The 71055-nt window shown below is 41.3% G+C and overlaps 3 protein-coding genes across 4 annotated transcripts; 2 read left to right on the forward strand and 1 right to left on the reverse strand.

The window, feature by feature from the left end:
• Nucleotides 1-527: 527 nt before the first annotated feature.
• On the forward strand, nt 528-46965 carry LOC124119962. The gene is made up of 34 exons (XM_048386900.1): nt 528-651; nt 2654-2758; nt 4186-4245; nt 5564-5681; nt 7869-8016; nt 9612-9675; nt 10322-10427; nt 11290-11378; nt 12515-12638; nt 13506-13643; nt 14009-14281; nt 18634-18849; nt 19198-19317; nt 19525-19634; nt 20496-20617; nt 21780-21901; nt 22180-22312; nt 27227-27351; nt 27897-28025; nt 28735-28908; nt 30297-30453; nt 31500-31603; nt 33910-34035; nt 34880-35017; nt 36060-36242; nt 38561-38768; nt 39310-39613; nt 39898-40081; nt 40563-40770; nt 41574-41877; nt 43639-43838; nt 45343-45575; nt 46607-46671; nt 46897-46965. The coding sequence occupies exons 1-34, from the start codon at nt 595-597 to the stop codon at nt 46903-46905; spliced, it is 4956 nt and encodes a 1651-aa protein (XP_048242857.1). The 5' UTR covers nt 528-594; the 3' UTR covers nt 46906-46965.
• Nucleotides 46966-50812: 3847 nt separating this feature from the next.
• Nucleotides 50813-56523, forward strand: LOC124119958 (monocarboxylate transporter 14-like). 2 transcript variants are annotated; one of them, XM_046482666.2, is made up of 6 exons: nt 50813-51201; nt 52472-52615; nt 54222-54482; nt 54829-55212; nt 55308-55433; nt 56351-56523. In XM_046482666.2, the coding sequence occupies exons 1-6, from the start codon at nt 50880-50882 to the stop codon at nt 56485-56487; spliced, it is 1374 nt and encodes a 457-aa protein (XP_046338622.2). In that variant the 5' UTR covers nt 50813-50879; the 3' UTR covers nt 56488-56523. The 2 variants fall into 2 exon arrangements, with proteins under 2 accessions (XP_046338622.2, XP_046338623.2); XM_046482667.2 differs by having other exon boundaries at nt 50859-51061.
• A 1215-nt stretch (nt 56524-57738) lies between these two features.
• Nucleotides 57739-69850, reverse strand: LOC124119965 (monocarboxylate transporter 12-like). Its single transcript, XM_046482674.2, has 7 exons — nt 69715-69850; nt 67460-67758; nt 63576-63719; nt 62201-62479; nt 60769-61149; nt 59296-59421; nt 57739-58354 (listed from the first exon to the last, which is right to left on the reverse strand). The coding sequence occupies exons 2-7, from the start codon at nt 67728-67730 to the stop codon at nt 58227-58229; spliced, it is 1329 nt and encodes a 442-aa protein (XP_046338630.2). The 5' UTR covers nt 67731-67758; nt 69715-69850; the 3' UTR covers nt 57739-58226.
• Between the last annotated feature and the right edge of the window lie 1205 nt (nt 69851-71055).

Genomic DNA, 71055 nt, shown 5'->3' on the forward strand with positions numbered 1-71055 from the left:
CCAATGTTCATTTGGATGTTATGATGGAAACTAGCATTTCAAATGTTGTTTTCTCTGTAAACTTCAGATGACATTTGATGTATTTTTTGTCCCGAACCTTTGAAAATAGAGCTGCAACTTCAAGATATATACACTTGGGGTGTATCGAAATCAAATCACTATTTACCTTCGAAGAAATAAACTGCCCATGAATGAGGCACATGATATATATACTTGCCTCGTAATATCAAAGTATAATCTCATCTATGCTTATTGTACGGCAGATATTATTTGTTATAGAAAACATAGGTATACATTACAATGCCCCAACACCATGCCAGGCAAATACCTAAAACAACAAGCTTTTAAAAACGAATGTGTTTGTTTTGTTGCGTTGTTTGTTTTTTATTTAACGCCTCACTCAGCAATATTGGAGCTACATGACGACGGCCTGTACATATTCAAGTCTGGATTAGACAATCCAGTGATTGACACCATGAACATCGGCCTACCTAATTGAACACGATGCCATATTACATTGCAGAAACTTGATCTGTGCATGCTCAAATTACTCGGACATTTTCGACTGGAATTGTCTGAAAACAGCGACATACGATGATGCGGACGTGGCTGATGTTGGCAGTGTGTGTGACGTGGGGGACGTTCTACTCGGTAAGTAACACAGTGTGTGTGGCGTGAGGGACGTTCTACTCGGTAAGTAACACAGTGTGTGTGACGTGAGGGACGTTCTACTCGGTAAGTAACACAGTGTGTGTGGCGTGAGGGACGTTCTACTCGGTAAGTAACACAGTGTGTGTGGCGTGAGGGACGTTCTACTCGGTAAGTAACACAGTGTGTGTGACGTGGGGGACGTTCTACTCGGTAAGTAACACTGAGTGTGTGACGTGGGGGACGTACTACTCGGTAAGTAACACAGTGTGTGTGGCGTGGGGGACGTACCACTCAGTTACACAATCTGTGTGGCGTGCGGGACGTTCTACTCGGTAGGTAACACAGAGCATGTGGCGTGGTGGATGTTCTACTTGGTAACACAGAGCCTGTGGCGTGTGAGACGTTCTATTCGATAACTCAGTGTGTGTGGCGTGGGGGGCGTACTACTCGGTAACACAGTGTGTGTTGCGTGGGGGACGTTCTACTCGGTAACACAGTGTGTGTGGCGTGGGGGACGTTCTACTCGGTAACACAGTGTGTGTGGCGCGGGGGACGTTCTACACGGTAAGTAACACAGTGTGTGTGGCGTGGGGGACGTTCTACACGGTAAGTAACACAGTGTGTGTGGCGTGGGGGACGTTCTACACGGTAAGTAACACAGTGTGTGTGGCTTTGGGGACATACTACTCGGTACGTAACACAGTGTGTGTGGTGCGGGGACGTACTACTCGGTAAGTAACACAGTGTGTGTGGCACGGGGGGCGTTCTACTCGGTAAGTAACACAGTGTGTGTGGCGTGGGGGACGTTCTACTCGGTAAGTAACACTGTGTGTGTGCCTCGGGGGACGTTCTACTCGGTAAGTAACACAGTATGTTTGGCGTTGGGGACCGAACTACTCGGTAAGTAACACAGTGTGTGTGATGCGGGGGGCGTTCTATACGGTAAGTCACACAGTGTGTGTGATGTGGGGAGGTTCTACATGGTAAGTAACACAGTGTGTGTGGCGCGGGGGACGTTCTACATGGTCGGTAACACAGTGTGTGTGGCGTGGGGGACGTACTACACGGTAAGTAACACAGTGTGTTTGGCGTGGGGGACGTACTACACGGTAAGTAACACAGTGTGTGTGGCGTGGGGGACGTACTACATGGTCGGTAACACAGTGTGTGTGGCGTGGGGGACGTACTACATGGTCGGTAACACAGAATGTTTGGCGTGGGGGGCGTACTACATGGTCGGTAACACAGAATGTTTGGCGTGGGGGACGTACTACATGGTCGGTAACACAGTATGTTTGGCGTGGGGGGCGTACTATATGGTAAGTAACACATCGTGTTTAGACAGTTTATGATGAAATGTGAGCTTGGACGTTTCCTACTGTACAAACGTCATTCTGTGTAGTTACTGTAGGGAGGCGGAAGATCACACCGACTCGTCACTAGGACCCGGTGTGTCTTCTGCTGGTGATGAGGTGACAGAATGGATCGGGTGTTATAAATATCTTGTCATATACGCCGAAAGTGTGGATCGTTGCTCACATTATAACGATCACTTTGGGAGACGTGTTGGACTTCGTCATCAAATTAATCGTCAATAATCCTTATTGAAGAGGTCGAAATTGTAGAAAGGTAAAAATACTTCTCAACCTATCGCAAGACCTAGTGACGGTTGTCGGCCCCACTGTACGTGAGACTGGCGTCTTGCTGCATCTGGATGTGGGAACTGTGTTATGATGTGTTTGTGTTGATCTGTGACGTGAATGGATCAGATCCGCTGCCGTGGTTTGGTAAGCTGCCTTATTATGATCCTCAGTGTATCAGCACTGTGCCCTCTCGCGTGCTACACGGAGGAGGTAGCTGTTTAACTTTAGAAACATAACTCTCGCGTGCTTCACGGAGGAGGTAGCTGTTTAACTGTAGAAACATAACTCAACCTCTTCGAGGTAGTCCCACCATCTTCCATACGTTCTCTCTGTCAGGGTTTGTTTCAATGTCCTTCCAGAGTGCGTCCTCATCACCAGAGAGTCCCCGAGTTCAGAAACGTCAAGCCACAGTCGTCGTTACTCACGGCGTCGTCAACATCGATAGTCCAGGCAGCTCGGCTGATGTAAGCTAACTTTTATACTGCGCCCCTCTGTGTTGCAAAACGAATATATTTCTTAACGTTTCTCTTAATTTACAAGCAGCAAATTCTCTGCAATTGAACACAGCAGACATAATTCAATATTAACATACCGTTAATATTAGTTTAAACAAAATCAGTAATGGTACTCTCGTGTGACTGAACTTTCTGGTTAATCGATCACTTGATTATCTGGTTTGTTTACAGGATGACGTCACATGGCAGGAGTACTGCTATGTGGCATCAGGCAATAAATACTTACTTTTTTATGCAAATTGTGTGAATGACGGGTACTACCTGTAGGGCAGGGCATGCTTACCCTATTCCCGAACACCTGGTGTTATCATTTGATTTTCAGTGATCCATTCATATAATATTGGCCCTTCACGCCAGGTGGAATCTGTTTCTGGGCTGGTTGTTCTCTTGCATTGCCAATTTATATTTACATGGAGTATTATCATCGTTTCATCGTATTATTATGTATGTAATGAGGGTTCACTTCAGCTTATGGAGTAGCGTTGTTCGTTGTCAGCACCATGATGGGATAAATTTAGCCTTGACGTCAAAACCAAAACATTTTTTAAAGAAAATGAAAAGAGAATATTGAATTGTGAACACAAGATATAGGAATCTGAATGTTTTATATAACACAGTCACACAATGGGGTTCAGAAATCTAACGATCTGATGTGTGGCAACACGATGATATTAAGAAATGAAATACCTGAAACACTGACAGGATGTGTGGCAACACGATGATATTCAGAAATCAAATACCTGAAACACTGACAGGATGTGTGCCATCACAACGGGATTCATGTTTATTCATTTTAGTTGTAACAGTTCAGAGTTTGACAATCTAAGAAACCACAGATCATAGACAACAGACACCATGGCACCATATAGGACCACAATGTCACTTGTATTTGCTAATGGAATCGATTGATTCTGTATATGTATTCTAACGGCGGTTAATGTTTCAGTTGTCTTCTCAGAATGTAAATTACACAGAGAGGGTATACTGTGGCGGTGTGTGTAGCACTACAATGATGTGAGGTTGGCTTGTCTTGTTATGTCCAGATTGAGTGTGAGTCTTGTTGTCCTGGGGTGGATGGGGTGAGGTTGGTGGGGTGGGGTAGTGTCTTTACAGGGAAGGAGTGTCCGGTCCGATGTAGGCAAAAAACCGCCGCATATTAAGATCAAGTTCAAATATAATAATCAGTGACAATAGCCCGTACAATTGATAATAATATAGATATTTATCACTCATTCTAGCGTCGAACCAGTATGGGTTGCATACTCCTCGGGGAGCTGAGAATGTTATTTCAATGTTCTTGTCCTATATAACGGGATTATTACTGGATTATTATTATTATCATTTTTCGCAGTGTAATATTTTGTTATTTTTCTAAGGACGATTCAAGTGAGGAAGTGGAGGATCCATCTCATTTCAATAACACGGAATCAGAAGAGGTGAGTATTCTGTGCCCCGTTCCACAAAACCATCGTAGCGCTACGACTTTCGGAAGTCTATGTTAAAGTATGGGAGGTATGATCATCTTAGCGCTAAGATCGCATTGTTGTCCCTGACAATTTAGGCGTGTCAGTTTACTCCGTGAGAAGGTCCAGGGTGAGTGAGTTAAAGGCATTACCTCGGCACAATGAAGACCCGGGTTCGATTGACAACATGCACAACATGTGTGAATCTCGTCCTGTCGGTCGCCGTGATATTGCTTGAAGTCTGCTTACAAAGTCCAGCTAACATACAGACGTAAAGTCCAGCTAACAAACAGACGTAAAGTCTAGCTAGCATACAGACGTAAAGTCCAGCTAGCATACAGACGTAAAGTTCAGCTGACATACACACGTAAAGTCCAGCTGACATACAGACATGAAGTATAGCTAACAAACAGACGTAAAGTCCAGCTAACAAACAGGTGTAAAGTTCAGCTGACATACACATGTAAAGTCCAGCTAGCATACAGACGTAAAGTCCAGCTTGCATACAGACGTCAAGTCCAGCTAGCATACAGACGTAAAGTCCAGCTAACAAACAGGCGTAAAGTCCAGCACAACAATGGGAATTGTTTGTCTTCTCACACATACGTCACAGCTGCCCAGTGTATTTGAAGTTTGGGTGTAGTCTGATTAAACTGAAAGCGAACTGCAGTTAGGATCAATTGCAGATATTCTGCCAGGCTACAGGGAAGACAAGCAACCCATGCTTGCCGTAACAGGCGACTAACGGAATCTTGTTTTCAGGCTCTCTGATTTGGTTGATTCATGTCATTGTAACCCTATTTGCTCATGATGTCAATCACTTGATTGTCTGGTCCGGATTTAATTATTTACAGACCACCGTCATATAGCTGGAATATTGCTGAGTGCTGCGTTATACAACAAACAAACAACTATTTCATCCAGGCACTGTGATCGTACCCAAAGTTTGCCTTAACTAGACTCGATTTTCTAACAGCGTGTTTATTATTTTACGTCGCACCTTGCAATATTCCACCTTTCTGTAAATAATGGAGTTTGAAACAGACACACAGTGTCTGATTTCATGACTAACGTCACAGGTCGTCTGGGTACGATGACACCCAATGAACCAAGTCACCGAGCTGGACCGTCCGACCCGTTACGTCGTCTGTCGACCAGCACAGTTTGCTGGAAGCAGTTCTAATTGTGGTGTTAAACACTCACTCACCCACTCACTCACTCACCCGATGGCCCGCCCGTCCAACCACCCACCCACACACCCAAAAACCCACTCACTCACTGTTTATTGCAGGAAGAGAATGACGACGAAGAATCCAGCAATGATTCAAGGTCACGTCGACTTATTTCCAAGGACAAATCCGACCAGTGGCCTAAGGGCATCGTTCCATACATCTTTGAGGATGGTCTAGGTACGTAACTACAGCACGACAATGACATCCATTCACTGCAAACATTGGCCTTGGTCAGTGTGAGACGATATTGGTTCCTTACTGCGATATATTCATTACTACTCAACGTTTCCGTTTAAGGTCTGCGTCACCGCAGGCTATCCTCTCTAAATAAGCAGACACGCTGTTGAAAATCATTTATCAAATCATTAACACAATACATTTGCTGACCACGGTTGATCCCACTCATCACTCACTTGAACGTATTATGCAGTCATCCAGCCCACACGACAACATAGAGCACTTCCTAATACGACGTCAAATGTAAGGGCTATGTTAGTAACAGCTCAATGTTTGTGAGGAGTCACTTCTTAAGTATTTTATTTACATGTGCATATAAATTGTGGACAGAGGTCGACGGTTTGATCAGCCGGTCACGTGATTCCAAAAAGTAGTTAAAATATGGTACTTGATCATAATTTACACAAACATGTATTCCTCTGATCATAATTTACACAAACCTGTATGACTCTCATCATAATTTACACAAACTTGTATTCCTCTGATCATTATTTACACAAACTTGTATTACTCTGATCATAATGTACACAAACCTGTCTTACTCTGATCATAATTTACACAAACCTGTATTACTCTGATCATTATTTACACAAACTTGTATTACTCTGATCATAATTTACACAAACCTGTATTACTCTGATCATTATTTACACAAACTTGGACTACTCTTATTATTATTTACACAAACCTGGATTACTCTGTTCATAATTTACACAAACTTGTATTCCTCTGATCATTATTTACACAAACTTGTATTACTGTGATTATTATTTACACAAACCTGTATTATTACTGTGATTATTATTTACACAAACCTGTATTATTACTGTGATCATAATTTACACAAACATGAATTACTTTGATCACAAGTTACAAAAAGTTGAATTACTCTGATCATAATTTATACAAACTTGGACTACTCTGATCATAATTCTCACAAACCTGGATTACTCTGATCATAATTTACAAAAAAACGGATTACTCTGATCATAATTTACACAAACCTGTATTACTCTGATCATTATTTACACAAACTTGTATTACTCTGATCATAATTTACACAAACCTGTATTACTCTGATCATTATTCTCACAAACCTGGATTACTCTGATCATAATTTACAAAAAAACGGATTACTCTAATCATAATTTACACACACTTGTATTACTCTGATCCTAATTTACACAAACATGTATTATTCTGATCATAATTTAAACAAACTTGGATTTCTCTGATCATAATTTACACAAACTTGGATTTCTCTGATCATAATTTACACAAACTTGTATGTCTCGTCCACGATCATAATTTACACAACTTGGATGACTCTGATGATAACTGACACAAAACTGAATTACTCTGATCGTAGATTAAGCACAATTGTATTACTGTGATCATCGGTTGCAACAACGTGTACAAATCGACGTCATGAGAGACATGATGTGGTCTTGGTCACTGTACACTAACGCCTACACAAGTGTTGGTGATGCGGATGTTTGCCCTTTGTGTGACCAATGCAGGCTTAAGACGCCTGAAACGTTTCATCATTCCCTGTTGGAAAGTCCTCATTATGACAACATAGTAACAATCTTAGAAGTTCAGTGCTGGAGAAAAGAGAAACAATATGGTGCAATGTTGGGCGATAACATGGTATACGGTTCAAATCAAAGGGCTCTTCGAGAGTATGTGACTACATCGGACAAGTATGAGATAATCTAATAATATGTCTCTAACAGAAATAGCAGTAAATATTAATACCAAACATAAGTCTCGCTTTTGATTCGTTTTGAGGTTTCTTTTTTTCTGGCTGATATGCTACTTTTTTAATCCAATAGATTTCTTTCTAAACGAAATTGTGTTTGAGTGATGTATTAATCCATGTTATTCGGCAGATGATTTAATTTTATCAGAGTAATGGTGTAAAATGTCAAACATTTAAAAAGATAGTAACTATATATGGTGTGGTAAATATACTTGTATTGATGACTGTTAATCATCATTTGGTGTTTTCACCGTGTTTCTAGTCTAAGTTGCTCCAAAGCAATATCACCACCGATATCAAATTTCGCGTTTGACGTTTGAGTCAAATGTGTAAAATGTGATTTCACAGCTAGTGTTTTGTTAAAGGCAGCGACGCCCGCAACGAAATCTCTATAACCCAGCGGCGGATCGAGAAGTACACCTGCATCCGGTTTGTACCATGGGTCAAGGACGTCACCAAGGCAACGTACGACCTATCCCACGAGGGTCATCTAAACTTTGTCGATAGGAGCGGGTATGTCTGAGGCGACTTTTACCACTTTTACCACACCCCAAAGAGGTGTACGGGGACGAAATATCTGTCCAGTAAATGCTTCAAAACGTGCCATGCTTTCTCTGTGGGTGAAAATTGTCGCAGCCATCCATGCCCAGTGAATCATGTATATCAATGTGTAAAATATCCATTTTCGGTGAAGCAGACATTACTGCCAGCGACGTAATGAAAGGCACCAGTGATGTTATTGAATGTGTATGTTAAGCTGTACCGTCAGGGCATTTTCATTGCCTATAGCTACTGTTAGGACATTTTCATTGGCTACTGATAAGATCAGACATTTTCATTGCCAACTGATAAGTTCAGATATTTTCTTTGGCTACTGATAAGTTCAAGACATTTTCATTGCCAACTGATAAGTTCAGACATTTTCATTGCCAACTGATAAGTTCAGACATTTTCATTGCCAACTGCAAAGTTCTGGCATTTTCATTGGCTACTGATAAGTTTAAGACATTTTTATTGCCAACTGATAAGTTCAAGACATTTTCATTGCCAACTGATAAGTGTAGACATTTTCATTGCTAACTGATCAGTTCAGACATTTTCATTGGCTACTGTTAGGTTTAAGACATTTTCATTGGCCTCTGATAAGTTCAGGCATTCTCATAGGCTACTGTTAAGTTCAATTTTTTTTTATTTTGCTACTGATCAGTTTAAGCTATTTTCATTGGCCCCCACCAGTCTAGCGGTACTGGGACATTCCAGTTGTTTCCATAACGTTCAATCGTCGATCACGGTATACCCGGACAGGAAGTGACACACCACACTAACATCTAAATATAGTGACTTCCTGACGACTGAACACTGCCAAAGCACAATGTAGTGAGCGTCTGTCTAATCTCAACAGAAACAGTGTAACACAATTACAATCATTGTTAAACAATATAATACACCGCCATATAACACTACTGTTAAGTTCAAGACATTTTCATTGGTGACTGTTAAGTTCAAGACATTTTCATCGGTGACTTTTAAGTTCAAGACATTTTCATTGATGACTGTTAACTTCAATAAGTTTTCATTGGTGACAGTTAAGTTAAAGACATTTTCATTGGTGACTGTGAAGTTCAAGACGTTTTCATAGGTGACTGTGAAGTTCAAGACATTTTCAATAGCCACTGAAAAGTTCAAGACGTTTCCAGTAGCTACTATTAAGTTCAAGACATTTTCATTGGTGACTGTTAAGTTCAAGACGTTTTCATTGGTGACTGTTAAGTTCAAGATGTTTTCATTGGTGACTGTTAAGTTAAATACATTTCCATTGGTGATTGTTAAGTTCAAGACGTCTTCATTGGTGACTGTTAAGTTAAATACATTTCTTTTGGTGACTGTTACGTTTAAGACGTCTTCATTGGTGAACTTCTTTACGAAAATTATGTGAGTGGCGGGAGCTTGAGGACAGGAGATGCCAACCCTTTTCGCGATTCTCAGTGACCGTTTTACGCCCAATGGAAACTGTTTCGGCGGAAAATCCAGACTGGTTACCCTGTGGCGTTTGCGTCCTCTATCATGAAGGTAATGATGTCTCATATGTTATTCATTCATTGCTTCAGCTGCTGGGCGTATGTCGGATTCGGGTCCAGCGAGAGTGGCAGGAACATCAAATGTTGCTCCAGGGTACGGCACTCTTTTACCATTATTACAGTTCCAAATGCGGCTTCCGGGTCAGAGTTGGTCCAAGCATCCTCTTGTTGTCATGGAGACAGCTCATGGATCTGATGGTGGTCATTCTGGTTGCCTTGGTTGAATGCGTGTCATCGCACCCTGATGGGCGGGACGTTACAGCTCGTAATGCGTAACAACATAGATTTAACATTTATCATGCCCCGCCGCTATATTTTCAAGTTTAAAACTAATCCTTATTTCACGTTTTATGAATTTAAGGTGTTAAAACATAATTGAAATTCTGATTATTGCGGATGGTTCTGAATTTGGGTATTATTACATTCATATCATACAAATAGGCAGAATATTAATTTGACATTTGTTTTATAGCACATAATTGTTTTATAGTCTCAAGAATCTTTTGAAAAACAATATTTAGCCAAGTTAAGCACCAAATATCCTCATGTTCCAAGTGATCCAATATGCATGAAATATAAACAGAACTTCACTGTTACATTTGCCTTTGAATAGCCTTTGAACAGTGGTTTGATCACAGCTTGACACCTTGATGTGGGAGGAATTCATTCCGAAAGTGACGTAGACAGGAATATAAAAAACATATCCTTTATGTAGTGTGCTTATATCATTACATTTCTAGCACCTCTGCACGCACGAGTTGGGTCACGCTCTTGGATTTCCTCACGAACACACGAGCCCAAAGCGAGCTGGATATGTCCGTCCCAATTTCCAAAACGTTGATCCTTGTGAGTAATTTAAGTGATGTCATTTTAAAGAGTACAACATGAAGCAATACTTAACTTTATACCTTGGGTGACATGATTCCACCGCAAACCGAATACCGACACACTGGGGATTATACCGTGACCTCGAAGGGTTCATTGTACTGTGCAGGGGTGGTTGGACGTTGCAATTGCGCGCACCTTCGACCTAGATCACATGGCATTCTTGATAACCTCACATATGTCCGTCACTCTTACACAAGTACTTGCAAAAATGACGTTTAACAACAACTAGCTTGAGTTTTGTCTCTCGTGTTGGCCAAGTGTGTTAAGCTGGTATTCAATACTCTGGTATTTTCAAATAATGTGTAATAATAAAATACCTCTACAGATAACAGATACACATCGGTCTCCTTTTTGTGGTGAAGGTTAGACTCTGTCACGTATCATAAACTAAGAATAAGTGTTTTTAATCTTTGTTGTGGATCATCTATCGTTAAATCTGTAACAACCTTGTCATCTCTTGTGTAGATGTTTTGGGACACAATCAGATATTGACCTGTTGTCAAAGGGGACAGGCGGGGAATCAGCTGGGCACTGGAGCATGTGATGTGGGAAGTTACGGGGGGACACTGCCATGAGGCAGATGGTGGTGATTGGCACAGTGTGGGTTGCATGCTTGAGTGGTGCTGAAGTCTGGGTTTAAATCCAAGCAATTATAAATATATCACCTTGTATCCCCAGTAGTGAGCTATAACTGCTTTACATCCTCTATTCCATCTATTCCATCTACAGACACCTGTCTGTGACATCTAGAGGTCAATGGTAATTATTCACATGTCACTTGATATATGTTTAATTTATCTTCTTGTTTGTTTTTCCACAGCAAACTGGGGAATATACCGCATTAAAAGCTCAAGCGACTATGATGACCTGAGGTTTGACATGACCAGCCACATGCATTATAACCCTACGGTATGTGAAAACTACGGTATTCTCCTTCCTTTAATTTTGCAATAACACATGATTGCTTCTTTGAACCAATAAAGGGGCGAAGATCGGTAATCCAGTAACACATGGTTGCTTCCTTGAACCAATATAGGGCTATTGAACGGTAATCCAGTAACACATGGTTGCTTCTTTGAACCAATACAGGGGCGTAGATCGGTAATCCAGTAACACATGGTTGCTTCCTTTAAGCAATACAGGGGCGTAGATCGGTAATCCAGTAACACATGGTTGCTTCCTTTAAGCAATACAGGGGCGTAGATCGGTAATCCAGTAACACATGGTTGCTTCCCTGAACCAATACAGGGGCGTTAATCGGTAATCCAGTAACACATGGTTGCTTCCTTGAACCAATACAGGGACATAGATCGGTAATCCAGTAACACATGGTTGCCTCCTTGAACCAATGCAGGGGAATAGATCGGTAATCCAGTAACACATGGTTGCTTCCCTGAACCAATACAGGGGCGTAGATAGGTAATCCAGTAACACATGGTTGCTTCCTTGAACCAATATAGGGACATAGATCGGTAATCTATTAACACATGGTTGCTTCCATGAACCAATACAGGGGCGTAGATCGGTAATCCAGTTACACATGGTTGCTTCCTTGAACCAATACAGGGGACTATATCGGTAATCCAGTAACACATGGTTGCCTTCTTGAAGCAATACAGGGGCCAAGATCGGTAATCCAGTAACACATGGTTGCTTCCTTGAACCAATACAGGGGCGTAGATCGGTTATCCAGTAACACATAGCTGCTTCCTTGAACCAATACAGGAGTATAGATCTGTAATCTATTAACACATAGCTGCTTCCCTTAACCAATACAGGGGCGAAGATCGGTAATCCAGTAACACATGGTGGCTTCCTTGAAGCAATACAGGGGTATAGATCTGTAATCTAGCAACACAAAGCTGCTTCCCTTAACCAATACAGGGGCGAAGATCGGTAATCCAGTAACACATGGTTGCTTCCTTGAACCAATACAGGGGCATAGGTCGGTTATCTATCAACACGAGATCACACATTTTAAGGAACATATTTCAATAGTAACATTACAACATAACATAACATCGTTTCTCAAACGATTCTTTCAGGGTTTCTCCAAGAATGGCTGGTACACCCAGACAGTGTTGTTCCGAGACCTGCAGCCTATGCTACAGAACAGGGGCAACGTCTACTACTCCTGGCACGCCCTGGCCCACGCCTACACCTGCACGGGTACGTCCACACCTGTCCCTGGGGTCAGGTCATAATAGACCCAAGCGACCTGGTGAGCTAAGCACGGCGGGTAATATTGGGAAAAAGCATCTGTAACTGAAAACACTCGAAATAGATAAAAATTATTTCAGGTTATGCTGACAGAAAACTAAATTATTTGTTGAATATGCTATGTTCTAAAAAGGAAAGTGTTGTTGGTAAACAAAATAGCTCCTCCTATCTGTAATAATTGGTGTATGTTTTGAAGCACTGAAACATAATGCAGTACATACCATGGCCATTAGAGTTTAGTGGAAACACCAAAGGGTAAATTCTGTGATTGAGAACATTTATTGAGCACGTGTTGCAGCTAGTGACACATTGATATCGGCTTCACTTGGGTGAGTGAGTGAGTCAGTAGGGTTTTACGCCACGTTTAACAATAGTACCACCATGTCATGGCAGAGAACACCCGACCATATGGTTCACGCAGAAAGTAGGTGTGAGATTTGCATTTTGCCGTGACACTGAAGCATGTTTGATTCAATTCGATCAAAATAAGATCAAAATCAGTTGTCTTATTTCATGTGATACCTCAAACTTAACATGCCTGTGACATAAGAGTGTTGAAAACGTATAAATCCATAGATCAATGGCTCCCCATAACCCATTACAATTGGATACATTTGATTTCAGACAACTTCACAAACATGATGAAATATGTTATTTATACATTTTTATCGGCTTATCTCAATTATACGGCTTTCAATGCAAACCATTAATGTTAAAGATGTAGACCTCGAGGTGATGGAGCCTCTGTGATATGAGTCTTCCAAAACAACATTTAGATGCTTAGTGTACTGTGTTCTAAGTGCGGTCTATTTTCAGAGGAGAAGTGTCCAAGTGGGGCAGCTGTGACTTGCGTCAACGACGGTTTCGTCTCTTACATCGACAACAGCACGTGCGCATGTATCTGCCCACCAGGTCTGGATCCAGCTAAGGGCTGCTCTGACGTCATAAAACAGGGTGAATAGGGACTCAATGGCTTCTATGACGTCATAAGACCGTTATGCAGGGCTGCGTGTGACATAAAGCCCGTAGATCAGCCTGAGAGTTGGGGAAATCATGATACGTCTGGAATAGTGCTAAACGTTGCGTAATGCGCACCTCACTCACACGTGGCTTCAACAAATTCCCAAAATGTTGACCCACTATTTCGGACATAATACAGTGAGTAGACAATCAAGGGCTGCTATGACGTCATAAAACAGGTGCGTAGGAGTTCGAGGGTTTTTGCTTTGATATTAAAAACAGGGTGAGTAGATAATTAGGTGGACTATTGTAGTCATGCCAGTCCTATGTTGTAACCTCGCTGCGTCTCTCCTCTGTAGTGCCCGCTCCCACTAAATGGCCTGTAGGGACGTACGCCATGCCGTCAGCTACCGAAGGATGCCCCGGTGACGTATTCCTGGACGGCTTTGTACAACACACCAGTGATGGGAGCAGCACACAGAGCGCCACCGTGCACGTCAAGGGGGAGTTCACATCCAGCAGCTCCAAGTACCACTTCTGTGTAAAGGACAGTTCCACCGGTGCTGACGCTGACACAGCAGAATGGGGCCCTGGTAGATACTGCATACTCAAGAAAGGAGATTGTCCTACAGGTAAATGTTATATTCAAATTAAATTGTAATATACAATGGAGACATGAGTGGCATGCATGGCGGTTCAGGACCCTGGGTTCATGGGGTCTTATCCCCTTGCTTATGTTCTAGATTTGCAAGGACTATTCCCATGTTCATGGGTTCCACCAAAGTGGTAAACGTCAAGAGCCTACATTACTTCCCCCCACATTAAGCTGACACCCAGTCATATAACTGAAAGGGGGATACAATACAGAACCATGTCAAACACACAATTACATGAGGTCTTGATATCTCCCTTGAAATGAACTATGTGCCAAGCGCCCCGATACCGTACCATGTGATGTAAGTCTGTAATTCGGGCACCGTGAAAGCGGAAGGTTTGTGGTTCGATGCTTGACCGCGTCATACCAACGTTAAAAGAATGGACGTGTTGTTACCCTGCCTGGCGCTCGGCATTCAGAGTACAACTGGTCGGCTCAGAGTCAGTATACCGAGCTCTTCATGATGAACTGGTATAAGATGGCGCACACATATGCACGTCACCATATGAGTTAAATGATATTAAATGCGACGTTAAACCCCGCTTCACCTCACCTATATTCCGCTGTAAGGCATCAATACCACTTTCATAATCTGTAATTTGAGAGTGATTGTTTTGCTTTCAAATTTAGAAAAAATGGCGTTTCCACGTCCTTTTCATTTATGAGAAACAGATGTCCAGGTTATTCCTGTGTGTTATCTCGACATGTTCAACAGTGACTATCAGCGAAAATCACACGTGTCTAGTTGCATGATGTTCTTTAGTTTCGCCTGACAATATAGCACCCGGTAAATGTACTGATTTGACAAACTGCTACAATTCCGTCAGGACACGTTGTCATTAAAGTAAAAACTCTTTCCATAGCCACAAGAAATCTCTTCTCGGTTGTACGATTCCGACTGTCAGAAACATGTGGTTGTGAATCACTGTCAAATAGTGATCATACCAGGCGTTCCCCAAAACGTGATCGTGTCCTGCCCTGTCACAAACACATTCAAAGGCAAGTCAACTGTTCACCTGAACACGGAAACATATGGCACAGGTGAAATTAGGGAATTGCGCCGGACATCATTTTTGTGACTCATGCGTCATTTTGAAAATGTCCGCCAAGACTTGAATGTTGTCACCTTGATCACACAACTTCTGAACAAGAGTCGTATGGTGCTCTTTGAAATCTTAGAAGGAACAGCATGATCGATTGTACCTCACAAGTTGCGAAAACTGGACACCAATTGCTGGAGCAACTGTAATATTGCTCGACGTAAAGAGAAAGTTTACTGTGGGAAAGTTGAAGTCATCCCGTCTTGTCATACAATTTTGAAGAGAGTGTTTTGTCACCCGGAAACTTTATGAAACCGATGAGGCGGTCTCACTGCTTTCCTTTACTCCCAGTTCAGCTGGATAAATCCGTCATGGGTAATTAGATATTTGATGGTTATTGAACGATACCAGCTCATCAATATTTGAAGCCAAATTAAATTTCTTGGCGAAATTACCTTCTTTTGACCTTGCCAAACTGATAAAAGAAATACCAATTCATACGCATAAAGCAATAGATCGGCCTAAATGGGAGTACAGTTGGTGCCTATAGGGGGAGGCTACTCTTTTCCTAATTGCCTCTTCCCCAAAGTTTACATAGATGTTACCACAGAGAAAGTCCAGCAGTTCACATAGTGTTTTCTCAATAAACTTCAGATGTCATTTGCGTTCTTTTTTGACAAATTGACGTAAACCTCTGAAGAGAGATATAAAACCGATCTATGGTCACCAAGTTTTGTAACAAAAGCCTAATGGTTCCAGTGGTGTGCGAATTTGAAAAATCAATAGTTTTGACTGAATAAAACTTGTTTCAAGTTTTCCGAAATCCCTTGAGTTTTTGAGAAACACATGATATTAATTCTTAGTAAACTTCAAATGACATTTGTTTTCATTTTTGACAAGTTGACCTGAACATGGATATGTAACTGTATCTACGGTCACCACGTTTTATAACAAAAGTGCCATGGATCTAGTGGTGTATGAAGTATATAAATATTTTCAGAGAATTGAGCTTGTTTCAATTTACGCAAATCCAATGAGTTTATGAGAATCCACGTGATATTAATTCCACTTGTCTCAAATGCTTTCTGTCAATATAAAGAAAGTCCTTGATTGTATTTGAGGGTTATGGTTAGTCTTGAGACAGGGATTTGGTGGTACATTTGTCCCAATGGTTCCTTAAGGAGAGACAACACATCCTGCAAATGAATGGTATTATTTGGCCTTTGTTCTTTCTTGTGAGCATGGCGTTTTTAGGGTGCTGGAAACAGCCACAATACATTGACGTTCGTCAGAGAGATTGTTGCACATAACAGTCGAGTCCAACGTTTTCCTCTGGACATTCTATAATGTCGAATGCAGTAAAGGCTATTAGATGGGATGGTATACCCGTTCATCAAAGTGGTACCCGTCTGTGACCTGTATCACTTTGGTCTTTCCTCCAACATCAAGCTGAAAAGCCGTGATATAAATGACATACTGTCCAAAGCAACGTAAAACCAAACCCACTCACTCATAATTGTTTCACCCTTGTGCACGTCAAGGGGGAGTTCACATCCAGCAGCTCCAAGTACCACTTCTGTGTAAAGAACAGTTCCACCAGTGCTGACGCTGACACAGCAGAATGGGGTCCCGGTAGATACTGCATACTCAAGAAAGGAGATTGTCCTCCTGGTAAATGTAACATTCATATTAAATTGTTACATACAATGGAGACATGAGTGGCATGCATGGCGGTTCAGGGGCCTGTGTTCATGGGGTCTTTTCCCCTTGCTTATGTTCCAGATTTGCAAGGATTATTCCCATGTTCATGGGTTCGACAAAAGTGGTAAACGTCAAGAGGCTGCTTTACTTCGGGTATTCCTCCCACAGCTGACACCCAGGCATATAACTGAAAGGGGGATACAATACAGAACCACGTCAAACACACAATAACATGAGGTCTTGATCTCTCCCTTGTAATAAACTATGTGCCAAGCGCCCCGATACCGTACCGTTTGATGTAAGTCTGTAATTCGGGCACCGTGAAAGCGGAAGGTCTGTGGTTCGATCCCTGACCGCGTCATACTAACGTTAAAAGATTACTACGAGTAAGCGAACATCATATGTGTCTCTTTGCGTGATGTTCTTTAGTTTCGCCTGACAATATAGCAACCGGTAAATGTACTGGTTTGACAAACTGTTACAAATCGCCGAGCACGTTGTCATTAAAGTAAAAACCCTTTCCGTAGCCACAAGAAATCTCTTCTCGGTTGTACGATTCCGACTTTCAGAAACATGTGTTTGTGAATCACTGTCAAATAGTGATAATACCAGGCGTTCCCCAAAACGTAAGTGTGTCCTGCAAACACAAACACATGCAAAGACAACTCATTTGTTCACCCGAACACGTGAACATATGGCACAAGTAAAAACAGGGAGTTGCATCATTTATGTCACTTATGCGTCACTTTTGGAAATGTCCTCAACGTGTCTTGAATGTTGTAACCTTGATCAAACAACTCTTATGATGCTCTTTGAAATCGTGGAAGGAAGTGCATGATCGATTGTACCTCAAAAGTTGCGAAATGCTGGAGCAGCTGTAATATTGCTCGACATAAAGGGAAAACTGACTGTGAGAACGTTGAAGTCATCCCTCTTGTCATATAGCCTTGTGGAGAGTGTTTTGTCACCCTGAAACTTTATGAATAGATCTAAAAGTGAAACGGAAGAGGCGGTCTCACTGGTCTCCATTACTGCCAGATCAGATTAATAAATCCTTGGAAGGTAGACCGCCTCCGAGAAACACAGGATATAAATTTCACTCAAATACTTTCTGTCAATATAAAGAAAGTCCTTGATTGTATTTGAGGGTTATGGTTAGTCTTCGAGGCAGGGATTTGGTGGTTCATTTGTCCCAATGGTTCCTTAAGGAGAGACAACACATCCTGCAAATGAATGGTATCATTTGGCCTTTGTTCTTTCTTGTGAGCAAGGCTTGAAACAGCCTCAATACATTGACGTTGGTCAGAGAGATTGTTGCACATAACAGTCGAGTCCAACGTTTTCCTCTGGACATTCTATAATGTCGAATGCAGTAAAGGCTATTAGATGGGATGGTATACCCGTTCATCAAAGTGGTACCCGTCTGAGACCTGCATCACTTTGGTCTTTCCTCCAACATCAAGCTGACAAGCCGTGATATAAATGACATACTGAACTGTTCAAAGCAACGTAAAACCAAACCCACACACTCATAATAGTTTCTCCCCTTGTGTCGTCATGTGACTCATTTTCACAACCACCTTTTCAGGTTTTGAAAGTGGATACGTCAAATACGACAACCTTGCCGGAACCACAACAACCACATCTGGATCCCTACCCGACGGCGTCTATGATGCAGACACTCGTCTTGATTTCTGTTGCCGTGACGACGGCTACCCTATTGTCCCACTCAAACTCCCAAACACTAAACCCTTCATCTTGTTCCGCCACAAAGGAGAAGCCGACTCCTGTCAAGAAGTTGATGGTAAGACGGCGTCTGATCATCTTCAGGAGTTTGTGTAATATGTTTGTGATGGAGCTGTCACGCCACTAAATCAGTAGTGAAATATCAGATTACTGATGATGGGCAATTATGTTATGTTACAGTGTCTCATTGTTATTAAAATAAGACTTCACACTTCTTTTGTGTCCATATGGGAATGAAAATAAATAAGATTTTAAGTATTTGAGTGTCATCAATATGTATAAAAGCGCATATATAACACATATAGCGCTTAAAACAAAAATGAAATATATCAGAGAGTGTAACATTGCAATAATATTCTTAAATAATAATACCGTTTACCTTAAATCATTAAATTGTTAACTGTAGGGATGTTGGCGAATCCTGAGTTCCTGAAGTTTGACGATGACAACGAAGGCCAGGCAGCCTACAGCCCGAGTTTACTGGCAAAAAAATTCATTTACTGCTACTATGTGCCTGCTGAACGAGGTTCGTAAAGCCCTTTCCTTTTATTCTGTACTGGGGACAATTTGTTTAAAGTATCAGGTTTCTCAAATCATCCCTGAATGTTATTTCGTACTCAATAAAGAGAAAATATCATTTACTAACTGTGTTTTAATGCTCACGGTATTGCCATTGAGAGATTAATAATGACAGTGTTCGCGGATATACATACTTTTCTCCACAACTCTGCAGCTTGTGGTGGCCTGTATACCTTTACTAAAGAGAACCCCACACAGACAATCACATCACCTGGTTATCCCAGCTTGTACCCAAACAACTTGGATTGTTTCTGGATATTTAAGGTAAGATCGCAAATAACTAACGCCGTGATATAAATGAAATACTGTCTAAAACGGACTCACTTACACACCCACTCATGTCATGGTAATATAAAAGCACTCACAAATGAAGCCACATGACAATAGTTTCCTTTTTATTCAACATTTTGACATTTGTTTTCCTTTTGTTCGTTTGTCATATGACCCAGTTTTCTCTGCACATAATAATTAATCCGAGGAAATGATATATAACAATATTTCATAATACAAAGTTAATATTGCCGATGCGATGTAAATTTTAACTCACTCACTCACTCACTCACTCGCTAATACAGAGATACTAACAGAAAGATAATAGAACAATATTCTGGTTCACCATCAAAGAGTGACGGTCGGGTAGCCTAGTGGTTAAAGCGTTCGCTCGTCACTCCGAAGACCCGGGTTCGATTCATGACACGGGTACAATGTGTAAAGCCCATTTCTTGTGTCCCCCGCCGTGAGATTGCTGGAATATTGCTAAAACTGACGTAAAACCACACTCACTCACTCACTCACCATCAAAGATTTGATATGTCCTTCAGGTTATTGCACTTTGGCCCAACACGGACATCTTGTTACACTTCTACATCGTGGGTTCAAATCCGGGTCCACCCTGATAATAATTCCAAGTTTGTCAGCACTTTTTCCGTTGGTGTCACCAAAGTGGTAAATGTCTCAAATCTTCATCACTTCAGGCTTTCCTCCCTCTCTAACCTGACCTGTTTGTTGTAACCAGTTTGAAGGGTAACGGTATTTGACTGTACGGGGTTCCTGTTATTGAGAACGGCGTTCCTTTAATTTAACACTTCTGACATCAGATGAATATATTGTAACTGATTTAAACAGGCGCCAGAGGACTCAACTATTTTGCTGAATTTTGATGACTTTGACATCGCTACTTCATCAACATCAGAATGTGAAGATGAACTTCGTGTTAGATCTGTACTGCTCGGCGAAAACCCCTTCACGTAAGTTAAGCGGCAAAATTTAATATTTATCACTGACCAATCACAGAACTCCTTGGAGAGGAAGCCAACGATCGTGGTTCTCCTTGATTATCAGTCTTGGTTAGTGGGCACCATACACACCACCGGTGGAGCAGGATATATTCACCTTTTCGTAACTACCTGGTGTCATCATTATTTGTTAGTGATTCATAAACATATGTTATAAATGATAAAATGGGTATTTGTTTCTTACGATTATAGAAATAATCTTTCATTTCACCGATGTGACAATGTCCACGTCCTCCATCACTTGTGTCTCTCTTCCACATTAAGTTCTGATGCAACTGAAAAGTACTAAAAGGAAACAGCATAACACAAAACCCGAAAGAGATCTGGCAGCAATATCAGCTTGTCTTCTTTATTAACATAATCTTGCTTACATTCTCTGCATAATCATTACATATAGTTTCAATAACAGAAATTGGTAAGCATGCTGTGATGTACCGTAATTACTGTAAGATAATATATGTACCTTGTCACCTCCTTCATCTACAGATAATGTGATGTACCGTAATTACTGTACAGGAATATATGTACCTTGTCCTTTATCTACAGATTCTGTGATGTACCATAATTACTGTAAAGGAATATATGAACCTTGTCCCCTGCTTCATCTACAGATGCTGTGATGTACCGTAATTACTGTAAAGGAATATATGCACCTTGTCCCCTGCTTCATCTACAGATGCTGTGATGTACCGTAATTACTGTACAGGAATATATGTACCTTGTCCTTTATCTACAGATTCTGTGATGTACCATAATTACTGTAAAGGAATATATGAACCTTGTCCCCTGCTTCATCTACAGATGCTGTGATGTACCGTAATAACTGTAAAGGAATATATGCACCTTGTCCCCTGCTTCATCTACAGATGCTGTGATGTACCGTAATTAGTGTAAAGGAATATATGCACCTTGTCACCTCCTTCATCTACAGATAATGTGATGTACCGTAATTACTGTAAAGGAATATATGTGCCTTGTCACCTGCGTCTTCAGATACTGTGATGTACCGTAACTACTGTAAAGGAATATATGTACCGTGTCCTTCATCTACAGATATGTGATGTACCATAATTACTGTAAAGGAATATATGTGCATTGTCACCTGCGTCTTCAGATACTGTGGGGAGTCCCTGCACCGCACTATCCGGACTGTACGGAACACACTGTCTCTCAATCTCCGGACTACACCCGAGGGGCAGAGGAAGGGCTTCAAGGCTCAAATCAGTCTGGTCACACGTACGTTTGTTTATACATCTCTTCATTTGTTTGTTTGTTGTTGGTTTTTTTCTAAATATATCCCTGTAAACTGTATTTAATCGAGTTATTGTCAAGTGTTTGGTGCTACTGACTTTCACTATTTCTACATGTACACCAGTCTCTACTGCCACGGCAATATTTATACCTACACCTTGACTGTTTCTGAGCACGCCAAAACATAATGAGATCAAGCATTTGATTAGGTTCACATCTTTAATACGATTTCATGTCATGTATTCCTTCTGTGAATTCTTCAGCTGAAAATCACTGCTACCGGATGGATGACAAGGGCGTCACGTACAACGGGAATGTCTCGTTCACGCGAGGTCGCAAGACCTGTCTTCCTTGGAGTCAAACAACCACGTGCCCGCATCACCTGTTTAATCCAAGGTAAAACTCTCGGGACAGTCTCTCTTTGAACAGAAGACGAAATTATCAACAGTCACAATCAAGGATTCACTGTTATAACGCATGTCTCCCTACTCAAGTAGTAGTATATGTAATGATGGTTCTGGACCACTTCCACTTGAGCCAGATTTATATACCTATACTAGTACTACAGATGGACTTTTTTATGTCAAAACGCTAATGCGCATCAACGGTCGTGATGAGATTAAGTTAAATTGGCTCTAGCTCACCACTACCTGGAGCCAATTCATACACATCAGCCAATCACAAATTTGTGGAAAGAGCTGTATGTCGGATTTTTGTGGAATCCATTCCATTGCAATTAGAAAAGGGCATATTCGTGTTCTGTATGAGATATTGGGGTCAAAGGTAGTTACTGTTTATGTAAGAGTCACGGTGCTGACAAGAAACGGTTTCAAATTATTTATGAGAGGAAAAAGGCTTACCAAAAAGAGATAAATAGATTGGGTAGAATTCAAACCAATTAGACATAAGTTCACATGCATTTATATATCACAATGACTTATGTTGTCAGAGAGCTGAAAGCTTTGGCAACGCAAAGTGTTCTATGTGGGTATTCTCGAATGAGAAAAGCTGAATTGATTGATTTACTCGGTTTGGAATACAACAAACCCCAGACTGTTAGAGAACTCAAAGCCCAAGCAAAAAACAGAGAGACAGGGCTGAGAAGTTATTCTCGAATCAGAAAAGCTGAATTGATTGCTTTAACAGATAATAATCAATCTGATGATGTGGATAAAAATAATCAACCAGTTGATGAGTTAAAACTTGTACCCACAGCCGGCGTTGGTTAATATCTAAGAGGTTGGAAGATGGATATTAATTCCAACATGGATGTTAATGATGTTAAGCCCATCGTATCGACCAAAATAATGAGGAGTCAGATGATTTAAATAGTATAAAATACCAGCTGACGGTAAAAATGTCATTGAGTAAAAGTAACGCAGACAATAGCACTGAATATACTGAACCTTATTTTAGTAGCAGTCAAGAAGTTATAACTGAATCTGATACTATAAGCACATCGTTAGATACATCAATTCAGAGGATACAAGAAACTTTAGAAAGCTGGACTAATAGAGGTTTGGATTGGGGTGTGGATAAAATCGATAGTTTGTATTTAGATATAGCAAAAAAAGCAAAATAATTTAGCTATAAATGTTTTCGGACATTCTTCTAAAGGAATTGTTGTACACAGGATAAGCTCTGCTCCGGAACATATTCCAAGAATCAATTCATTTCACATCAAAAAAGATAGTAAATATCATTATACGTGGATAAAGAGTTTAAACAGTCTATTTTTCGATCTAACAAAACATGCTAGAAAGAAATATTTCTGCAAAAGATGCCGGCATGGGTACAGCAGACAAGATCTATTAGAAGTGCATAAAGAAGACTGCAGAGGTGTTGGACAGACTGCTATCAGGATTGATATGCCTAAAGAGGGGAAACATATATTAAAATCTGAACATTATCATCAAATGCCAGTACCGTACATAATTTACGCTGACTTCGAAGCGCTTATCAAACCTATAGAAAATACTGAACACAATACTGATAGTAGTTTTACGTACAAAACTCAAGAACATATTCCTTGTGGGTTTGGATTTACAGAGGTCCCGATGCAGCGGGAAAGTTCCCAGAATATCTACAAAATGAAGAGAGAATAATCAGGGAAAATTTTTCCTGTGAGAGGGATGATTGGAGGGCCTATCAGAAGTCAACGAGTTGTCATGTTTGTAATAAACCCCTGAATGGGGATTCTGTAAGAGATCACTGCCACGTCACGGGTAATTATCGGGGAGCCGTGCATTACAAGTGTAAATGAATTCTCAAACAAAACCCATCCCCGTTGTGTTTCATAATCTTAGAGGATATGATTCTCATCTCATTATGCAAGCACCCACGGCTGCTTAACATGCATTCCTAACAATATGGAAAAATATATATCATTCTCGTTGACTAAAACTGTACATTATACGGACAAGGGTGGGAAAGCCAGAATAATGCAAAGTAATGGGCTTAGGTTCATAGACTCCATACAGTTTCTGTTATCTTCCCTGGACAATTTAGCTAATGCGAACAATTCCGATGACTTTGCAATAACAAATCAATATACCGATCAGTTAAGGTGTATATCCTTACGAATATATGGATGAATGTTCCAGATTCGACGAAACTAAATTACCACCCCTTGAATCATTCTATAGTAACTTAACAGAATCTTAAATAACCGATGCTGATTATGAACATGCTCTGACAGTCTGGGATAAATTAGGTTGTAAGAATTTAGACGATTAACACGATCTGTACTTAAAAACTGATGTACTTTTATTCCCCTATATATTCGAGATATTTTGAAAAAAACATGTTTAAGACAATACGGCTTGGACCTGGCATGGTACTATTCCAGTCCCGGACTATCGTGGGATGCATTGTTGAAGAAGACCGGTGTAGAACTAAAACGACTCACTGATTATGATATGCACTTGTTTATTGAGAAAGGATTAATAGGTGGTATATCGATGGCAGTGAAAAAGTATTCTAAGGCTAATAATAAATTAGTGGAAGGATATGATCTGAGTAAACCCGACATGCATATATTATATCTCGATGCCAATAATTTGTACGGATTGGCTATGAGTCAACCTTTACCCGTGGGTGGTTTTGAGTGGGTCGATGTGAATGATATGGAAGTGAATGATATCCCCCTCAGATTTCGATAAAGGGTACATACTAGAAGTTGACTTGGAATATCCAAATTTGTTACATAAAGACCGTAACAGTTATCCGCTAGCTCCCGAAAGATTAATGGTGAATAAATATTGGATGTCGGAATATCAACACTCATTGATGGGTAACACTAGGTTAGCTAACGTAGAAAAACTCGTACAAAATTTGATGGATAAGACAAAAATATAGTTCACTACAGAAATCTCCTTAGAAAATACACAGAGTTCTAAAGTTTGATCAAAGCCCTTCGATGGAGCCCTATATAAGGTTGCACATAGATTTAAGAAAGATAGCTACCAACGATTTTGAAAAGAATCTATATAAACTCAGAATAACTGAATAACTCAGTACTTGGTAAAACTGTGGAGAATCTAAGGAAACGTGTTGATGTGAAATTAGTCAGGTCTAATGAGAATGAAAGACTCTGGAAACTTATAGCCAGTCCGGCTTTTAACAGAAGCAAGATATTTGATAACGACTTAGCTGCACTACATATGCAGAAGAGTAATTTAAAGTTCAACAGACCGGTGTACGTTGGTATGAGTTTTCTTGAATTGTCAAAACACTCAATGTTTGACTTTTACTACAACGAACTTAAGAAGCAATACGGCGATAGATGCGAGGTGTTATATACCGACACAGATTCTTTGTTGATGATAATACAAACCCAGGATGGGTATGCAGAAAAAATAGATATGTACGACATGAGCGATTACCCAAAAGATAAATCACTGCACAGCATAGTAAATAAAAAAGTATTAGGTCAGATGAAGGATGAATGTGCTGGGACTCCTATAGCGGAGTATGTCTGATTAAGACCTAAGATATCATCTATAATTAATAATGAACAAGATATCTCTATCCCCCTTAGATACAAAGAGATGGATTGATAAGGATGGTGTAACTACCTATGCTTATGGTGGTGGTGGTAATACTTTATCGTTGGGAAATATGAGCAACTCTTCTTGTACATATGCCCTGCCCGGTCCATCTTTAAGAAAATAAAGAATAGGTTCTCCTCCTTTCATAAACAATCGAGTAATGTTATATGTCTTAAGGGACCATATCGGATAGGTTGTGCGACGTAGGCCTCCCTCGAGTTCACCGGGCTGGTATAAATATCTTATGCTTACTCTATCCAGAAGGTTTTGTTGTTTGCCTCTCCTCGGTGCTGAAGATTCGGAAGTCACAGATTTCATTTTAATCGCATCGGATGGTTTCTTCACGATTAATCTCGTTACTTCATTATTCAGGGCTGATACAACAGCTGTTGATCGTGTCACCAATTCGGTTGATCTCAATCGCTTCGATTTCATTTCGATCCCATACTGATAGCCAAACAAACGTTTCGCTCATGTCCGGTTAAATCTTTCGACGATAGCTTGACTACGATGGGCCTCTTTTCCACCACGCCTGATTTCAACAACGTGCTTTGTTAACAGTTTAGTTATTGATCCCATAAACTCGCGACCATGATCTGCTTGAAATAGCTCAGGCCATTTTAGTGGTCCGCGTCTATATATGCGGCTCAGTGCATTAGCTACTTCTGTTGAATTTTTCGAGCTTAATGACTCTTCCACTACGGTTTAAAGCGTATTTATACGTTTTGCGTCTTACCTTATCATGGGGAAGAAACAAGAAGTCTGTCTGATGAACTTCATTGTTGTAAAAATATCAAACTTCTTCCTCGGTATATAATGCGGTACTGGGAAGTATATTTGCCACAACACTTGATTCTTTAACCAAGCGTTGGCCACATTTTTAGATACCTTAGCCGCAGTGGCTAATTTTTGTATTGCTCCTATACCTTTCCAATATCCTGGTGGGCAATAGTAAATTTTATTCATTATTAATTAATATTGAAGTTTCTTTTAATACGTCTCATGACAATCGTTGAATCGCATCAACGTTTATGCATAAACAATTCCATGTGTAGTAGCAGTATAGGTATATAAATCTGGCACCAGTGGAAGTGGTTCAGAACCAACATTAGATATACTACTCAAGTAGAGGCATGGCAGAGTAGTCTAGTCTTAGTCTCATTAACAGCTGTTGTGGTTGTTATTATTCTCAATAGCAGCATCGTCATTGTCGTTCATGTTAATATTATTATTATCATCATCATCATCATTATTTTGTCAGTGACGTTAAAGCCAACTTGGAAGAGAACTATTGCCGTAACCCTGACAACACGTTCCGGCCGTGGTGCTACACGGGAGTGTACGAGGGGCAATGCGACAGGGACTACTGTGATGTGTGTCAGCTGGGTGAGTGTCCAGAGTCTGTTCATCAGGGACTACTGTGATGTGTCTGTCCACGACCATAGCCCAGGCTGATACACTTTCACCTCCAATAAAATACTTTGTATTCGGTCATGGCATTATCAGGGTTTATGTTGTCTTTCAGAAGTCAGAAAACCCTTTCCCTGGGGTATCTAGCTACTCAACACATAAGGAAGATTAAGGCCATATACCTGTATAGTGCTGCATGTCGAAGCAGCTCGATATTGGGAGAAACGTCTATGAGCATTATTCAGGAAATGTATTCTGTGTTAAGTGATCTCTGGAACCTATCAAACCTTATTGTCGGAAGAATCTATGTGTCTTCATACTTTTACCGTGCCTACATCTAGAGAATGTTCACCAACTGTGTAATTAAGGTAAATAAATGTATTCTGACTGACACTGAGAATTGATGTGGTATGATTGTGTACGTTGTGTATCTCATGGCCCATCTGTATTATGTATCTATCAAATCTGATGAGCTGTCAGAAATGAATTAAATTGATATTTGGAGTATGACGCTTTTCCAGAGAGCAAGTTCGACAACTACCCTGACTGTGCGGAACTAAAGAAGGCAGGGTTCTGCGAGAAGGATCTGACGAAGGCGAGGGCTGGCTGTGCCAGAACGTGTGACACGCCCAATGTACCTGTAACCCCAGGTAATATTTACCTGTCCATGCATCACATCTGTGTGTCCATACTTCACTGACATTTACATGTCCATACATCACACCTGTGTGTCAATACTTCACTGACATTTACCTGTCCATACATTTCATCTGCGTGTCTACACTTCACTGACATTTACCTGTCCATGCATCACACCTGTGTTTCCATACTTCACTGATATTTACCTGTCCATACATCACACCTGTGTCCATACTTCACTGACATTTACATTTTCAGAAATGACACCTGTATGTCCATACCTCACGGACATTTACCTGTCCACGCCTCGCACCTCGGTGTTCATACTTCACTGACATTTACCTGTACATAGATAACACAGGTGTGTCAATACTTCACTGACATTTACCGGGACATGCATCACCCCTATGCAAGAAAACGCAGTCCCGCAAATCTGCTTGACGGTGATGTTTTCATTGTAAGGTGTATAAGTACGGAAAGTCTTATACATTTTCCTCTTTGGTGGATAACTCTCAATATAACGCCGTCTTGAACAGCATGTCAGTCAGGTTGGTGTAGGAGGACAGCTTTAAGAGATGCAAGTTTTAGACGTTTACCACATTGGTGTTACCCGAACAAGGATATGGGGCTGAAAAATCAAGAACAATTAACAGGGCGAGTCTCGGTTTCTACACTATCACATATTCATGTTCATATAAGTTAATATTTGAACCTTGACAGTGACGACGTGTTCTGCACCTGATGATGTTGCTGACGCTGACCCCGTGACGACGCTGACTTCCAGCTACAACCTCGGGGATACCGTCCAGTTCAAATGTAAATCTGGTTCAGACACCCTCACCAGGACATGTTTGACAGACGGGACGTGGTCCCCCGGAGGATATGTGTGTAGAAGTGAGTAGAACTGTCTGCCCAGCATCTATGCAAGGTGTATACTAATGTTGGTATGCCATGTATATATGGATATATCTGGCTTTTCTGTGTATGTGTTTTTTATATTGTTTAACGCAGCACGTCGCAGTATTCCACCTTCGTGACTGCCAAAATCAGTTTCTAGTAATGCAAATGTGTAAAACGTAATTACTGCACTGATGACGAGGATGCTTGAATGATATATATGGTTTCTTATGTTCTGTGTTTCATACGCATATTCGCTGAGTCACTTGAATACACTCAATATATCGCAAGAAAAAAGTTGTTTAAACTACAGATAGAGGATTTAGTTTCAGAGGACAGATTAGGACAAAATTATATTCATCCTTTAAATCCCTACTAATAAATACAATATATCATATATTATTAATCTGCAACTCCCATGTCGGCCTGTTTATATGTGTAAAGTGTGTGAGGAAAGTCTCAATCTTAGTTGTACAATTCTAATGTTTGTGTTACTTCACTTTGTGCAGATATGGTTCTATTCTAAACTTTAGTTTATATGTTTTATATACTGACATTGAAGAAAGTTTGCGGACATTTTAGAACCAATCCGAAGTGAAATGATCCTGTAAACTATTTTTCAAAATATTGAGGAAACATGGACATCTAAAAACATTTTCTCTCACTTACTTCTTTTTTCATTTATCCTCTTACTTGATTGATTCAACTGATGCCTTATGCATTTCTTGCAAACTAACATTAGATTTCTTTGAAGAACTGAGTTTGAACCAATATTTTATCATGTGAACTTTATGATATGGTATTAAAGGGAACCTTCCTAACACCCCAGAAACTTGGAAATCCCTTGTACTCTCTGAAACTGCTAGTGTATTCATACAGAATTGTGTGTGGATCCTCTCGATACTCTCTGCGTTTTGCCAATCCCATATTTCACAACCATAATTCACAGAATCCATAAGTGGCGCCACAAACAACTCAAGTGAAGACCCAATATCTATCTCATTTCTACTGATGTCTTTAAGTGATGCATTGCAAGCCTTAATACCCGTCTCTGACATGGTGGTAATTTTATGGGAATGTTATATTTCGGATAACACATTCTTAGTTAAGTACATATTCTGGTACTTTTTGGGGTTGAGTCCATGCATATTACAAAGAATGTGTTATCCCAAATATAACATTGAATTTATGTGACATTTTAAATAATCTATGGTCTAAAACGTTTGTAAATAATTTTTCAAAATTACACAACAGAGTTATGCCTCTTGAATTTTTCCAGTCATCCACACTTCCCTGTTTTATGTAAACAGATGGGAAATGACCACTTTCTAATAAACAATTAAAAAGGTTGCAATATTTGTATCTGTCTTCACTGACTTCCCCAGGTTGCCCCAATGGCTGGCATTTCTACAACGGCGACTGTTTCGTGTACGTCAACGTGGAGAAGAACTATGCTGATGCCGTTTCCTACTGTCAGACGCTGGGAGCTACAGTTGCCCCCACCAAGAACATGAAGGAACTAGAATTTGTATCAGCTTTACGGTAAGAATTAACCAAAAGGATTAATATAGTTGGCTATGATCCTCTCAGTTGCTAACGATCTACTGGCGATCTAATCGCGTAATAATGGCGGCCTGGTCGCTATCTACTGGAGGTCTGGTCGCAATGCTACTTCGACTTCTTGATGATTATATATCTATAAGTATGGTTGATCCGATTGCTGGTATCTACGGGATCAAATCTGATCAAATGGTTTGAATTCATTATCACCAAACAAGTGGCAATCAACGTTAATGTCAATTGTTCTTGTGAGGATCGAACATCGGACAAAATGAACTTTGTTTAAGAGTTGGTGAAATGAGTTCACTCTATCATGTTAACATTACACTGACTTATGACAAATGCAACTCTTTTTTATTGATGAAATACTGTATTTATCTAAAAACAAAATACCGGAACTAATTTCAGTCTGCCTCAATGTCATCAGGGATTTTTCAGAGAAAGATCGTGAAGATCAGTCAGAAAATATGAGATAACTATAAAATATTCGCCTGTTTTTGTCATACAACATGCTGACCACTCATTCAGATATCAACTTTGGCAGGTCACTTCTTGAGATTAACATGCTTTTTGGTCAGAAAAGACAAATATCCTTCATATTTAGGTTTGGATGATCTAAGCCATTGAAACACCAACCGAGCTTCGGTTGCAAAAAAATGTCAGCCACAGTCAACAGTAATCTATGGAATACCACAAGGGACATTGTCGCGTTGCTGTAGTGTGTCCCACCCAAAATCAAGTAAAAAGCGTCAAAATTGGCCAAAGTGTGACATTGCCACAATGTGACAACACGATATTTTGGACCTTTGTGGCATTGTCACATTGTCGCACTTCGAGTAATCTTTTAAATTTTACCAACCCGTGACAATGCGAGAACGTGACATTTTTCAAGGTCAAAATATGTCGCGTTGTCGCATTGTCGGCCCATCAAAAATGTGTAAAAAAGGCGTTAAAATGCTCGACAACGCGACATTTTATAGTAATGTATTTTTTCTTCATGAATATATTCAAGTGCTTTGTGTTTTCAGGGAAGACGGCAAATACATTTGGATCGGTGGCACAGACATTGACACTGAAGGGTCGTTCAAGTGGTCGGATGGCACCCCCTTTACCTGGACCAACTGGGAAAACGGTATTTCACTCCATCTTTATTCACTGCAAGGATAATATTCAGTATGTACAATGCAAATAAGAAATCTAAATGCAAGAGAATAACCAGCCTTGATTATACGCCGAAACAGATTCCATTTGGCGCAAAGGGCACGACAGCTATGAAAATGATATTAATGGACCACTTTACACCAGTCATGACACCGCCAATGAAACTGTTCCTTGAGCATAAGAACTCTCTACTAAAAGCACAGACTCCATTGTAAGATACGTCCTACTATATCATAAGCGTGTGTTTATATATCACTGTGAATATTCAGGATACAATTTCGGTCACTGATGCGTAAGATTTGAAAATGTATTAAGCTTTTTGAAAGCTTTACTGAGGCCTCAGATGTTGTAACCCTGGTCGACGAACATTCACGCAAGTGTCATATGAGTGTCATCTCGTTGGAATCTTCGTGGACAGAGCATGCTCTATTTTACCTCGAAAGTTTAGAAAAATAGATGCTAAGTGCAATTAGTAAAGTTAAAGTCATCGCTATTGTCAAACAGTCATGTGGAGAGGTTTTCTTTGTCACCCTGAATCTTTATACCAATCACTTGATTGTCTGGTCCAGACTTGATTATTTAAAGGCCACTGTCATTTAACTCGAATATTGCTGTGTGCAAGAAATAAAGATGCACACATAAAAATATGAAACACATGCGGCTGTTGCACTGGTCCCTTTTATTTCTAAGGCAAATATTGAACTTTAATAGATGGTCAATATACCTGGAACTTTAGTTCAACGTCTTGGCCAAATTCCCGAGTTTTGATTTTGCAGATCCTTGCAGAATTTCTGACGATTCATATGCGTAAAGTAAGAGATCAGCACGTGGAGCCAGTGGGGATGCCTACTTCTTGCCTCAATGTCTTATCCCAAATTTGTCATGCTATCTGTGAGAAGGTCCACTATTTCCCATAGTTGCTTCTCATCAAAATACAGATGTCATTTGCCTTCATTTTGAACAAATTGTCCTTGACCTGAAAATATAGAGATGCAAGTGAGTGACAAATGTCCCATGGATCAAGAATTTAACTTACGTGTTTTCTGAGATTACACAATTTTGTAAATATCACATGGCATTTTTTCCACTTATTTCAAATACATGAAGTTAATATATTGAAATATACAGCGTCAACGACAGAGTACAATCATTCTCGATTGGGCGTAAAAGGCAAAATAGTGGTGACCATTCAGTAAGAATGGATCACTGAAAATCAGTGATGACATCAGGTGTTCGCGAAAAGGGTAAGACTGTCCAATTCCACCTGTTGCTCCCATAACTCACACAATTTGCATACACACCATGGTGTCGAACGCCTCACATCAGTACTTCCGCCATACGATGACGGCCTGTATACAATTGTGTCTAGATAAGACAACCCCGTGATAAAGGACCAGACAATCCAATGACATGACAACACGTTTACTGATTTTGTTGAAGCTAAAAACAACTTGTTAATTTGTTTATTTCACATGATACAATATACATACTGTGCATTTAATTAGTTAATGCTTTAAAGTGACTGACGAAAACATGGAGGACATATTTTAATAAAGCCACAAATAAGTAAATTTAAGATAAAAAGAGTTCAATCATGTTTGATGATACTTGTATGCACACCTTCGTGTATTTGCAAAAGAGAAACATTAATTTTGAGCAAAGGAAAATATTCTCGGCCGGTCATGTACGTGCCCATGGGCGAAATTTTCAAATAACGCCACAAATGTAGTTGAATTAAGTAAAAATAAATTGAATCATGTGTCACGATGCTTGTAGACAAAGCTTTATGTATTTGCCAAAGAAAAACCTGAGTTTAAAGCAAAGGAAAATAGTCTCGCCCGGGCGACATAGCTTAATATGGAGTTTTATAAAAAACAAACAAAAATTCGTTTTTCTTTTTTATGGACCAATGAGAACAGCTTGTTCAATTTTGTAAATACCTTTGGCAGAAACTGGAGTCCAAGAATTGAAATGGAACGTGTTTTATCTTAATTTAGAATTACGTCCTTTCTTGATCCATAAGTCGGTCCTCAAAGTATTTTGATTCACTTCTATCCGGGTTAGAATCGGTCTTCTGCATCGCATGCTTGTCGCAAGAGGCCAATAAAAGGATCACGTGGTCAGGCTCGCTACTTGGTTGATGCATGTCATCTTATACAAAGTGCTCAGATCGTTGTGCAGGATCTCAATCACTAGATTGTCTGGTCCAGATTCCATTAATTACTGAATGCTGTTTAGACGGCGTTAAACACTCACTCACCCACAACTTCTGTCCAGGTCAGCCCAACAACTACGGCAACAAACAGGACTGTGTAGAAGCATATACAGAGAAATACCAGCATCAGTGGAATGACCTGTACTGTTCTTCTGAGCGTACGTTTGTCTGTAGCAGGAAGAGAGGCAGTGAGTATATAACACCTTGACTTAACCTTGGACCATAACAATACTAACGGGCGGAACAGCACACACAGTGTACATATGTACTTTCCAAATACGTTGGATGAACCTGTTACCGTAGTGAAAACATGTTTCCTGTGAAGACGTTCATCATTGCTAGTACCTGTAGCTCATATAGACAAGATGTATCATCCATACATGTTACATATGTTCATCATTCATCCTACAAATACTAACTTAGAGGAATAATACATCAATGTTTCATTCATGTTGCCCCTGAGGTGTCAAAAATAGCTTAGATGAATAATGTAGAGTTCTTTTGTACTCAATGAAGGTATGGATAAGATACAAAAAGTACACTGTATGGGTGATATATCATTATTTCGTTATGTGGTAAAATGCAGAGAGTGAGCTGTATTCTCTTATATCATTCTGTCGTGCGTGTAGCCCATGTCGACAAGATACACAGAGCGATTTCCTTTGATGATATATCAATTGTCCTTGATACACACGTAGACGATATATACGATGTAAGATGATTACACCAGACACAAAGCTTATGTTTCTTATAGGTATCAGGCAGTTGATTCATTTTTCTGCTGGTGAGCAGGCTGCACATGTAATCTACATTTAGAACTTTTATGAGCCATATCTGTTTATATCTTCCTCTCTCCCTGACATAATATGCACACTGTTTGACTTAGTTAAATGGAATTATCTGTGTTATTAGAACGTCGACTGGTAGAGAAATCCTCTTGGGAATGTGCGTTTCTTTTAATCAAATCTGTTTACATATAATAATGCCTTCAGTCTTTGTGTTGTTTGCTACTGATAAAGTTGTTGCCTTCAGGTCGTTCCATCTGTGTGGACCGGAGACAGGACTGTAACACAATCCTGAAATCATCGCCTAAGGCCTGTGTGGAGTATGAAAAGTTTGCAGGGGAGCAGTGCCCTCTAACGTGTGGAGTTTGTAATGAAAGCGGTTCATGTATGTTATATTCTTGACTAAAACAGTTTGCATTTCAAAAGTATATTGCAGTATAGGACTGTCTTTCGTTGCTTAACGTGCATCCAACATTCTGTTGCTACCATCTGGCAACGTTCATATGTCGCGTAGTACATATAGCTCCCGCGTAATACTAATCGTATGAAACTCCTTAATAGTTCTGATATCTGACGAGTGAAATATAATTTTATTTGTTACTTGCCGTTTATAACTTGCTGATTAGCTAGGCGATCCGCAGCACAATGCAGTTGTTTTAACATGATAATACTTCAAACACGTCAAAAATTGACACGTGCTAATTTAATACAATATAACGGCCAACCTTTAGAACTCAGGGATCCGTTCCACAAAGATATCGTAGCGCTAAGGTTATCGTAACTCCCTTAATTTAATGTTGACTCACGGCTGCCGTTACGCTTCGATCGCCTTGTACATCGGGTCCTGCACCGCAACATTTACAATCACGATACGCTGTGACATAATTTGTAAAATTTTGTTGCAAGACACACTGGCGAAACAATGTGCCAAAGTTGCTGGCGTGCATAAGCTCCCGTCAGTGATCTCTTCAAGCAATCTCGTTGAATAAGCCGAGGGGTGTTGGGAGCTTTCAATATTTATTTGTGCAATTTGTCCCCTCAGTGCATAAGCACAAGCTTTGGTATTACACATTGTGTAATACAGGTATATATTTATTAAACAGTTGATCTCTTCACGGGCATGTAAGAGAGTTATGACTTTAGGTGTTACCCCCTGGAAACACTTGTAGACCTTATCACCGTTTCCCTCAAACGTGTACAAGCTTTGTACCTAACGATGCCAAGGTCCATTCTATATTATTCTAAGTTTGGGGCTGGTTACATCACCCAGACTTGGTCATTTAAGGACAACCGTGACAGAGATAAAATTTTGCTCACTGCTCATCCACCTACCCACCCTCTCTCCAACATTGTAGAGCAGTTGTCTGCACTGTACGTCTCTGCACATCACCATACTTTACTGTACTGCACTATATTCTCTATTCCAGCCCTCACCTGTTTGGTAGCCGCAGCCTCGACTAACGTCATATTGGAGACAGCTACTGATAAGGTGGCACGTGGTCAGGTGGCCATGTACAGGTGTAAGGATGGCCATGTACGACAGAGTGGTCATCCAGAAAGGGCGTGTCTTGCTGGTGGTCAGTTGAGTGGAAGTGACCTTGTTTGTAAAGGTACGTAAACATATACAATGAAGAAGGCATGAAACGTTTGATGGATAACAACTTCTTCATCGTTTATAACGACGTTTCCGGTCTTATTCCTTCCTCTTCATCATTCACAAAAATGGTTGTTACAGAACCCGAAATGAACCTCCACCGGACCACAATGAACCATTACAATATACAATGTCCAATGCCAGAACATAGTACATCCCTTTACAGACCACAATGAACCATTAAAATATACAATGTTCAATGCCAGGACATATTACATACCTACATTGAACCCCAAATGAACCTCTAAAATATACAATGTTCAATGCCAGAACATAGTACATCCCTTTACAGACCAATATGAACCATTAAAATATACAATGTTCAATGCCAGGACATATTACAAATATTTACTGGACCAAAACAAACCATTACAATATACAATGTTCAATGCCAGAACATAATACATACCTTTACATACCACAATGAACCATTTCAATATACAATGTTCAATGCCAGTAAATACTACATACCTCCACAAGAAGCCACAATGGACCATTACAATATAAAATGTCCAATGTCATAACATATTACATACCTTAACCACCATGAACCATTACAATATCCAATGTTCAATGGCAGGACATATTACATACCTTTACAGTACCAAAATGAACCAATACAAAATAAAATGCTCAATGCCAGGATATATTACAAACATTGAACCAAACAATGAACCATTTCAATATACAATGCCAGTAAATAACACATACCTCCACAAGGAACCACAAGGAACCATTACAGTATACAATGTTTAATGCCAGGACAAATTACATACCTTTACAGGACCACAATGAACCACTACAATGTATGTTCAATGCCAGGACAACTACAGTTGTGAACGCCTTTATATGATTGAAGGATGTGTACTACACACCAAAGAGGTCGTTTCCGTACGATTTCAGTAGGAATTTCTATTTACAAAATGCATGCTATGTCATGTTTAACGAATGCTGCTATTGTCGTAAAAGTTCTCTTGAAGAGGCATACTATTGTTATTAAATAATTTCTTTCTATCTCCTAAAAACGGACCCGTGAAGATCCGGGATAGAATAGGTCTTCAGCATGCTTGGCGTAAAAGGCGACTGTGCTTGTGATAGAGGCGACTAACGGGATCGGGTGGTCAGGATCGCTGGCTGGTTGATACAAGTCATCGGACTATTGCTGGCATTAAACAACAACAAAATCAAAATTCTTTACAAATGCCCTTTAATATTAATTAGCACCAACTAATTTTACCCCACGGGACAACACAATCGGGTTGGTGAATATTGAATTGTGTTAATTGGTTGGATTTAGAATCAAAACTCATGCAGGGGCCTCTCGTCATCTTGAATCCGCGTAACTGGATGATAATCATACTGACGTGTTAATATCCACGCCGCTTGTTTTACATTACCATGAGGTGATTCCCGAAAATTCGGTTGACTAGAAATTCTTGACCTGGAAATTGATCGCTTAGCAAACAAACTATCCAACATAAAAGAACAACCCTACTACCTACTGGTTGCAAATAATCAACTGATGAACACAACATTCAGATTACAATGTCTGGTTGAAACAGATTGCTGATTGTCCATATATCCCCATCAACAATGTTCATGTGTATTTAATTATCTCACAATTAATGAATGTCTAATGGTTTTATTTCATCTCCTTTGGGTGAAGCCATTAAAGTATGTTGGTTTGGTTGGTTTGTTATCTAACGCCGCACTCAGCAATATTCCAGCAATATGACGGCGGTCTGTAAATAATCGAGTATTGACCAGACAATCCAGTGATTAACATCATGAGCGTCGATCTATGGCAATTGGGATCGATTAGTTGCATCAACCAAGTAAGCGAGCCTGATCACACGATCCCGTTAGTCGCCTCTAAGTCAACAATAGTCGCCTTTTACGACAATCATGGGTTGACGTATTCTACCCCGGATCTCCACGGGTCCCATTTAAGTATGTAATTTGGCAAATTACCCTTACCACATGCACGACTTTTGCTGTGTTTAGATCGGTACAGTTGAATGGGTATGCATGGATAGTAAGTTGCTTGACTATCATATCATGTTTCGCTGTCGAATCACATTAATCTGGAAAGCCGTTATAGAACTGGCATACTGTTCAAAGCAGAGTTAAACCAAAAATGTACGTTTTGCTGTGGTATTGTTTATGCGAAATCCATGTCCAAAAACGTCTCCTGTTTGTTTCGAAACCCTGACAAATACATTTATATGTGTTCGTGTTAAAATTCGCTGGGACGCCGTTACACTAAACTTGCAGCTGTGGCAACGTCAGTAACTCCCAGCAACAACGTGGACCTCGTCGCCCGACTTGAATACGGTGATAAGTACTATGCTTACCTCGGTGACAACGCCCTCATGAGGATCACCCGAGAAGGCGATCTTACCCAATGGGAATATTTTGCGACAACAGCAGGGAAGGCAATGCTCCAGGTGTGGCGGCCAAGAAGCGACGCTGGAGAAAGAAAGTAAGAAATCAGTTTAATAGTTTATTTTGTTTCTATGTCCAATGTCTCTGTCGACAGCCGCATGTCATGAACGTCGTGTCTGTATCATCTCATTGCTGTTTACAAAATGTCATTATTGGCCTATTATTTTTAAATGAGGATGCGATTGCCGCAGGCGCTCAGGAAACGTGTTCAAAGAAGCAATCTTCGTGCTAAGACTATCATAAACCCCGTTCGCTTTGTGGAGCAGAACCCTGGACCGTTCCCATCATTGAACGGGAAGCTACTCGCTACAGTTATGGCCAACTTTGGGACAGAACATCACTGTAGACCCAGTCCATACTTTGTCATATTCGTGGTGTGGGGGTAGCCAAGTGGTTAAAGAGTTCACTCGTCACGCCGAAGACAAAGGTTCTATTCCCCACATGGGTACAATGTGTGAAGCCCATTCCTCCTATCGCCCAACGTGATATTATTTGAATGTTTCAGAGAGCGGCTTAAAGGGTCACTCACTGCATATGTCCTTGATATGGTATATCACACATGTAATTCTCGTGTGTAGGTTTGAGTTCATTGGTCAGAACCTGTTGGACACGAAGAAAACTGAACGTATTGAAGTCCTGGATGTTCCCATCAACGACCGCATCCCAGTTGAATCCGGCGACGTGATCGGCATCCACTACTTTGACCCTCTGATAGGTATAACCTTCACTGAGTGCAATAAGGAACTGACGCCCGAGGCAGCCAACATGTCGTGGATCGAGACGAGAATTACAGACATGGACTACCTCACTCCCGGCCAACTCTACACACGAGCAAACAAGAACAAGTGCTACATCATGTCCTTCAGAGCCCGGGTCGGTCCTGTAAGTATCTTGAATTGAATCAGGTAAACTACTCCATGTAGTCTAGTTTGGGGGCGTGCTCGAAGGTGCCACCCGTCATCCACGAGATCTGGGGTAACGTTGTCGAATGAACGACCTATCGCTCCTCTGTAATACCTCAACAGGGGATACAGAGACTTGAAGAAACAAATTCACCCACACAAATTACCTCAGCAGAACATATTCGCTAACCGATGACACTATTCGCTGCACTGGAATTGGACACTTTATTTTGTAATAGTTCAGTGTGTGATTTGTTGACGAAGGTGGTCACGTGTGATGTTCCTCCTGCCCATCCCAACGCCATCTTGAAAACAACCACCAACCCTGTCCGGATTGCTACGATAGTCAAGTATGCGTGCAAAGACGGATATGACCGACTGAGAGGAGACGCGCAGAGGAAGTGCCTGGGAAGTGGTCAAATGGACGGCGAGGAACTCATCTGTGCAGGTTAGGGGCCGTCCATTAAATATCCCGAGGGAAGGTGGTTGTTCTGGAAGTTTCATTTGAGGTAGAATATTGATAATTGTTCTCTAACAAGATGCCAAGTGTTTTTACTTGGACACATAACACATTGTTTTTCAAAATATCCAACATGTCCATTAAACGTTTGAATAACAAGACCAAGGGACACATGTTTATAACAACATTTTCAGGAATAGAATATGCATATAAATGTAGAAATATTTTTATCTTGGCTTGCCAGGATTCACTGATAGATAATGATGATCGCGAGTTCCAATTCCAGATTCGTCCCTTTAATGATTCCTAGTCTTGTCGACATCGCACCAAACAAATTTTGAAGCATCATGGGCGTATTCACTCAATCTCATGTTGTCACAGTGTACGCACTACATGTAATCATTCTACATCAGCAGATGAAATAACCACACTGGAGTCAGGAAAAAAATTCGTTATAATACCATTTTAGACACATCAACGTCAGTAACGCCCAGTAACAACGTGGACCTGATAGCGCGTCCTACCGACGGCGACAAGTACTGGAGCTACATAGGCGACAACGACCTGATGAGAATCAACAGAGATGGGGAGGTCATGCAGTGGCAGTTCTTCTCGACCAGACAAGGGAGAGCACTGCTGCAGGTCTGGAGACCACGATCTGATGCCGGAAGTCGAAAGTAAGTTTCCTGTTCATGCATTTGACTTGACTTGGTGTACACCATATCCGATCTCAATTTATGGAGATACTCCATTGTTTCATATATCCATTTTAACCCTAACAATTACCCGAGAAGATCTGGGGTCTTCAGCAACCAATGCTTGTCGTAAGATGCAGCTGATCAAGGGGGCCGGCTGGTCAGTCTCGCCGACTTGGTTGATGCTTGTCATTGTAGCCCAATTGCGTGGATTGTTGCGCATAACGTCAATAACTGTATTGTCAGGTCCAGGGTCGATCATTTGCAGACTGTTGTTATATAGCTGTAATATTCCTACGTGTGGCAGTAAACAAAAAAACAACCCCAAAGAACAAAAAATGCTCAGTAAATTACGTTCACAAAGTGCGATCATTCTCAATTATTCAGTGTATTATGTTCCAACTCTCCAGTGTATTATTTAAATCCGCTGACCCCGTTCTACACCATACATTTGTGAGCTTACACACAAACAAAGAGTCATTAAATCAAATAACACTACAATGGTCTAAACATGCAATAATTAGTTGTTAATCCAGTCTACCCGTGGAAGGACAATAGTATGGAAATGTTATGGAAATAGATAGGAGTCAGCGAGTCAAGTCAAGAGATTGTGAAAATATTCGAATGATTAGAAGCCTACATTGGTTGCAAAGGTGACAGGATGCCTGTCTGGGTTATTCCGAGAATGTACTATTTCAGGATTAGACTAATTTCTGGTTATCCTTCGATTCAGTTTTGGTTTAATCGCCTACTTAACGTAATATATGTACGTATCTTCTGACCAGATTCGAGTTTATTGGCCACAACTTGGTGGACAGTAAGGTGACCGGACAGGTGGACACATTCGACGTCCCTGAGTATGAGCGTGTCCAGGTGAAGAAGGGAGACCTGATCGGCATCTACTACTATGACCCTCTCCCAGGGATAGCCTTCACTGAGTGCAGTGCGAGCAAGCATCCCGAGGCTTCACAGATGTCCTGGATTAACAAAAGAGTGACGAATCCTTCCTACTTTGTTAGTGGGGAGATATACGACCAGGCAGACAAGAACAAGTGCTACATCATGTCCTTCAGAGCAATGGTCGGACCGGTAAGTATCTTACAACACGTACCGTAGAGTGACAAACGCTGACATATACAGTTGCCGTTATAATCAGACCTGCCACTGGGGCAACCCGAGTGAGTGACTGACAACAAAACATACCCAATTCGGAAATCAAAAACGTTATTCATTTCGAACAAGAACATTTTACAGAGTTCCCTTTACAAACCCATTCTTCTTATTGTTCTGTGTTATGTCATATTCATCTCTGAAGAAGGAACTGAAGTGAGTGAGTCGATTATACCGTCTGTAGGTACATCAGAAATTGGCTTCAAGAATCAAACAAGAACCTTCGGCGATGAGGGAACGTTTTGACCACCAGTTGGTTGAGTGAACATGGGAGTGAGTGAGTGAGTGATGTTGTGAGAAGCGTTTTGCATAGCTTTTAGCAATACACCTGAAGTATCAGGAAAAGGGACACAATATCTTTTGGTTATAGTATACTTTTTCACGATATCCTAAATACCATGAGAATCAGTCAAAACAAGTTACTGTCGCTGGATCATGATATTACATGCAACGACCAATGTGTGAAGGTATGGAAAAGCGCTACTGTCATATCCACATGGTTTCAGAGGCAAGTTATTATAGTCAGTGAAGGGTATGTCCACACTGTGCAATGATACAGGACTTCGCTGCATTGACGCCACTAAAACTTGGAAAAAGGCCTTGAGATCGCAAACGCTCCGTTTCACTGACTGGTGACAGGGCACATATCATTTCATTGGATTGGTGAAGGACATATGTGTCTCATCAATGAAAAGGTCCCTTCTGCATTGGCGTGTTGTTGACTGCAAGTGTTGTCACAAGCGTTGGAGACATTGATCCTCTACCCCCAGGATTGGCAGTCTTGCGCCTTGCATGGATGCCTCGTGGTACGGCCTGTTTGGAACTTGATTCCAAGATGTGTGGTGTCCCCCGATATTGCTGGAATATTGCGAAAAGCGGCGGAAAGCCACACGCATCCCCTCACTTATCCGCATGTCACGGCGAGGAGTTGTCGGGTTTTGTCATCACCATATGGGAGCTCGGGGACGTCTCCGACGCGGTTGTCCAAAAGTCGCCGTACGTTCCTCTGAACATGGAATTGACGTGCGACGATACCCTGATAGATACCGGGTTCTTGCATTGCTTTGTCTCGCTATCTATCACTTTAACTTCACTATGCCACAGGGAAATCTGGTCAAAACGACCAACACTGGTGTTGTTCTGTACTCCGCACCAACGAGTGTTGACCAATGATATGAGATTAGATATATGACCTTTTATAGAGAAAATGTAAACGATTTCTCACGGATATTTCTTGCGAAAACATGCAATACCATTTACCCTGATTCGATCCAAACTTCACCGAAAGGTTTGTTATTAACTTTTGCATTTCAGTATATATTAGTCTTCACAAGTCTAGCTGGCTCATTTTATCCTGACTTTGTCATGATAGTACTGAAATACTGTTCAAAGTCACGATAATAACCCACTCACAATGGAGAATCAATTAAGATCCGATTGATCAAAACGAATATAACCGTCAAATTATCGCTCGTTATATCTTGACGAATTGTCGGCTACTACTTTCTGTTGTCTATATTTTGAAGTGGTTTTAATAACTGTACAATGACAACCCTTCAAATGGTCTTCATAAACAGAACTTGACATGCTGAGTGATTGCTTGATTATTTTTTGGAACCGAGCACCTGCTTGTGGAAGATGTTTACATGAACCTTTGAACGTTTATTCTTACATCTTCAGGAAAGGAAATACAAGTTGTACCCTACCAACTGGCTTCCACTCATCAGTCGAGGAAGTGTAGGATCGGGGCGCTATGTGTATTCCGGCATCAACGCCAACTTCCGTATCCAGCAGGATGGCCAGATCATCCAGTGGAAGTTCTTCTCCAAATACGTTGGAGACCTCGCGCTGCAAGTGTGGCGGGAAGTGGGGACAAATCAGTGAGTCCTGTTGTATATATCATCCAATTCTGCCAAGCTGTGTCTCGTTTTGTAATACTTGAACAGCCAGATTTTGCTGCCTGAAAACTACAATACCATTCCTCGGTATATCTCCTTTCTCTCTGACATGTATTTCTACAACATGTTCCTTCTCTGCTTGATAACAACAGCTGCAAGTGCTTAAGGAGCCCAGTCATTGAGGAATAACACTGTTTAAGTTGTTCAGTTAAAAAAATAAAAGAATATGATTATGTCAAAATACAATACAGAGAAAAGACAATGAACAAACTAGAACATGTCAGACTGGAAGGTTCCCAACTACCTATGCTAGTTGCAAGATGCGACTAATTTGATCTGATGGTCAGGCTCACTGACATGGTCGATTGCGTGTCTGACGGCCTGTAACGGTCAAATATATAGAGAAATTTCAAGTGTCGAGTGAAATATCCGGACACCTTATAACTGCGACTTAAAGAGTAGTTCCGAGTTTGCAAAATCTTAAAAACATATAAGCAAAAATAATAAATTATATTTGAGGTCGTTAATACTCTTTATTATACACATGGATATGATGATCTACAAAATCAACTTAGAAATATTCTTAAAAGCTATGAGACCGCTGTTGCAAGCCAAACGAACTGTCTCGTTTGATGAGTTAAATGAGCAATTTATGGTTTATAATGAAACAATAGAATTAACAGCAAGAGGCGATATTAACTCCAAATATGACAATCTGTCAATGTGGAACTGACCTAAATAGAAACCCACAGTTTGTGTGCAGGCCAGACATTTACGATAAAGGGAGACAATTCGGGGTTGCTTTTGACAATAGTTCCGTCAAAGTGTTCACTTCTCTGGAATATCAAGTGTAATGTTCAATGCAGTGAAATATCAAGTGTTATGTTCACTGCAATGATTATAACACTTTTCTCAACGTCAGAAAACTCATTCACACTTAAGTATACATACATTATTGTTATACCTCTATTTCGAATCTTGCAATCCTATTGGTTATTCTGTACCAAGTGACGAAACAATACATTTCACTGCAGACCTCCAAATCATGCTACCGACACTGACCTCGAATATTGACTCGTTACATGATCAGTGATGTGATCACGTCAGGTGATGAATATTGACTTGTCTGCTCGAAAATAAGATGGCATATGGTACTAACATTTTTATAAGTCAACGTTAAAGTTTCTTTCGGTATAACAAAACGAATGATTACGCATGAAGAGATAAATATTGAAAAGAAGTGACCTCAGACCCGACCCATTTGGTGGTTGGACCGGACCTCTGACTTCACAGGTCAGACAACCTCAGGAGTCGGGTCCTCGGTCCTTCTTTTCGCATTATAATCCTGTTAAGACTCATTACTTGTATAATATCAATCACTTGTGTGTTTGTCCAGAATTCATCATTTACACACCGTCATCATGTAGATGGAATATTGCCTACTGAGCCGTTTAACAAAACAGAAACCCGTCCCTTTCTACTCCAGGTACCGTCTTGTTGGGCAGAACATAGTGAAGACCATCGACAACGCGGTACAGGTGGTCAACGTCAGCGCCAGCGACCGCATCAGCGTGGAGGCTGGTCAGCTGATAGGGTTGCACTACGGCAAGAACAAGGGCGGCCTCTGTTACACCTACTGCAACGGCAACAACAACCCAGAGGCTAAGGACGTCAGCTGGATGGAACCTAGTATATCCGATTCTGCAGATATCACACAAGGTAAATGTGAATGAGTGAAGGAAGATGTTGTAAGAAGTATTCAATATATTTGACGCGCTCAGACAAATACCATTTAGTGAATCTGGGCCAAAGCTGTCCTCATCGATGATAACTTAGCATTTATTTGGAATTCAGGAAGAAACAGCATGCGATCAAATGATCCACTGATACAAAGATACGATGCATTGCCACTGTCATCGGCCTCATCATTTAACAGTGCCTCAAATTAGTCTCAAACGTGCCATGTATTTGATTCAATGCATTTGTGTTTAATTTTTTTAGTGATCGAATTTGAGGACAACTTCTGAACATAAAGTCGATATTGTTACAAGATATGGAAATGAGTTTAAGATGCGGTGGTGACCAAAAAAACAAGACAAAGACATCCTTGCAATAACAGGGCCCGTGTGTTACACGGGGTAGAGTTACATGGCCTATGTCTTACATAGGGTAGGGTTACATGGCCAATGTGTTACATGGGGTAGGGTTACATGGGGTTGGGGTTACAAGGCCATTGTGTTACATGGGGTTGGGTTACATGGCAAATGTGTTACATGGGGTTGGTTTACATGGCCAATGTGTTACAAAGGGTAGGGCAACATGACCTATGTGTTACATGGGGTTGGGTCATGTGTCCAATGTGTTACAAAGGGTAGGGCAACATGACCTCTGTGTTACATGGGGTTGGGGTTACAAGGCCAATGTGTTACATGGGATTGGGTTACATGGCCAATGTGTTACACAGGGTTGGGGTTAAAAGGCCAATGTGTTACACTGTGTTGGGTCATGTGTCCAATGTGTTACATGGGGTTGGGTCATGTGTCCAATGTGTTACAAGGGGTAGGGCAACATGACCTATGTGTTACAGAGGGTAGAGTTTGTGTTATACGGGGTAGTATCACATGGCCAATGTGTAACACAGTTTAGGGTTACATGGCCTATGTGTTAGAGGAGGTTGGGTTACAGGGGGTAGAATAACATGACATATTTGTCACGCAGGTAATGTATTTATGCTCTGCTTATTTTAACAGACATGGTGTTCACTTTCAAAACGAAGAGTTGTCGAATTTTCTCTCTCACTGCCTTCATCAAACCAGTAAGTATTATGTCCAGGTTGTGTCATTATACTCCAGTCACACATTCATGACTACAGAACCTCATGTCATTGCAGTCCACTCTTGATGTTTGTCATTCAATCATATATTCTAATTATGTGTTACATCATATTTTGTCGTTTTTCCCTGGACATAGTCATATATCCTAGAATATATAACCTTGGATCATTGTAGACCAAATTTCCAACTATGTTTATTGTTTACAGGTGGAGTGATCTGACGATGCTTCCGACTGACTGTCAAGAAAATTTTAAAAATAAACGAATCTGAAAGCACTTGCGTGTTACTATTCTTTGTTGACCCACTGTGGTGATGATATGTGGACTCCACCTGATGGATGTCTGTGAAGGAAGGGTTGTAAGGATGTGCACTTCCCATGCTTCACGTTGCTGTCCCTATGTCAGGACAGCGTGTCAGATAGAAGTGGGAGTGAAAATACGTAGTCTCCATCTGATGGATGTCTGTGAAGGAAGGGTTGTAAGGATGTGCACTTCCCATGCTTCACGTTGCTGTCCCTATGTCAGGACAGCGTGTCAGATAGAAGTGGGAGTGAAGATACGTAGACTCGACCTGATGGATGTCTGTGAAGGAAGGGTTGTACGGATGTGCACTTCCCATGCTTCACGTTGCTGTCCCTATGTCAGGACAGCGTGTCAGATAGAAGTGGGAGTGAAGATACGTAGTCTCGACCTGATGGATGTCTGTGAAGGAAGGGTTGTAAGGATGTGCACTTCCCATGCTTCACGTTGCTGTCCATATGTCAGGACAGCGTGTCAGTTTGAAGTGGGGGGAAAGCCCCAACTAATGCAAATCTTATAGTAAGTGAATCAGTGAGAATGGTTTTACGCCGCTATTAGCAATGTTCTATCACGACGAGGGACACCAGAAATTGGCTTCAGACATTGTACCCATGTGGGGAGGGGAACACGGGCTACGGCGTGTCGGGTGGACGCTTTTATCACTACCTACCCCACCGCTGGAGGTCTTAATTAAGACGTTTACAAGTTTGCTGAGACCCACGAACATGATGATGAACCCATCATACACGTGTCTGTCTCCCCCTTTTAAAACTACACATATTCTTATTTCAGAATACACATGTGATATTGGTTTGAAATTACATATGCATTTTAAACTCTATGCACACATTTCATTTGTTGATAATACATATGTGGACAAATAATATTGTGCCATGTAGTTGACAAACGAAAGGTTTCCAGATGTGTTTCCTCAATGTGTTTTACTCATATCTGCAGTGGTTGTTACACTTGCTCTTCAGTGGTCATTGAGTATCGGCTCTGTTCGTCACAGAGATATTTGGTGATACTCTACATAAACAAGGGCTGGCTCTGGAATGCCGTCTCTGTGGACTTCTTTGTGAACGAATTAGACCTATCTAATACTTATAAAGATTGATATATCTATACCATAAATAACCGCCGAAGGAGACGGAACTCGACCCAAACCATTTCCCTATTCAAAAGAAATATCTGTCAAAAGCAGAGTCGATTGCACGATTCCGTCTATGTGATTATGAATCACTATCAAATAGTGATGAATGCATCTTGTTGCTAATGGGTCAAATTTGGAAATATTCAATGTCTACCATGAAACTAAAATTTTGGAAAGCAATACTGGGACCTTGTCTGTTGCATTATTAGTCAAACAGCTTCTGAGCAAGGGTCGAGAGACACTCTCTAAAATCTTTGTGAAAAGAACATGTTCCATTGTGAAATGACGACACCTAGGGCTTGCGCTGCATGAATATTGCTCGACATACAGGGAAAGTAGACTGTCATACAGTTTCGTACAGTGTGTTTTGTCACTCTGAATCGTTATGAATAGATCTAAATATGAAACAATTGAGGCGGTCTCACTGGTCTTCTTTATTCCTACATCAGGTGTTTAAATCAGTCGAAGGGAAGTCTAGAAGTTAGTCACTGTGCGGAACAGGGACAAATTTCTTACTTAAAATACATACATTCCTGTGAACTGAAATGCTATCATTCACAAGGAATTTTGTAAAGAGGGGAGGCCAAATATATTTCCTGTTTGAAACCCAGGTTCGCTACACACATGATCGTGGATCTGTCAGCACCAGCTCTATGCCTGTGACCTCCCCCCTGCACTGGTGCAAAACCCAGTCATTAACTGCAATATTCTGATATTAATGCAATACCTTGATTATAATTTTTTGAGTACGTTACATGTCGATTCTTTATTTGAAACACTTGAGGAGCCCTGCTGTGCTGCGTCAGGCAATAAATATTTACTTTTATTTTTTAAGTGTACGAATGGCGGGTGCTACCAGTAAGGCAGAACATGCCTACCCTTTTCTCAAACACATGGTGTCATCCCTGATTTTCAGTGTTCCATTTACATAATTTCCACAGCTATTGCCCCTTTATGCCAAGAAAATCTAGGCTGGTCATTCTTTTGCATTGACAATTTATATTAAACCACACCATCAACCACAATGGACGCCATGACTGCCTCATTACTTGTGTCATCATAGCCAGCTCTTTGTTATTACACCCAGTCAAATCACTACACCTTCAACGTACCCAATTGGCTTCTCTGCTGACAATCTCACTGGTAATGTCAATATATTGTTTGTACATTCGTCCTACCTTGTGTTGTTTAAACATATCATCATGAAAGACATTGTCGTCCCATGGAAGCAATAAGATCCCAATTTGTGGCCTGGGAATGCTCACTTACTCTGCCTGCAGTGCTTGTGTCAATAGTAGGAGGTTCTATGGCTCACAATCATTACTTCCCATTAATGTTCGCCTGGGTTTCAAATCTGGAGAACTCGGGGGGCCATGGAAGGACCTGGATGTTGTAATTTTTAAAATAGGCTGTTATCAGTCTTGCCGTGTGAGGTCGAACGTTGTCTTGTTGGAAAATGGTTTAAACCTATTGATGCCAAGAGAATATACATTGCCGGATTGGCAGACAAGCTTTGTGAGCTTATCTAAATACTTCCCCGGATAGCATGGTGAGCTTACTACATGCCAGAAAGTCAAACAATATATATATATAGGCAGTGTGTGATAGAAAGAAATAGTGACAAATCAAATAATGGTAGTTTAAATCTATCTAAATATAACATAAAAAACAACGACAAAACTCTTTCTATATCCAATAAAAATATCTGCATAAAGCAGAGTCGATTGTATGATTCCGACTATATCATGAGCATGTGTCTTTTTGACTCACTATCAAATAGTAATGATACCAGATGTTCGCAAAAAGGTAAGCGTATCCAACCCCACCGGTGGCACACATCACAAAACACATACAAAGACAAGTAAATTGTAAAAACCACACGGTACAAGTCAAAAAAGGGAATTGCATTGGACATCATTTTTGTCATTGATGCGTCAAATTTGGAAATGTATTCCATCTGCTTCCATAAAACATTTTGAAAGCTTTACTGAGGCCTTGAATGTTGTAACCTTGATCAAACAAATTCTGAGCAAGAGTCGTATGATGCTCTTTGAAATCTTGGTAAAAAGAGCATGCTGGATTGTATCTCAAAAGTTGTAAAATGTAAACACTAAGGCTAGAGCTGATGTTATATTGCTCGATATGAAGGGAAAGTTGACTATGTGAAAGTTGAAGTCATCCCTCTTGTCATACAGCTTTGTGGAGAGTGTTTTACCACCCTGAATCTTTATTCATAGATCTTAATATGAAACAGATGAGGCGGTTTGACTGGTCTCCTTTATTTCTACTTCAGGACGGTAAATCTGTGGAAGGGAATTGTCTACTTGATGGTTATTGAACGATATCAGATCATCGATTTACCAGAAGTTTAAGTTACACTTATTGGCCAAACTACCTTGTTTTGACTTTGCCAACCAGCAGCTGTGTCCATGTACTATGAATCCGACGTTTAAAACATTTCGGCTGAAAGACCAAACACCAAATGGCAGAGCTCGTTATAAAGATTCACTGACATAACCGACACTCTATTATCTTTTTATGCTTGTGTTTTGGATGTATTACGTAATTACTCATATGCACAGACAGAGACGTGACTCATTAATATTCCGCAACATGTGCTACCTGAACATGTTGTAGCCTGACTGCTGTCTACTCACGTTCACCGTTTGCTTGTAGTATACACTCGTGTAATGTGTGCTGGAGGCTCAATCACAGGTGAGGGCAGTTGGCCAGGACAATGAAGGAGATCAGCAAGGAGCTGACCACTGACCTGAACCTGGAGGAAGTGACGCCGCTGGACTATTCGGGGGATGATGTCACTTCAATTCAGATCACAAACGGTGTTGAGATAGCATGCGAGGATGTGGGCACACCGTCCCCCTCGGATGGGGGGTGGGGATGGATTTGTGTCGGTGCAAGGTTTGTGGCTGTGTTTATAACTTTTGGTATCGTGTACAGCTTCGGAGTGATCTATGTGGAACTGGTGGATGTGTTCAACGCTACCAGAGCAGAGGTGGCCTGGGTGGGGTCGGTCGCAAGTGGAGCTATGCATATGGCAGGTAGGAATGAGGGGACGGGGATTGGGATGGGGAACGGGTTGATGATGAGGGGGTGGGGATTGAAAGGGTTGGGGTAAATGGTGGTGGTTTGGGAGTAAGTTCACCTTTAAAAATGACAGGTACGAATGATTGTGGATTGGGGGTGGGATTGATGATTAGGGTAAGGGCTGGATGTGTGTTTTTATTTGTATAGAGTTAATGGTGAATGGGGGACGGGAACGTCGGAAGTTCTGCTGTGTATAATTCAGGTAGCATCTAGCAGTTAAAGTAGGGGTGGGCTTGATGATAACGGATGGGGGTTGTTGTGGCCTGTTGTTGAGGAATTGTGTGTGTTTGGGGGGGGGGGGGGGGGGGGGGGGAGGCATTGATGGTGAGTGTAAGGGTGGGGTTGGGATCGGGTTCGGGTTCGTTTGGTATTGATGTGAGGGATGCTGTTTGGGGGATGGGAAAGGGTGGTATTGATGACTGATGGCGAAGGGTGGGTTAGGGTTGGGAAGGGGTATAGTTGATTGTGACGGATAGGGTGATTGAGGTTGATGGTAAGGGGTAGGGTGGATTTCGAGGATGAGGGTGGGTGGGTATTTGGGTTTATATTAATTAGCATATAATGGCAGCTACGGTAAGGTTAGAGGGAGGGTGTCGGGGTGGGGATTGGAGTGTATGGAGGGTACTGGGGTTGACAATAGCTTCTAGTAAATAATGGCAGCTTAGGTAACACACAAGGACACCTTTCACATATTGTTTTAACTATGTCCTCATTTTAGTCACGAAACACGCACTAGTGGTCACCTCCTGTCCTCTCACGGGGATAGTTAGCAATCTCAGCATCAGTGTTGAACAATGCACATTGTACAATTGCGGAACTGCAATATTCAGCCTACTTCTGTATACACCAAAAGGGAGATTATGTCTAACAATGCGCATCATTAGTTAACATTATTTAAATGAATATGTACGTGATGAAGTGGTCTTAAATCTATCCATTTGTTTAACCGTGTCATCGTTTCATATATTTTCAATAGGAAGACTACAAGAATAATGGTCTGTGAAATGTAAGGTCTTTCATGATAGAAATGATTCGTCTGAAATTATTTGGAACTGGCAACCTTTGCTTTCCCATGATAATAAAGTGCTTGTGTTAAGTTGGTTTTCCCCGAAGTGATATGGCTGGAAATATTGCTAAACTTACAGTAGATCATAGGTTATCAACCACTGTACATCTTACTCCAAGACATCGGATTAATGGAATATTGTTAAACCTTCCCTCCAGGGCCTCTGTCCAGCCTGTTGATAGAGCAGTACGGGTGCCGGGTGACTACCATCGTCGCTGGCGTGGTGGCAGCTCTTGGCTTCTTCGTCAGTTCCTTCGCCCCTAGCTTGGCCTTCCTGTACTTCAGTTTCGGCATGGTTGGAGGTGAGTTGGGGGATACGATGCTACACTTACATAGCACTGTACAACACGATACGCAGCAACCCATGCTTGACGAAAAGGGCGACTATGCTTGCCGTAAAAGTCGACTATGCTTGCCGTAAAGGGCGACTATATTTGCCAGAAAAGGCCACTTTGCTTGCCGTAAAAGCCGACGATGTTTACCATAAAAGGCGACTATCCTTGCCGTAAAAGGCGACTATTTTTGTCTTAAAGGTGACTATGCTTGCCAGTTAAAGACGACTATGCTTGTCGTAAAGGGCGACTATGTGTGCCAAAAAGGCGACTATGCTTGCTGTAAAGGGAGACTAAACTTGCCTTAAAGGCGACTATTTTTGCTGTAAAAGGCGACTATGCTTGACGAAAAAGGTGACTATGCTTGTCGTATAAGGTGACTAACGGGATCGGGAGACTTGGTTGATGCATGTCATCATATCCGAATTGCGTTGATCGATGCTTATAATGTCAAGCACTGGATTGTCTGGTCCAAATTCGATTATTTCCAAACCACCATCATATAGTATTTTTTCTGAGAGCGGCATTAAACAACAAACAAACGACACGATTCGCCCCTCTTCGGTATAGCTAAACATATTTCTTATATAGCCAAACTTCGTTAATCTGGACTGTGATATTTGTTCTCTGTGACAACGCGCTGATTGTAAAAGTTTCGGATGAACATTAACAATAATCATCCGAAAGGTGTGCTTAAAAATATTCTTCACAAGGCTGTAGGGATGTAGGGAAGAGTGATGACTTCAACATTCCAATGGTCAACTTCCCCTTTATGGCGAGCAATATTCCTGCAGCTCCATTCTTTGGTGTCTACATTCCACAGCTGCAGAGGTACAATCGAGTATGTTCGAAGGACGAACAAATCTACTAGCGTCATACGACCCTTGCGTCAAAGTTGTTTTATCAGGGTTACAATATTCAAGGCATTAGTAAAATGTTAGGATAGACATGAGGAGGACATTTCAAAATCTGATGCATCAGTGGTTTAATGCAATTACCAATTTCGACCTATACAGCATGATCCTGTGTTTTCATGTACATTTTTGCTGTGCAAGAAAGGAAGCGATGAAAATCAGTTTTAGTATGATATAGTCAGGACAAATTGTACAAGATCTGACAACAATATGGTGTAATTTTTTATAAAACTATCAAAAAAAAACATATCCTTGTTTGAATTCAATATTTCAGAATTTGTGGACCAGCTGATAAGCTATAACAACACCTGAATCGTTTCTGATAAACATGCATCTGGCATCATTGTTGGCTCTATCAACCGACCAAACACAAGTGCAAACCATTTGATCCTTCAAAAAATGTGTGTGTAAAAAATGTAAATTGAAACGAATTGATAAGTTAATTTTGCTGAATTATAGGTGAAATAAAATGACTATTCGTTATTGTGTTTAAATGGACATTCCAGAAATGCGTACATGATGCAGTTTTAAACATGACATCATCTTACATATAGTGGAAATAGAAGACGTTTCGTGTCGTTTTATGTCCCTGTGGCATCCCGAGTGTTAAGAACATATTTCAACCAATCAGATCCAGTTTACAATGCTATTATACTCTGCAGGGCTTGGTCTTGGTCTGTCCATCGTGCCCAGTGTGGTGGCAGTGACTGTCTACTTCAGGAAGAGGAGGAGTCTCGCCATATCCATATCAGCTATAGGTGCTGGAGTCGGGACAATGTGCCTGCCCCAGCTGTACAGGGCGTTGATCAACCAGTACGGCTGGCGAGGCATAATGATGGTGTTGTCAGGGGTAGCACTCAACCTCGTCGTCTGCGGGAGTCTCTTCAGAATGCCACCTCATACCATTGCACAACAGCGAAAAAGTAACTAATTCTAGATGCAGTAGATCTCTGCAACATTATTGTTTACTACATAAAGGGTTAACGTTTTATTCTGAGAATGTTGAGGAATACGTTCCTAGATATATATCCTCGAAGGACTCCCACGGCATAGTAGATCCCTGCAAAACAGAATTACTTCCCTTAGTCATGTACAGACATCTCATCGTAGGGTGGATTTGCCCTTCGTCAGTAGCTGTCCTCAAATACTCTGCTTGGGCCCACCTCTCCTTACCATACGTGATATCCGTCAGTTATATCCGTAATATTGTGTTCGTTATAAACGTAGTTTGCTGAATACAGAATCTTAATTATTTGATTTTGTCTTCAGGAACACACCTAAAAAGACGTCCTCCACGTTGTGTATCCTTCCAAAGCTTGTTCGTGGTGTTGAACCATCGTCCTTTCCTCATCTTCCTGACGGCAACAGCATTCACGCACCTCGGTGTCATGGTGCCGTATGTGCACCTCCCCGACCTGGCTCGTCTCACCGGGGTTGCCAAGGGCGACGCCTCCTTCCTGGTTTCAATCATGGGTCTCGTTGGCATTCTGGGAAGGCTTGTGTTTGGTTACGTTGCAGACTTTAGCTGTCTCAATAGGATCTTTTTTTATGCCGTCATGTTGTTGATTTGCGGCGCAGCCACTTTTTTGTGCACGATGGTAAAGACGTATGCATTGTTTGCTGTTTATGCTGCAGTTCAAGGAGCGTTCATAGGTGCGTTCACTCACTCACTCTGAAACTCACTCACTCTGAAACTCACTCACACACTCACTCACACACTCACTCACACACTCAATTCCTTCCCCCAGGGACGTGGACGGCCTTCACCTCCATTGTTGTGACTGACATTGTTGGAGTCGACCATACCGGCAACGCCCTTGGACTGACCATCTTCTTGAGTGGGATATCTGTCATCGTTGCCTCTCCTATTGCAGGTATGAGGCTTGCTGGTTACGATTTTAGCACAAGAGCATTTCATCAGTTGAGCTGATTGGTCCGTCCAAGCTATATGTACGTTAGGGGGCACTGATCCATCACTGAGCACAATACCATGTGACGTCATCGATTGTAATCAATTGATATCATTACGTCATGGGAACCAATGAATGATTTCATATAAGTTTGTATGTTTACAGATGACATATCAGACTTTTTTTTCTTTTCTGTCATAAACTCACAGTTGAATATTCTGCATGTCTCAGAAGCTCTGATTTACGGGTTGTCTTTTCCTCGTGAATCAATACTGCTAGTCTACCACTAACACCCTTCATTCACATTTCACATTCACATGACCTGTAAGTCTTTGTATTATATTCTGACATACTCCAACTCTGCCTCCAATGGGTGAAGCTCCTCATGGACATTTTAGTAGCATGAGGTTTATATGAAGAAACTAATTTTACTTATTCCTACTATATCATGAGTATGTGTTTATGACGCACTATCAAATAGTGATGACAACAGGCGTTCGCGAAAAGGTGGGTGTACCCTACCCACGGGTGACAGCCGTCAACAACACATGCAAAGGCAAATCAATTTTTCACCTGAAAAAAACTCGGGAACACACCCTAATACAGCAGATTGCGATTTCACATACATATTGAATTTACAGTTTCATGACAATTTCACATATATATAAATGTACATTCCAAACGTCAATGTTAGGAGACGCAACTCCACAGTTATTTGCAGTTCCGAAGACATAATGACATCTAGTCAACCAAATGTGACTCAACGATACTGTTGTGTGATTCGAAAATGAAGTCTTTCATGTACATCTTCTTACTGTAACAGGATCCTTGTGAATCTGTCTTGATTGTCACGTATATTTTCAACGTTTATTTGTTTCTAGGTTCCCTGTTTGACTTAACAGGCAGGTATGTCGCGTCCTTCTACCTGGCTGCGTCTATATACCTCCTGGGTGGTTCGCTCAACATGGCGGGTTATTTATACATCAAACTGAAACAAGATAAAGGCATTATCGATTGACAACAAATGTTTTGTACAGTTTTAAATATTCTTTGAATAAACAAAAAAATGGTCAAATGTAACAAATGTTATGCCCGACACTACCAGTTGTCTAACTTCCATTTTTGTGGAAGCCTCGGGGGCTGAGCAGGTTAGATCGCTCACTTTGTGTGCTGGCGAAAAGGTGCCTCAATCTGGCAGTGTGGGTTCGAATCCTGGATGGGACTCAACCCCAAAACGTACTCGCATCTGAACTTTACAAAGAAAGTGTTATCCCAAATGTAACATTTGTTAAACAAATATTTATCCAATTTCATTTTTCTCTTTGGTAACAAATTTTGGAAAGTTTTTTAGTTTGGATTAATTACTTTGTTGCTAAAGAAGGTTTGGGATACAGCTTGGTTTGAACCTTTACAGCTGCTTCGCAGAGTCGTGTCCTTTGACCTCCAGGATCTGCTAGTTTGGATTAAAGGTTGACCCCGATGTTCCATATCTAGGAAGGCCTGGCGTAGAATTAAGTACCCATGACCACCATGACTCGCCGAATCAATTGGGCGAGATGAAATCAAGATATTCCCGAGCGGTTTCCCCTCAAACGAGCCTATTCAGGACATTCAGAACGGAAACTGCGCACAGAAAAGAACAAGACTTTATTGCAGCTCAGGCCGTGTTCCACGGCATATTGAGAACATATAATCGAAGTACATATATGGCAATTATGGCAAGATGACAATCAGAGGACTCACACAAAACATACATGTTATAGTATATAACGTGCTATCAATTTTATAACAAAAATAAACATAATTATTCATATTGTAAACATTCAAGAAATTAATATGCAATTATCTAATTGCTTTCATATTTTTTATACTCAATTTACTGAACTTTTGGAGAATACCTATTTTCAAGATGAAAACAAAGAAGAGAATGAAGGGACATGTGGGTGATTTCTAAATCGAAATGGAATCATTCCAATATGTGGCCGATACGAGGGCTGGTCAAAAAGTTCTCAGCATAACAAACAAAACCAACAGTTGTGAAAGTTTTCCTTTTGAACATAATCTCCCTGCTTTTTAATACACTTCTCATTTAGGCAGCGTGTCAATATCATATGTGTCCAACCGTTTTCACAACATAATAGCATTATGCAGGTTGAATCTAAACGCACGCATGTGTGAATGTGCGTGCGTGTGTGTGTGTGTGTGTGTGTGTGTGTGTGTGTGCGTGCGTGCGTGCGTGCGTGCGTGCGTGCGTGCGTGTGTGTGTGTGTGTTTGTCTGGGTGTGCCTGTTTCTGTGTATGCGTATATTTTCTTGTTTAACGCCACATTCCAACTGTATGACGACTTCATGTGAATAACATAAGAAGCAAATATCTGGCTTTTAATGCTGACATGTAGCCTTCAAAGGCTTCTAGTAAGCTGAGAAAAAGCGTTCAACATATCACACACTTTCACATATATCTCAACGCAATGTTAACATCAATTACAACACAACAATATTAGTGTAAGAGTAATCACAAGTAAGTAGGTGACTTGGGCGTTTCCAGTGTCAGCTTGATGTGGGAGGAAAGCCCGAAGTGAAGCAGGTCTCAGACGTTTACCACTTCGGTGAAACTCACGAGCACGGGTATGGTACTGACAAACTTAGACACATTATCGGAGCGAATCGGGCCTAGCTCTCAAGATCTCACGTTTCTGGCATGCCCAAGGGACGAACCTCAATTTTATTAGTGATCGAGTGAAAAAATGCGAGTGGGTCAGCGTTGACGTTTCTTGAAAAATCCGATGAGGAAAACGAGGAGCGTTAAGAGGCCAGACATGAGGAATGTTGATCCAGCGAAACAGAAACTTGTAATGTACGAGTTGGTGCTGTCGTACATCCATCCTGAAACAGACATGTGTGTTAATGTATCACACCTTAGAAAACGTTATCGACGCGAGTCCCAGTCCCTGTCCCAAACAATTTGGTGTCACGATCCGTGAAGAATGCAAATGAGATCACGCAGCAGGTACTACATTTAATTAGTTACATTTATCGATAACTGCTTGATAAACTGCTGCATAAAGTTCTAGGTTTAGATCAATTACTGCCACATGCATGGTTGCACATCATTTGACACTAATACACGGACGGTTTACACAGGCATTGTATTGACATCCGGTTCCTCAAGCCTGTTACTGTCGATTACTGCACTCAGCACTATTTCAGCTGTGTGACGGCTGCAGGCAAATAATCAATTCTTGACCAGACAATCCAGTAACCAAGTAACTGAGCATGACCACCCGCTCCATCAAGAGGCCTCTTACGACCAGCATACGTTGCTGGGGAACTGTTCTAACCCGGAATTGCCACGGGTTGTTAATTTACGACTATCAACAGCGTGTGGGGACACATTCTTCCCAGGCTTCCAACAGGGGCGTTATAAGCCTTGACGAATCTGACAGTGACCTCTCACTCACTCACTTAGTCATGCGGAAACAAATGTGGAATGTCAAAATAACATCACACACATCAATACATTAGAACATCCTATTATCAACATGAACACACAATGCCATTTAGAAAGTGGTCAAATGAAACAAATGTTGTTCTTGGGATAACACTTTCTTAGTAAAGCACAGATTCTCGTACTTTTTTGGGTTGTGCCTCGGTGGCCGAGCGGATTAGATCGCTCACTTTGTGCGTTGGCGATTAGGTGCCTCACTCTGGCAGGGTGGGTTCGAATCCAGGACGAAAGTTCGAGAAAATGTGCTTTACTAAGAAAGTGTTATCCCAAATATAATATGTGTTGCATCCTATTATCATGCGAAGTATAAACAGCGAACCTGCAAGTGGTGAGGAGAAAAGTGACGGAAGACCTCCGAAAAAGACAAGAACGGCGAAGCCTTTGTTTGAATCTCGCACACCGAGGATGTCTGCCACCAAAACACTCAGAAACGACCCGTACACGCCTACACACGGAACAGAGAGAAGAACATTGTACATGATCATCACACTGGTTTGTTTGTTTGTTTGTTTGTTTCACGCTGCACTCAGCAAGAGTCCAGCTACATGGCAGTGGTAAGTAAATAATTGAGCCTGGGCAAGACAATCCTGTGATTGACATGAGGACCGATCTACGCAATCGACCAAGTCACCGAGCCTGACCACTAGATCTATTTAGTCGCCTTTTACAAGAATACGTTGTTTGGGATATATATTCTTCCACGGATCCCTATCTATCCGATCATCAATTATTTAAGACAATTCAAGACAATTATTTAAACAATGCAGTAATATTTTATAGCGTTGTAGGACAATTGCTGTAATAACAACGTTATAGAAGGATGGATGCATGCATCACGAGAGATATGCACCTGACTGGCAATTACCCGGGCAAGTGACAACGTGCAATGGTACAACATTCTATATGATGGCAAATAATTCATGAAACGTAATCCGTGGATAAACGTGTTATTTGTGAAAATATATGATGATGGCATACTGCACCTCGCAAATTGATGCAACAGCAGCTATATCGCGGCGGCTTGTCAGTAATCGAGGCTGGGGCATGTTCGCCGTCGGGGTGCCATGACATACAATCAACCAACCACCGAGTGACTACCCCAACCAATTTGGTCGCCTCCTTCAAATAGCAATAGAATGAGGTGGAGCCCGTTGGGATCAATCCCGACATGTGATGATTTACATGTTCTTTGACAAGTTAACGCTTACGCCTTTTTGTATTAAGGGTGAAAACAGGTCCCAAGCAACCTATTTCTCGTGCAACGCCACTTAGTGGGTAGATCAGGTTCATTGAGTTGACTGATAGCGGGCCATCATTCACTGACGGCGAGGATTGCTGTTCATAAAATCAATCACTGTTCTGTAAGGTTCAGACTCAATTGTCACCCGTGAAGATCCGGGTAGAATAGTTCTTCAGCAATCAATGCTTGCCCTAAAAGATGACTTCGCTTTTTCGTAAGAGGCGACAAACAGGATCGGTGGGTCAGGCTCGCTGACTTGGTTGATGCATGTCATCGTATCCCAATTGCGTGGATGTCAATCACTGGACTGTCGGGTCCAAACTCTATTATCTACAGACCGCCGTCATATAGCTGGAATATTGCTGAGTGCGGCGTAAACAACAAACAGACAAACACACAAAAGAGACTCAAGTTGTTAAAGGCCACACTCAACAATATTCCACTATTATGTGGCGGTTTTGTCAAGAATCGAATACTTTCTGGCCGTGTCACATTGCTGGAATATTGCTGAGTGTGGTGTGAAACAACAAACGCACTTTAACGACGACGTACCAATGAATCCTCCGTGTACGGCTGCGTACAAGGCCAGCCCCAAGTAGGTGTACAGGAAGGGACAGATGAGTGTTGCCACCCCACACACCAGCAGCGACAGCGTGTGGATCAGCAGGCGACTCACTGACCGGAAGTCGCTCACCCAGGCAACAGGAAGTCGTAGAAGGACGCCAGAGATCCCCATGATGGAGAGAAGGAGCGCCACATTTGCCTTTGAGAATCCTCTCTGCAACGCCATATCGGGAAGGTGGACGAGGGGTGTGGCGTATCCGACGTTACAGAAAAATGTCCCCAAAGCAAACAAAACAAAACGTATGTTTTTCATCACAGAGAAGAATTCCTTTGCTTGGGAACTTTTGTTTATAGCTTTGGTTTCAGCATCTGAAGCAATGAAGTAGAAAAATGATTGACGATGTGATGAAGATTGAGATAATCGGAATTCGTGTCATGCATCTTATTGGATATGAATATGTTGAGCCTAGTTTAAGGAACTGACCAACCCCCGGACTGGGCATGATGGTATAAAATCTACAGATTTCCGACAACATTTACAGTTACGTAAATATAGTATTTTGGCCATCAGGTAACTCTTGAGTTACTGTTGAGTCCCAGTAAGCAGATCGTAGATTTGTAGACACATCTGGCAAGAATCAGCATTTATATTATTGGAGTGAGTGGGTATAGTTTTACGCCCCATATAGCAATATTCAATCAAAATCACGGCGGGCGACACCAGAAGTGTACTCCCCACATATTGCACCATGTGGGAGTCGAACCCGGGCCTGCAGCATGACGAGCGAACGCTTTAACCACAAGGCTACCCCACCGTCCCTTTATTGTTTGAGACTATAAGCAGTTACATTGTCCTATATGCAATACACCTAGTCAGAAGGCATCAAACAATATGAAATGCATTTTTTATATTTCTGCAGTTGAGGATGGGCCTCTGTTTTCAAAGGCAGCCAATATAATTAATAGTTTGAATGTGTGAGTATTGTTTTACGCCGCTTAGAGCAATAGCCCAGCCCCAGAAATGGGAGACACACATTGCACTCATGTTGGTAAAGAACCCGGATCTTTGGCGTTACGAGCAAACTTTGCTCTCCCATAGCCCCTATATTTAATAACATGCAAAGCGGGTTCCCTGAAATAGCCAATCGATGTAGATAATAACCAAACACATTGGTTAACTTTGTAAAACTTGTATGTTATATTTCTACGATCATATACCGTTTTTGCGAACACCTGGTGTCAATACTGGTTATCAATGATCCATTCACATAATTTTCACCACTATATTGCCTGTTCCGCCCAATGGAACCAGTCTCGTCAGATAATCGAGACTGGTGGATCTCTGGCCATGACGTTTAATATGTATTTGAAAATTGATAAATACGGGATGACTATTTGCAATCAAGTTTTAATTTCAAACCTTTGTCAAGCTTTTCTTCTTTCGGTTCCGGCTTTTTTATCCAGGTCGGAGGGCGAAACAGGGCCCCACACACCACTCCATTCAATACAAGACCTGCAAGTATCCAGAGCGAGCCACGCCATCCGTATTCCTCAAACATGTGGATGTAAAACAGGGGTAGGACCATCGCACCAATACCCCCTCCAGTCGAGCCAACTGCAGAAGCAAATCCCCGCTTCTTGTCAAAGTAGTGGAGAACAATCACGGCAGATGGGATGAAGGTCAAACCTAGGCCGATTCCTTCAAGTATAAACATCCTAATGTATGTATACTGGCGGGCAAAGAGAGTAGTGTAAACAATTTCGACCTCCAAGTTTCTTGAGACACCACGTGCGTTTCTCTGCGAGGTTATTTACACACTGTATATATTGGAAATGAGTTGATATTTCTTCATCCTGTTCATAAGGGCATGTGTCACTAACACTCTTGAAACATCATTGGACGGACAAAATTATACTATGTTACTGAATCACTATCAAATTGTGATGACAACACGTGTTCACGAAACGGGGATACATGTAGTTTTGTCGCTTGTATCTACTGACAATTCTTGTTGCCCATAAACTGTTATCATTCTGCATGAGACATTACCTCCAGACAGTTCCTGCCAGACATAAACCTAGACCAGCAGTGACATTACTTGCAGACAGTTCCTGACAGACATAAAGCTAGACCAGCACTGACATTACTTGCAGACAGTTCCTGACAGACATAAAGCTAGACCAGCAGTGACATTACTTGCAGACAGTTCCTGACAGACATAAAGCTAGACCAGCAGTGACATTACTTGCAGACAGTTCCTGCCAGACATAAAGCTTGACCAGCAGTGACATTACTTGCAGACAGTGGTCGTTCCTTCAAACTTGTCGTGCCACATTTAACAACATATAATGATAATGTTGCACAGATCTTTTATTATTCCCTATATGTTATCTTCTATAGACAAGGTTTGCCACCGACAAACCTGTTATTAATCCCTATGAGTTATTTACTATAGACAGTGTTGCCACCTACAAACCTGTTATTATTTCTAAGGGTTATTTATGACAGACAATGTTTGCACCTACAAATCTGTAATTTTTGTCTAAGGGTTACTTTCTATAAACAATGTTGCCGCCTACAAACCGGTTATTATTTGACTCTGTGTCATTTATTTGGACAATGTTTGCATCTACAAACCAGATATTACTCGCTATGTGTAATTTTTTTATAGACAATGTTGCCACCTACAAACCTGTTATTATATCTGTGTGATGATTTCTGTTGACAATGTTGCCACTTACAATTCTGTTACTATTCCCTAGGTGTTATTTAATATAGTTTGCCGCCGACAAACCTGTTATTAATCCGTAGGTTACACACAGTGACGTCATGCTGTTTGAGAACCAGCTGGCAAACAGCCCCACAGCGGCGACACATGACCCAATGATGGTCGGCACACGGCACCCATAGCGCTCCGTCATCCACCCAGACAGTGGTGCTGTGGGAAGAGTAAGCCATTCTTGTTATATGCCTCAGTCACCTATATGACAGTCATAGCGCAGCATAACCTGGTCAGACAAGCAAGAGGGTAATATCAGGAGCCATCGGGGAATTATTTCACGCCTGCGGTGTCACTTATTTTAACAATCCGATCCTCCTTGCATTAGGCTGTGACGTCAATCGTAGGGGACAGGGAGGTGAGGTGAAACGGGGTTTAACGTCGCGTCCCAGATTATTGCACTTAGTCTTATATAGCGACGTGCATGCACGTGTGTGTGTGTGATTGCTTGTACCAGTCCGGACTGATGCCGATTTATATACAAGCTCACTGAGATACCATCCCGCAGTTTAACATGGATACCCCACTCAGACACAATATACTGACTCCGAGCCGACCAGTCCTTGTTTTAGCCCCTTAATGCCGAGCGCCAGACAGGGTAACACCAAGTACCATCTTTTAACGTCTTTTGGTATGACGCAGCCGGGGATCGAACCCCGGAACTTCCGCCCTCCGGGCGGACGCTCTACCACTAGACCAAGGAGGCGGTCGTAGGCTACACCATATAGTGAGGTTGCAAACAAGCTCGTTATTGTTGATTTTAATACCATGCTGACAGAAACATGGGTTGTTTATTTTGTTTCTTTGTTGTTAAACGCCACACCTGTTTCTGTTTATTAATTTATCCCTCATTTCCAACTGCAGAATTCAGTGATCCAAATCCGCACCCGTAAAACAAATTGCACTTTGAAAAATACCTACACATTGCCCTCTGAGGCAGGGCTAGACATGAATGTAGTTCAACAACGTGCACCATTTCATATTGTCGGGGTAGATAACATGTCACTATAATAAAGTGACAGCGCCTAGAGAACGCCTCCGTGGTCTAGACGAAAGAGCGTATGTCCGGCCGCGTCATACCAAAGACATTACAATATGGTACTTGTTGTTTCCCTGCCTGGTTCTCAGTATTTAGGGAATAAAACAAGCATTGGCTGGATCGGAATCAGTATACTGGTAAAGATTCAGGTACGAGGAAGAGGTCTTGATGCGTTGAGAAAGACCGCGGATGTGAAGGGTAGGACACATAGACCGAGGGCGAAGTATTAACACTATTAAATATGAATTTAACAATAATGTTTGGAAAAATCTACTCCTCAATAGAGATTAACTCGACTTACAATGAGGAAGCGTTTCGAGAAAGACATACAAAAACATCGCTTTTTATTTGTCAAGAATTAATTGCTAAAAATATTGCGATGATTTTTTTAATTGGATGATAAATCATTTAAATGCAAGAAATAACAGAAAAAAGGAAACATTTTGATATCTTATAGTGAAACATTACAGTGTATCACGGTATAAAGACATGCGATCAAAGCGTGCAAGAGAGAAATACACTCGCGGCATAGACAAAACTAAGTCATGACATCTAAACTTGAACAACCGTGGCTCAGTGGCAAAACAGTGGGGGACAAAACTTGACCCGATATGTCAGGCTGCAGGTTGGATTACACGATGTGTTTTATTACAACAAACAGTCCAAGTTTTATCTGCTTCTCCACTCATCAGGTCTTTTTTCTAAAACGTAAATTCTCATTCCCGGGCGCAGCACAGGAAGTATGTTTGATTCGTTCAAATGTAGCTGGGACAAGTCTTTCTGTAGCCGCCAATGACCTCATATGAGGTATCTAAATCTCAGAAAGACCTATTGATCTTAAAACTATACTAGTGTCCAAAACCAAAAGAAACGATACCAACTTATTTTCAAAATTGTCTTTTACTAAGTGAATTCTCAAGTATGAAAACATGCCAATTCGTATTGCACATCCCAAACACAGCATAGTCGATAAAAAATACCGGGAACACGTGATCACTTCCGGGAAAAAACGTAAATTTCGTGAAAGTGACATTTCCCTCTCTAGCATGTTCTGCACGTGCAGAAAAACTGTATAAAACGGCTGATCAGACACGTTGATATCACAGCAACAAAAAGAACACAAGATATGCCACGTTTGACAGCCATCGAGAGAGAGAGAGAGAATGGTCCAACAAGGAGCGTCACACGTCGACGTCGCCAGAAGGTTGGGCTGCGCACGCATCACTATCACCAGGTTGATGCAGCGGTTACGTCAGAGAGGTCAGACGTCAGACAGGCCCAGGAGTGGAAGACCACGAGTAACCACGCCCCGTGAAGATCGTTACATCCGGGTATTACACCTGAGGAACCGCACCGTAACAGCGACGTCCACGGCGGCTACAGCACTGGGACACAGGATCAGTCGACAGACCGTCTACAGGAGACTACGGCAGTATGGTATCCGGCCACGTCATCCCTACCGCGGACCGCTCCTGACGCGTCGACACCGGAACAACAGACTGATCTGGGCCAGGCGAGTTCGACGTTGGCAACGGCGGGACTGGGCACGTGTTATGTTCTCTGATGATTTGGTGAACGTTTGGCGCCTAACTGTATCCAACAGGTCCGGCCGTTTGGAGATGGAGGGTTAATGGTTTGGGGTGGCATATGTGGTGACGTCAAAACGATGCTTGTCGTAATTCGTGGAAACCTGAATGCACAGCGTTATCTTGATGACATCCTACAGCCTGTTGTGGTGCCCTTTATTCAGCAACAGCCTCGTGGACTCGTTTTCAAACATGACAGTGCAAGGCCACACACAGCAAGATTGACACAGAACTTCCTTGCCAACGCCAACGTACAGGTTTTGCCATGGCCCGCATGTTCACCGGACATGATTCCCATCGAGCACTTATGGGACCACCTCGATCGGCAGACGTTTGACGTCATCAGTCCGTAGGCGTGTTCTGGCATGTATTGATGCTCACGGTGGACATAGCCGCTACTGACTTAACTTTGAGACGTGTGGTGTGACATTTCCCGTTGTTTCTGTGATCAGTGCTCTAACGAAATGTTCATTTTTCGACCCCACCCATCTTTAAAGGCTTGTCATATTGGTTGTACAGATTTTATTGAAATGAAATTTTTGTACAGATGTTGTGAAAGGATTTCTCAAAAGCATAACACCAATCCTAAACTTCTGCATTGTTTAGTTTTTCTTTTATCTCGTTGCAAACAGGTGGTATCGTTTCTTTTGGACACTAGTTTAGATATTGCTGAGGTAACAGTACTGTGCTTAACAATAGGATGACGTCATCAGAGGTTTATAATGTCTGAGTTGGATATTCATGTCAAACTGCGGCATAGTATCACAGTGGGCTAAAAATATAAACCGGCACACACACATGACAAGACAAGGAGTAGATAGTTTGGAACTACAGTGAAGTACGTTTATAACGAACACGCTTATAACGAACTGACGGATATAATGAACTGATTTTTTGGTCCCGACTATTTGCTATAGTTATGCTGTATATATGCTTATAACGAACTACGGTTATAACAAACTAAAGTTAGTGGTCCCTTCGAGTTCGTTATAAACCGTAGTTTACTGTAGTCTAACCCAGGTCCCCCGGGAGAGAAGCTGCAGAGTAAGAGATTAGGTGTACTTGTTGGAGAATTTATGGATGTCAAGTTATTTATTATGAGTTGACATCCGAAAATTATCTTCCTTATGTGTGTCACTTCTAAATGCTTTTCACAGACTTCAGCTATAGAGTGTCTGGGTTAAATTCTTACTCACGTCCCATCGGGAAAAGTCCATGAACCATTGTAGGTAGATCATGTGTGGACGATGCACAACGTGTCAACGGAAACTTACCAACCAGCAGTATGAGTCCACTCGCGATGGACCCCACCCACGCAGTTTCAGCTCTGTTGCCATGGAAATAGTCGATCAGTTCAATATAGATGATGCCGAAAGCACTCTTTGTACCAATAATGAGGAAGTGGATGTAGAACCGCCCAAGGACGCACCACCATCCCCATCCTCCATCCGGGACCTTGGGCTTCTCGCCAATCAGGTCGCCCAAGCTTTCCTCAATTTCAGAAGGCATTTGCTCATCATATTGCTGGGTATCCGATGTCGACATGGTGGCCGTGTTTAATGTGTATAGTGTACTGAAACCATGAATGAAAATATATTAGATCCATGCGGTGTACACGCGCCAAATGAAAAACAATATGCGTCCTTCTCAAGATTAGTTGGTTGGTTGGTTTGTTTGTTGTTTAACGACGCACTCAGCAATATTCCAGCTATATGACTGAGTCTGCACCAGACAATCCAGTGATTGACATCATGAGCATTGATCCATCCAATTGGGATCGATGACATGCCTCAACCGAGCCTGAGCACCCGATCCCGTTAGTCGCCTTTTACGACAAGCAGAGTTGCCTTTTACGGCAAGCATGGGTTGCTGAAGACTTATACTACCCCGGATCTTCACGGGTCTTCTCAAGATTAAGTTACTACTGAACTTGTCCAGGCGATATGAATATACAATCCAGTCACACATTATATACTGAAGACATGTTAATGTTCTTCCAGATGTGATCAAAGACGTTTTTACTGAAAGTCTATAATAATTTACTGATTCCTAACCTCATTTGATAATTGCATCCTGGCAACCAAAACAATCCTTGATTACCTCTCTGATCTCCCTACTCCACATGCGCCAAATCGCAAAATACATCTGATAAAATCTGACTTCGGGATGTCTTCATTGGGCAAATAATCAATTGAAAGTGACATCTCTGTGCTTGCATGTAAATGTTCTCAGAGCCAGATGCATTGTGCTCACACAACGGGTGTCTCGGGTGGTGTTGTGTATGCAAACTCCGAGTGGCATCATTAACATTGTACGAGTTATTTAGCTGAATGAATAGATGGTCTGTGTGTTTCTTCTTGTGATTATATCTTGTTCAAGTCACTAGAATTTTAGTGTTAGGGAAAGATCCTCTGCAAAAATGAACATAATTAGAATTCTTTATACAAGTTTACTAAAGTATTCTTATAATTTTGCATTCAATGGTCCGTCCTTAAAAAAATAGCGGGAATAACTGGTCTTTCTATTCTTCAAAATGTAAGTGCACTTTCACACGTTATACACTATAAAAGTCTGATGCTCTAATTCTTTTTTATTCAAGACTTGGATATTTTGTGTTTATGCGTGTGTCGGTTGATCGTTCATGAAATAAATATGACAACGTTGACATTATGACACATCGATGTATATTGGTGCGAACCTTTCTGAGCAAATGTTGTTTTATGTGTTTGCAGGTATAATGTTATTGTTTTTCACCAATAACTTTACTTTGACAACAATACAAACAAATAAGCGTTATTGTCAAACTGACCCAGTATACATCAGACTTGAACACGTATCTTGAAGGCGGAATGCCTTCCGTTCGAGCAAAGGTATCATCATTGGCATTCAGAAAAAAACGTCCCTTTGACTTTGTACGCAGTGTGTTTATACAACAGCGAAAGTGAGAACCATATGAAGGGAAAATACTAAAGTGTCTTTGCTCACATTATTACCATCCTACCAGGTAACACTACACTTTATTGCTGAAAACATATCCACTGTTTGTAGGATGTTTTACATGGCACACAAACAAAGAAAAGTATCAATGACTAGAACCTAAAACCGTGATACATTACTTCACAAAGGATGTCATAAGGATATAGAAGGCAAGCATCCCAAAAATTGTCAAAAATAGCTAATATATTTAACGTGCATGATGACAACAATAGAACGTGACTAAGCATCAAGAGAAACATGGTAAAGGCCCACCAAGTAATGTTTAGTAGGGGTGCTGGGATTCACACGCGAGACAAACACACGCGCCCCGACTTCAACACCAACACACGAACCATCACCCTCACCATCGCCCATATCTAAAACAGTCGACCCTTGATAGCAACGAACCATACAACCATACTGTGATACGATGCGGTTGAGGCTGTGTGGAAATAACAAATAGATGCAGCTTGGCAATAATATTGTCATCAATGATCATATTTCTGTCTATAATCAAATTACGAACATATCATTCATGATACACAATACTAACCTGTTGTTCGTATCTGCTAAAGCCTGCTACATGGACACCTGCACGCTGTATTCAGATCACACGGGTCTCCCTGTGTGTGCATACCTGAACGTAACATTAGACCCCGTCCCCGATGACGCCACCTAGCTCACACGCGAATCGAATTGTATTGTTGAAGAGAGAAGAAGTAGCCCTGAAACGCTATAACGAACAAACAGGAAGTTTTTATCTATAGATAATTTTATCTAAAAGTTAAAATATACGTGTATGGAACAAATGCTATATATCCCCAGGCCGTTATATACTGTAATGCGGGAACTCGGCTGTGTGTGACCAATGAAATGACCATCTCCCTTATACGGTATACGTGCACGAGAGCATGTACATGTATAGTTAATTATATCTTATCTGTTAGCTGTTGGGTTGATGCATGTTGGATCTACCGTAAATCCTCAAATAAGCGCCTCGCATGTAATTGTTTCATCAGGACCCGGCGTTTTTGACCTGGCGTTTATCTAAGGCTGGCTATTTTAGAGATGCATGTAGATTTCACTTGTCTCTTCTCAACATTTCTTCCAAAACCCCGCGTTTGTTTACGGTTCAGATGGAGGTAAATATAAAATGTCAACGCCAGAGAATAACCAGTTTCGATTATCCACCGAGGGATTCTGAAGCCACCTTTCTTCATGAAACGTGCACCCACACAGTAAAGTACTAAACGTGTGCCTTTTGCTAGTTAGGATATTTTTCATTTTTTTAGAAAATGTCTTCTCAGTTCATTGTAGTGGACGTTTCAAATGTAGGTCGGGTTTGTTTCAGGACAATAAATAATTCATTAACAGGTCACATCAGACAACTGTCGAACGTGTGCTTCTCTTCAGCCATGCATATATGTAGTTTGTATGAGCTTCAACGGCAGCGTGTTCAGATGAAAGACAGGGGCGGTCGGGTAGCCATGTGGTTAAAGCGTTCGCTCGTCACGCCGAAGACCCGGGTTCGATTCCAGACATGGGTACAATGTGTGAAGCCCATTTCTGAGTGCTCTTCAGCGACGAGAGTAAGTGCCAGCTCTTCAAGTCTGATGGGCGGGTTCGAATCTACCGACGACATGGTGAACGGACGGCACGTTGTTGCGTCCAAGAAGTTGAGCCTTATGGAGGTGGTAGTGGCATCAGATGGATCTGGTCATCATTGACGGATATCTCACTGCACGTCGTTACATTGATGAGGTTTTGCGGCCTGTGGTACTGCCTTTCCTGCAACAGCACGCATAGACGCTATTTCAGTAGGACAACGCCACCCCTCACACAGCTCGAGTGACTAGCGACTTCCTGAACGCCAACAACGTTACCGTTTTACAAT

The sequence above is a fragment of the Haliotis rufescens genome, unplaced genomic scaffold (assembly GCF_023055435.1).
Source record: "Haliotis rufescens isolate VD_foot unplaced genomic scaffold, xgHalRufe1.0.p SCAF_61, whole genome shotgun sequence".
NCBI classification, from domain to species: Eukaryota; Metazoa; Mollusca; class Gastropoda; order Lepetellida; family Haliotidae; genus Haliotis; species Haliotis rufescens.

Coding starts and splice junctions, on each gene's coding strand:
- LOC124119965 (XM_046482674.2), bottom strand. CDS start 67,730: ATGTCGACATCGGATACCCAGCAATATGATGAGCAAATGCCTTCTGAA. Junction 63,720..67,459: donor TGGACTCATACTGCTGGTTG/GTAAGTTTCCGT, acceptor CTCTTCCCACAG/CACCACTGTCTGGGTGGATG. Junction 62,480..63,575: donor AACCTACGGATTAATAACAG/GTTTGTCGGCGG, acceptor TTATACTTGAAG/GAATCGGCCTAGGTTTGACC.
- LOC124119962 (XM_048386900.1), top strand. CDS start 595: ATGATGCGGACGTGGCTGATGTTGGCAGTGTGTGTGACGTGGGGGACG. Junction 4,246..5,563: donor ATAACACGGAATCAGAAGAG/GTGAGTATTCTG, acceptor TGTTTATTGCAG/GAAGAGAATGACGACGAAGA. Junction 14,282..18,633: donor GAAAGGAGATTGTCCTACAG/GTAAATGTTATA, acceptor CCACCTTTTCAG/GTTTTGAAAGTGGATACGTC.
- LOC124119958 (XM_046482666.2), top strand. CDS start 50,880: ATGAAGGAGATCAGCAAGGAGCTGACCACTGACCTGAACCTGGAGGAA. Junction 51,202..52,471: donor TGGAGCTATGCATATGGCAG/GTAGGAATGAGG, acceptor CCTTCCCTCCAG/GGCCTCTGTCCAGCCTGTTG. Junction 55,213..55,307: donor AGTTCAAGGAGCGTTCATAG/GTGCGTTCACTC, acceptor TCCTTCCCCCAG/GGACGTGGACGGCCTTCACC.